At 39.6% G+C, this 72,089-nt stretch overlaps 2 protein-coding genes across 17 annotated transcripts in view; both read right to left on the bottom strand.

Annotated features, from left to right (window-relative positions):
• Positions 1 to 29,708: 29,708 nt before the first annotated feature.
• On the bottom strand, positions 29,709 to 58,720 carry igsf5b (immunoglobulin superfamily, member 5b). 2 transcript variants are annotated; one of them, XM_036150035.1, is made up of 10 exons: positions 58,574 to 58,718; positions 50,749 to 50,844; positions 49,031 to 49,348; positions 43,480 to 43,607; positions 38,797 to 38,959; positions 37,674 to 37,805; positions 34,226 to 34,247; positions 33,515 to 33,603; positions 31,657 to 31,721; positions 29,709 to 30,019 (listed from the first exon to the last, which is right to left on the bottom strand). In XM_036150035.1, the coding sequence occupies exons 2-10, from the start codon at positions 50,804 to 50,806 to the stop codon at positions 29,909 to 29,911; spliced, it is 1,086 nt and encodes a 361-aa protein (XP_036005928.1). In that variant the 5' UTR covers positions 50,807 to 50,844; positions 58,574 to 58,718; the 3' UTR covers positions 29,709 to 29,908. The 2 variants fall into 2 exon arrangements, with proteins under 2 accessions (XP_036005928.1, XP_036005929.1); XM_036150036.1 differs by lacking the exon at positions 31,657 to 31,721 and having other exon boundaries at positions 29,926 to 30,019; positions 58,574 to 58,720.
• Positions 58,721 to 62,224: 3,504 nt separating this feature from the next.
• The window catches only part of sh3bgr (SH3 domain binding glutamate-rich protein), a 16,930-nt gene continuing 7,065 nt past the window's right edge, over positions 62,225 to 72,089 (bottom strand). The window contains exons 5-12 of one of the 15 annotated variants that reach the window (XM_036150211.1): positions 71,833 to 72,003; positions 71,232 to 71,261; positions 70,163 to 70,186; positions 69,772 to 69,798; positions 66,567 to 66,581; positions 66,259 to 66,285; positions 63,758 to 63,816; positions 62,225 to 62,879 (exon numbers count right to left, since the gene is read on the bottom strand). In XM_036150211.1, coding sequence (XP_036006104.1) covers positions 63,796 to 63,816; positions 66,259 to 66,285; positions 66,567 to 66,581; positions 69,772 to 69,798; positions 70,163 to 70,186; positions 71,232 to 71,261; positions 71,833 to 72,003 — 315 coding nt within the window. In that variant the 3' untranslated portion in view covers positions 62,225 to 62,879; positions 63,758 to 63,795. Of the gene's footprint in view, positions 62,880 to 63,757; positions 63,817 to 66,258; positions 66,286 to 66,566; positions 66,582 to 69,771; positions 69,799 to 70,162; positions 70,187 to 71,231; positions 71,262 to 71,511; positions 72,004 to 72,089 lie in introns of those variants that run through there. The other 14 variants (XM_036150203.1, XM_036150205.1, XM_036150204.1 and 11 more) reach the window with 14 other exon arrangements.

Here is a 72,089-nt window from a genome sequence, read left to right as displayed (position 1 = left end):
TGTATATAAAAAGAAGCTTTCAATTAGTATGTACAGCCAGGGGCTGAACACAAATGAAAATCACCCATCTCAGATAACTATTTAGAAAAGAAAAAAACAGCTAGGGGTAGATCAAGACATCTGATTAAGGAAATTAAATGTTGCTGATCCACAGAATGTTCCTAGCAGGGACAAAATAAAGTGCAGGAAAACTTAAAATGGCCAAGCTGTGAAAAACGGTATCTTGAACAGGGTCTACATACATCAACTTTTTCACGATCCTAGAACAAGAAGCAATGGGAGCAAAAATTTGATGCTCAGTCTGGAGGAGAGCTCCAGGAAAAGCTGGGGGGAAAAAAGCTGACTGAGGAAGACTTGTCGCAGCAAGTGGAGATGAGGAATCTAGGAAAAGAAAGATTAAAAGGCAACTCAGGCGGAGATAAGTGGTAAAAATCTGCAGAAAAGTTTAAAATACTCATCTTCAGATATTTAGCCTTCGCTCAAAGCTTTTCACAGGGACAAGAAGAGATGAGAACAAGCTCAAGTGATGCTCCCGCTTGTAGCTTCAACAAGACAAAGAAGCCTTTTTATTGATGTACACTACTGTATAGTTCCTTTGCATAAATCATGCTACTGTGTCAGCATTCAGATGAGATGTTGCATGTAAACACGAACTGTATACCCAGGTTGTCCACAATTGCTGATTTCTGTGCGTAATTACACGTACTTTCGACTATTCAACAAAATAGAAACTGAATTGAGACACGATCCTTTTTTCACAGCTGTGTTGGCAATTTACTCTAATCCTTCGAGCAGATCTACCAGCGACAGCTGCATAATAAAGTTGCACAAAGAAAGCTTTTAAAGCTCAGCCTGATGAAATCTATTGTGTCATCTAAAGCCATTGTCTCTCTTTCCTTCAGTGCTGTTTTATGTCTTCTTTATATATCTTCACCTGCAATACAAAGCTGCTGTCAGACAGCACATTACTGTGGGTTCATGGGATGCTCTGGGTCTGAATTTCCTTGGCAAGATTTCATGAAATCCTAAGGTTTTCAAAAAGCATGCTAAAAAACTGACATTCTTCACACATGTGGTTTCAAGGTAATCTTCTGGGTTTTCTTAACTCTGTGGCGAACAAAAAAAAGGAAAAAATCAATATGGATTTAAAAGAGTTCTCAGAAAAGAGTTTAGTCTAGTAGATTTATTTTCCTAAGGAATATACAGTATGTAACTTAGAAAAAGAACATTACTATTAAGATAAGTAGAGAGATTCAAACAATAAGCCTACTTAACATGCCAAGATTTTAAAATTGTCGGCAGATTTTTCAAAACCTGAGAGATCCCACTCATGAAGATAATAAATCGTAAATTTAACAGGTTTGCGCGTACTGTGTGTGGTGTTGGGTCAAACAATAAGCACAACACAGATCACACGAACAGACTTCACTCAGGAAATCTCACAAAACCTCAGGAGATCAAACGGGAGATCAGAGGAAATAAACATGGCCGGCGAGTATAGGGTAGAGTAGCCAAAGATTGTACTCAAGAATAGCTTTAGCTCAACATATTTTTGCTAAAGTAAAAGTAAAAAGTAGCCAAAAATGAAACTACTCAAGTAAGAATAAAAAAGTATTCCGCAAGAAAGGTACTCAGGTATTGAGTAACAAATCATAACAACTGATTTGACATTTAAATTTATCTAAATTATTACAGACAAAAATATAAACTTATACACAAAATAACATAATCAGAAAATAACAAATCTAGGCAGAAGAAACGCTTCTAGAAATATATTTCTTTCAACATAAAACGTATGAAACCAATTCTTGTATACACAGCATTGCCAATGGTATTTCTTCCCCTGCTTTTCCATGTACGTGAACTCTGTGCAGTAAAGGCAAGTTTCTCTATACCAGACTTTATATGCCTGCAACCATGGACGTGACTAGACCACCTGAATCATTGATCTGCTGATGAGGCCCAATACTCTTGGCAAATAACTGTATGTTAGAACAGTGCAAAGCATTTCCAATGACAGCATCTACTTTGACTCTATGTTCACTTGACCTCCAAACGGCTCAATGAACTCAGCAGACAGAAAATAACATTAAAAAACACAAAGCTTGTGTGCTAACAAGGAATCTCATTTTAACGTAAACTGTGGGTGTCAGGATCCCCCGGGGTGTTTTTAATTATGGTAGCTTCCTGGGGATCCTGCAGCCTGAGTGTGAGCACGGTTGTTTTGTTCACCCTTAGATCCTCATTTTGTCACCTGTTTAGCTTTGTGTTAATATTTATTCTCTATATTATTTCAGTAGTTCTGTTAGTTCTGCTTCTGTTATTTTGTATTGTCCATCCCTAGGTCCTCATATTTGTGTTTTGTTCCCTGTCAGGATTTAGGTTAATTAGTTTGTAATGTATGTTAGATTCGGTTTCTGTTAGTTTGTGTTCTTATTGTTTTAGTAGTTCTGTTCCTCTTCAGCTTTATGTTTGAAACATTCTTGTGATTAGATTCTGCTCCTGTTTTAGTTTAGTTCTGTGGTTAGTATTTTATCTGTTAGATCCGCTCCTTATTAGGTTAGATAAGTTCTCCCCCACATCAGTCCGTTCTCTATTTCCCCCTGTTAGGTTCTGATCATTCCCTGCACCTGCCAGCTCATTATCCTCCCTTCCTTTAGTCTGATTGCATCCCTCAATTCACTTGTGCCTCATTATCCACCTATTGTTTCCCTCTGTCACTTTCCTGTAAGTTCAGCTCACTCTGTCAGATTCATCGTTAGGTTCTCCATTTTCATTTGTGCCATGCCCGTGGTCCCTGCTTCCCTGTCAACCTGTATGCCTAGTCTAACCTGCCTGTAAGTCTCATATTCAGTTATTAAACCTTCTTGTACTGATAATGGGCCTCCCAAGCTTTTGTTTGTGTTCTGGTTCAACCAAAAATTATGACAGTAGGTCTGTCTCTCTGTTGCTTTTTCTTGTTGTTAAAGTTTGTTCTATATTCAATAAAGTTACTCACAATGAGTAGAGTAGCCAGACGTTTTACTCTAATAACAGTAGTGATACTTTATAATAATATTACTCAAGTAAAGTAAAAGAACAGTATGGTAAAGGTATTCCTAAAAGCACATTCTGTTCAAAAAGTTACTCAAGTAAATGTAACTAGTTACTAATCGCCTCTGCCGATGAGGAAGAACAATCATGGAGGTTTGTGGACTAATTCTAACAGAGAAAACATTACAAGAAGAAAAAGGTCTTGGTTAAATGAGTGCAGATAGTGTGAACTGGGGGATACGCTTGCTATATATGATATGGAGGTAAGGTGTGGTTTTTTTTGTTCCTCTGGTTTTCTATCACCTCACTTTCTGATTGGCTACAGGTCACATTGAACAGGCGGTGTGCTTGTTTGTCCTCGGTGAACACCACGCACGCTAGGATATCAGGCCAAGACATGTTGTATATCCCTGATTTGAGGTCCGAGCGGTCCCGGCGTTCTTCCGAGTGGACTAGATCACTCTTAACACACCACACATGACAGGAATATTTCTTAGTGTTATCTTACGAACCATCACGATAATCAGGGCAAAGATCCAGCTAATTATCTTGAAGCGTGAACTCGGTATTAAATGCTGGAGTCAGAGTTTGACTCTGATGATCCCCACACCTTGATAGGCTCTGCAGTAGGTGGTAAAATTTTACATAATGGGGACAAGGACATTATGCTGAAACATGTTCACCACTCAATAAAAGCCACGTTCTGCTTTTGGCAACTCAAATTCCTGCCGAAGAAGACTGAATGCGGAAATTATTAAATTACTGTGCTTCAATACATTATTTCTTTAAGGGTCTACACACTAATGCAAACAGGTTATTGTACCTTCGTTTTTTGAGTGGGGGGTAGGTGGGGCACATCCTCACTCCAATTTGTTTCTTTCTAAGTTAAACTGGGCAGGATACAGAGGATGTAAAGTCTAGACATTATTTATTATGGTTTCTGTTTCTAAGTCAACTAGAAATTTAACAGAGGAGTGGACATTTTCTAAGAGAGCTACTATATGGGTACAAATAGAAAAACTACTTAAAAATAAGAACTTAAAAACTCCAAAGCCAAAACCAAGCAGGTGACATTGACATGTTGATCTGAACCTCACAATGCTGCAGCTGTAAAGCCTGTTGGTCGATCTGCAACAGAGGATGCATACTATTCATTTCATATCTCAGCTTTGCAATCTTAATCAGCTGGAACATTAACAATCTACAAAAAGGTTATGATGGACTATTCACCTGCCACACACCTGTTTAAGGTCTACGGAAATGACAAACCTGACATCCAGGGAGACCCTTCGCCTTCATGTGAGGTCCAGACTCGATTTGTCTTGGTCTCCCTGTGCTGCTGATCAATACCAATTGTATTATAGGTGGAACAGAGCCAGACCCATGTGCACAGTCAGCACCTGCATACAGATGGATGGCTGTGAGGGAATATTGGCCGTGTCGCCGCTTTTTCACATTAGGGAGAGACACGTTAATAGTAAGTGAATCCATCATCAAGCAATCATATCAATGGCAAATTAGAGGTAACTGTATTGTCATTTGATTGCAAAGTCGATTTGAGGTTTGGGGCTTGGAAAAGGCATATTTGAAAAATGATGAAAGTACCGTAAAGGAAGTGGTAGGAAAATATAATGACATTTTGAAAGTCTTATTCCTTAGAAATAGCTTGACGGGAAAGAACAGTCTGGGAAACCTAATGTAATCACAGAAGGACTTTTACGCCACCGCTATTGCATCCTTCAGCATGGAGGAAAATTTAGCCAATCCTCCATCTTTAGGTTATTAGTTAAACCTTTACTGCTCGGATTCTAAGGAGAGACAGCTTTTTTAAAGGCTATATCTATTTCAAGTAGCATATTAAAACGGTTAATATTTTTTGGGTTTGCTGTCCTCAGTTTTAGCTCGTTGATTTTGTTTTTTCTTTGTTGTTGTTGTAACAGAGCCATCAATTTACTGAAATAACAGAGCAAATCGAATTATTAGAAGATCATTTATCTCAGTAATTTGGTTAAAAATCTAAAATTCATCAATCAGATTCATTACATAGATAGGGAGTGATATTTTGAAGCATTTACTTTCTTTCATTTCATACAGTTGTGCACACAATGCCTGGTCTGGGCTCCTTTCACATGAATCACTGCATTAATGTAACGTAGCACAGATCCAACCCACCTGTGAGACTGCTGGGATGTCATCTTAAGCTTGTCTAAATATGTTGCCTTCTCCATCTACCTACATGTTCCTGACAATGTCCCAATTATTCTCAATGCAGTTTAGTTCAGGCGAGTTTGCTGGCCCTTGTTATAGCAGGCAGTTTATTATCTAGTTTGGCAGTGTGAGTAAGTTGTGCAGGAAAATTAAATCATAATTTACATAAAGAGTGTTGGCAGAGAGAAGGCAGCAGTGCTCTAAACTAGTAGACACCTGTGCTAATTTATTTTATTATTTTTTTTACTTTCTAAAAGACAGAAGACCAAAGCCAGCAGATGACATAGCCCCTGAAAATCATCACTGAATTACTTCTAATTTTGTTTCTGGTTTATGGAGTAACGACCAATTTATAGAATAGAGCAAAGAAATAATCAAATCAAGGGGGAAATCAGAGTTTTAACTGAAATATTTCTAAATGTACAAACGTAAGAATATACCTGAAAGCTAAATACAAAGGAATAATCTAATATGGCAAATCCCTAATGGCAAAAATAACAACTGTATATGACAAGATTTTAAGAACCTAAATAAACAAGGGAATGATTAAAACACAAACAGAAAAAAAACACACACCTACAGAACATAACACTGACGCTTGTCTGTGAACCAAATACAGTGAATGACTGGGTGTCGCACCTCAGAGCGTCAGCTGCCGACCCCACCTGTATGAGGTGTTTTATTTAAAAAATAATAATAATAATGATAGGGCTTTATTTTTTTTTACCTGTGTCTGAAGCTGATAACGTGTGTTTTTGTTTTGTTAGATTCTGACTTTCATATGAAATAAAAACAACATTTCTGGTTTTCATTAAGTGTTTTTAAACTGAGTAACAGAAATAAACTTTTTCATGATGTTGTACATTATTGATATGCAGTTTTACAAAAACCCTTCAATGATATTGTTCACCATAAAATTATCTTTACATTGTATGAATTCTGTTGATTCTTTTAAAAAGCAACTAAAGACGCTGCTATTCAAGCAGGCTTTCAATTAGACGTGTAGTCTTTTTATGGTTTTTTTTGTGTGTTTTCCATCTTGTTTTATAATGTTGTTTATATATTGCTTTGTATACTGTCTTTTGTATTTGTATTTTACTGTGAAGCACTTTTAGTTTTGCATCTGAGAAAAGTGCTATATAAATAAATTGTAAATTGATTATTAGTGCTCCTGCTAATAATAATAATGCTAACAATAATTCTGTAAATAATAATTTTTGTCATACAATTAATCCATGGTTAGAGGTGTCCACTGTGCTGTTTCAGTTTCTGCATGCATTGCCCCACCTTTCAGCGATATATTAGTAAAATTAGCATTTTTCTAATGATCACTATTATTATGAATATTATTATTAGTAGTAGTAGTAGCAATATATTCATTAATTCTGTTGAAACAAATCTATTTTCATACTGAATTAAAAATAACTTCTTTTATGTGAGATGTGTTTGACTGGATGCTGAAAAAGGGCGATGCACGCAGAAAGTCAAACATCACAGTGGGCAGTCGTAACCATGGAAAAATTGGATAACAAAAACCCACGGGTCTGACAAGGTCAGCTGAAATCGGACGTGCGGTGAAGTGTCAAGTTTTATTCAGAGGCAAACAAATATTCGCTTTGCCTCCGCATGATTTTGCTGCTTGAGGACACACACACACACACACACACACACACACACACACACACACACACACACACACACACACACACACACACACACACACACACACATACACACAAAAAAAATCAACAACAGAGACACAGCAGGTTTCTCAGACACAGGATGAGCCTCTGCTTTCCAACTCCCCCAAAGAAAGGGTGTTAAATCAAGAGCATGCTCAAAGACGTCTACTCTGAGGGAGGTGTGCAATTATATTGTTTCACATTGTCCTTGGCTCAGCTGGGGGAGAGAAAGGCTGTAGATTATGCCATTAACAAAGTAACAAATTAGCCAGGCTTTTTAGTGAAAGAGAGGAAGATTCAGGCACCTCTGTCGCAGCCATGATGATTCACGGCCTGATTAATACCCAACCAAAGCACTCTGGTTTGCTCAAAAAGTTCCAGGTGACAATAATGGAAACTGATTCTGAAAATGACTCCAAACCTATAAGGGGTGAAAGCACTGAATGTAGCAAAAGGCCTCTTAAACAAGATTGCACAAAAGGCAATCGCAGAGTGTTTAGGGCCATTACCTATAGATGATCAATACCCATTAGCTGGAAAAGCTGTTAATTATTTCTTGTTTGCCCAGCTACATCTGATGAGAGAGGACAAAAGGCAGACAGACACATTCTGCTCATACGTTTGAAACCTAATGTTTTTTATAGTCCTAGCAGTGCGGAACAGTTATTAAACTCATGCATTGGCATTAATTGTGTTGGGGATATAACAATATATCTCCAACCCCACAATATAACCATGCTTCTTATCTTCTTGGGTCTGGGTGTTGATAATTTGCTTCCACTGGGTACTTTTAAAGTTACAGCAAAAGGTTGAAGTCACCTTTAACTCAGGGCCGATGAGAAACATTTTTTTTTCTTTCTTCAACTCACTTCTTGACATTTATCTTTCCATAATAACTTTTCATCCAGTCAGATCGGCTCGCTCTGCAACACTTCTCCTACCTGCACCACCGGCACCATAATCAGCAATGAGTCAGCAGGATAGGGACTCAGCTTAAAGCCATTTCATCTAGATTCAGCTCGTTCAATGCTCCCTTTCGAGATGCAATCTGTATGAAGAAACTGAGAAGATTGCGTTGCCCTGGTTTGTAAAGCGGTGATCTGATGAAACCAGTTTCAGCCGATTCAGATATCTTTGAAGTATAAAAGTTACACTATTCAAAATGTAATTTCTAGCTTTTGATCCATGAACAGACACGTATTGTTTATTTCAGGAGTTAACCCATCAGTACACCATATACTGTATATGAGGCAGTCGTCACTGCATTTGGTTGTACCGGTGCTTTAAAGCAAACACAAAAAGATTACGGAGTTAACCTTTCATGATCTTTGGAATGTTATGTTTGCAATTAGCAAAATTAGCACAATATACTGTAACCAACAGGCTCCGTTTACATTTCACAAAATGCAAACATTTCCTTAAACTCTGAGATTTACTAAAGGGTGTCAACATTTCCATATCCACCATAACAGGTAAAGGTTTGAAGCTTCAAAGGCTAAGACAAAGCAACTTTGTTGCTCTCCGTTCAATTGTTCTGTTACTCTGTAAAATCTCACTCCCCATTTAAAGGCAAGAGGCTGAATGAACACTGGGTGTTATTCCTTAGAAACTGTGCTCCTTTTGAAAAACTTTGTTTTAAATAGTTTTGTTCAACTTTTGTGCCCTCTCTGGTTTAATTTTTAAACACCTCACCAATAATGAAAGCAACTAACATTGAGTCTCCCATCAGTTGTAACTTGCCTGATGAGAATTATTGATAACCCAACCTGTTGGCACTTTGGTGTAGTGCAGTGGTGTCCAGATGGTTTGCTGTGTGGGCCAAAAATTGTCGAGTCTAAAGACAGTAAGTAAGATTCTTTATTAAATAAAAAATTTAAAAAGTGATTTATTGTTTTTTTTTTACCTTAACAATTATTGGCCTAAAAAATATTTTATTGAATGAAAAATTGATTGTCAAAAACAATCCAGTTCCTGATCCTGCACAGAGCTTACATCTGGCCACATCAAAGGCAAAAATTCAAACATAACTTCTCATCAGTGTTTAAAATGTGAAGCTGAGACGCTAATATTACACACTGCTTCTTGTCCTGTATTAAAGTTAAGCAATTCTGGCAGATCATTGGTGGAGAAATGATCAATATACTGTCTATTAAATTAAACAATAATCCTTTATTTTTATTACTAGGAATAACTGACCCAACTATTCCTGATAAATATAAAATGAAGCTTTATAGAGTGTTAACTTTCTGTGCCAGAAAATGTCTCCATTCTATTTCTGTATATGCAGCTAACACTTGCCTGGGAGTCCTGAGTAAGTTTATGTTTATGGGCTGAATATCTGTTTGTCTTGTTTTTGTTGTGTTAGTTTTTCTGTCTATGTAGTCCATTATTGTTGAAAGGTTTAATACAAATATCTAAAAAAAAATAAAAAAACAGATTGGTGAAAATGGATGCATAAATCATTTTAGATCCAAAACATAAACATGTCTAACACTGTTGCGTCCTTTTGACACAGGCCTACAGTGGCTCAATTTTCTGGGGTGATCATTTTCTTTTTGGCCCAGAAGAATTTTTTTAGACTAAACTTTGCACCAAGAATTGGAAATCGAGACCAATTTCTTCTAAAGCGTGGCTGTATTAATCAATGGGAGGGGCACCCAAGTCTGCTCTTGAACAGAGGTTGCTGCATGTCTGTGTTCATATTCAATCCATTAATTATGGCAACTAATGCGGATGCAGAAATCTGGTTAATAAATTATGCATTATTTGTACGGTACCTAACTTTTTTGCATTATTTTAGGATGATTTTATTTGTGTGTTTTATTGCCCTAAAAGATTAGAAAATGTGTCCATCAGCATCAACCGGCTTTACTTGCACACAAGATTTGTGCTGTTCTCGAATGGTGGTCGGGCAAAAATCATTCGAATGGCCCCCGGCTGCACTTTGGACACCCCTGGTATATTGTTTTCAGTAACACCTCCTGGAGGTGTCAATTAACACCTCATTATTCTGAACATTCCCTGAAGTTTAACATGGTTGTTGTGATTATCTCAAATTGAAAAGCATTCTGGCCATTTATATCAACCTGAAATCAACCAACTTTTGACAGCTTCAGTTTTGATACCAAACTCAAAAATAGTGTTCAGTCTTTTCTTAACTCAAGATGATCTTAAAAATGATGTAATGTCCTCCGACTGCTGACCTCACACAAGGCAAGCTTTTGCTTACTCTCTCCTCCATTACATTCTTTAGTCAGGGCTTCCTGTCACCTTCAGGTCCCTTAAAATGCTGCAGCTAGTCTCATTACTGGGATTAACAGGCACAAAAACATTTCCCTGTGCTTGCCATGCTGGCTCTTCATTAGATTCTGTATTGATTTTAAAATCTTACTTCTCACCTTTAAGGCCCTGAATGGCCTTGCACCAAACCTCATCAAAGATTCTCCTTACCATTTAAATGGACATCTATAGACGGTGTTCTGGTATCTGTCTCCTGATCGGGCCTCTCCTATTAGAATCACTATTTAAATGAAATTTACAAGCCTTTAAAAAAAGGTATTGTTAACACTTCTAAAATGTGCTGTTGCTTTGCTGGGTTCAAATCCAGATCCTTTGTCAAACCAAAATTATTCTTCAAAATAAATGACAAGAAAAGTTAATTCAGATCTTGAGACATAATGGGTAAGAAATTGGTGTTTCTAACATAGAAGAAATATGATTTAGGGGCCAGGAGGAGATGTCCGCCTCAACAAAAAAAAAAAAGTGTGAATCCTTCATAGAGGTCTGATTCTAATGTGTCGTTGACAGTATAAAAAGAAAGAAAACTGGCCCTCTCAAAATTAATTTCAGAAATGTATTATTGATTGCAGAAGTGCATTAGGAGTGGATACCACTCTCTAAAAACCGTGGAAATCCATTGTCTGTGCTCCTTGCCTGCAACACACTTTGAAGAGAGTATAGAAACCTTCATTAATATGCAAAGCCTCTTCCAGAGCGCCACTGGATAAATCTGCACTCCTCTATCAAGGTATTCTATATATCTGCCTATATTTAGATCTGAACTTTCTCTATCCTCATGTCAGATGTTTTTTTTTATCCCCACGGCGGAAGATGAAGGATGTTTAACTGGAAGTACAACCGCACACACATAATCTTAAAAGATATATATATGATTAACAACAGGGGCACTAAAGAGGCAACAAGGAGACAACCCTAAAAACAGGATCGGTTTTGTAGATGGAAACCTCAGACATTTTTCCCTCCTAATTTTTTGACTGTTTTTCAGTAGTTTTGCATTTGACTTGGGTCAGTGTCACTACTGTAGCGTGAGGCGATACCTGGACCCTACAGAGGTGGCACAGGCAGTCCAACTCCACCAGGATGGCACATCAATATCTACCATTGCCAGAAGGTTTGCTGTGTCTCATAGCACAGTCTCAGGAGCACAGAGAAGATTCCTGGAGACAGACAGTTACTCTCTGAGAGCTGGACAGGGCCGACGGAGATCCTAAACCCATCAGCAGGACTGGAATCTGCTCCTTTTGTGCAAGGAGCAGCAGGATGACTACTGTCAGAGCCCTGCAAACACGTGTCTCTGACCAAACCATTAGAAACAGACTTCACGAGGGGTGCCTGACGTGCTCTAGTGGGCCCTGGCACATTGGAGCTCGACCGACATTTGCCAGAGAACATGGAAATTGGCAAGTTCCACACCGGCACCATGATCTTTTCACAGTAAGTGTAGGTTCAGTCGGAGCTCATGGGAAAGGCGTGAAAGGATCTGGAGAAGCTGTGGTGAACGTTGTGTTGCCTGCAACGTTTTTCAGCATGATCGGTTTGGTGGTGGGTCAGTGTTGGTCTGGGGAGGCATATCCATGGAGGGAGTCACAGACTTGTTCAACATAAACAGTGGCACTTTGGCTGCTGTTAGATATCGAGATGAAATCCTTAGACACATTGTTAGAACTTCGCTGGCGCAAGGAGTCCTGGGTTCCTCCTTTGCACGATGATTCTCGGCCTAAAGTATCAAAGGTATACAGACAGTTCCAGGAGGATGAAGGAATGTATACCATTGACTGAGCTAAACCCAACAGAACATCTCTGGGACATCATGTTCTGAAGCCACCAGGTTGCACCTCAGACTGTCCAGGAGCTCAATGAGGCTCTGGTCAGGATCAGGGAGATACCCCAGGACACCATCCCTCCTCTCATAAGCAGCATGCCCCAATATTTTCAGACAGGCACGTGGGGGTCATACAAACTGAAGACCATTTTGAGTTGATGCAATGAAATTTCAGCAAATTGGACCAGCCTGACACGTCATTTTTTCACTTTCACTTTCTCATTGACTTGATAAATACATTTTTAAATACATTTTCATCCAAATGTATGGCATCCTTTCATTCCCAACACATTACCCATTACATATCAGTATGGACATCCACAACAATTTTCCCCCACAACTTAGATCCGATGTGTTTTCCACATCCTTTATTTTTTTTTGAGTGATTTATCATGAATATGTAGAGAAGGTATGGTTCCAAAACGTGTTTGCTCCAAAACGGATTCGCATACTTCTCTTGAACTGCTGTGTCATGGGGAAAAGCACACATAGAGATTGCAGCTGGTTCTGTAAGAGGCTTTCACCTCATCGCCAAGTGCTGAACAGCTTAGTGTACTGCAGGATATTATCTAGAGGCACAGCTGCCTTTTCTTGGTGATCTTCTTAAATGTCCTCTTTCTGTAAACCTTTTCCTAAAGTGCCCTAATTTCCACTGTCAAAGTTGACAAAAATTAAACCATTTCCAAACATTGATTCCAGTAAAATGTTTGCCGCGAGCTGCTGTTGAGAATTTAACATGGAAGTCTTTGTAAAAGGACAGATCGTTGAATTTTTCTAATTACATCAGGACATAGTTTTATGTTTTTATATGTTTAAGATTACCCACATAAATACAGTAATAATGGCACTTCGCAGCACAATGTGCCATTATTATTATTTTATAGTGCCATTATAATTTTATACACTTCGCAGCACTGATGCAAAGTGTATAAAATCATGTATAAAATCAAACTTTAATTTGTGCTGTAATCAAAGGACAATTTCAGCTTTTCATTTATGTGGTACTTAGAAGCCTCTTAAGTGGTCAAATAACTGCCTGCATTTACTAGCATGTCATACAGTATGTGCTGTAGCAGAGGCAATTCTCTCCATTAAAGTGAAACACACAAATAAATGGCAGTGCACACCAATGTTAATGCTGTTAATGCAACACCAATGCATTAACAGCATAATGAGCAGCTTTGCAGTAGCTGCCTTTTTTAAAAGTCTAAATGAAAAGTGTTTTGAATTTAGCATCAAATAGCATTAAATTATGGGGTAAGAGAGCTTTCTAAATAGATTTGTACATAAAAGGATAGTTGTGTCCATATCAGTCAGAAGTTGTGCATAACAAACATTTGTAAACTCATAATAATTTAAATCACATTCAAAAGATACAACATACGGTTTAAATAGTTACAACTTCAATAACTAATAAATACAAATTTCAAGTTTAAATTTGTGCTTTACTCTTTATGAACACAAATAGCAGCGGCTGCTTGAGAATACGGATTTTTTCTTTGAGAATACGAATTCACAACAGTGGTCTGACGTCACGGTTTCCAAGGCTGGTTAATGGAGCACAGAGTGCGAAGGTAGGAGCCGCGCATGCGCTCTTCAGACTGACCGTCTCTGAATGCACCGCGGCTGCAGATTCATTCCAGACAGCGCAGAGCTCACAGTGGTAAGTTAAACACTCCCTTTTCTGCTGCTGTTGTTTAAAAGTACGTTTTCAGATCGTTTGAGGCGAGAACATTATACTTTTAAGCTTCCCTACGTGGCCTGTTTACAGAGTTAGTGCATCATTTTAATAAAAAGTCCGACGTTGAGCGTCTGTGCCAACTGGTAGGTTTTTTAAGATTGACAGCCTATTTCCTACTTTTATCTTTAAAAAACAACAACATTGAGGATGGTATTAAACATGTGATCACGTTGAAATTGTGACTATTTATCTGTAAAGAATTAAAATGAAAACATAATTTTTATAACAGTAAAGGGAGTAGGGTTAAGCTACTTTGTTGCACCTACTAACCTTCACAGCATTGTTCATTAAGGAAAAGTTATTTCTGTCTGCCCACCTTTACAATGATTAATCTATAAATTATGTGCAGTTAGTTCAGTTCATTCTTTCAGTGAAATGGTAGAAATACCAGAGAAGGGAAGCCATTTGTTACATTTACTACTATATTAATCTGCATGTTAACCACATATAGTTTTATGGTGTTAAAAGGTGAGAATTGAAAAAACAATTATGGTAACATTTGGCATTTTTTTTATTTACAGTAAGAAACAGAAACAAAAAATGTGAGGATAAACACTTCTGTGCCGATCCTCCAAATATTTTTTAATGAAGGGGACCTGAAACCAGCCTTCAGGCTAAACAGGGCCACCATCATCCTCCTCCTTCAGCTGCTGCCCATCCAGAAGGTCCATGGACGGCCACAGGAGATAGAGGTGCTGGTGACCCTCTGCTGGCTGGTCTGTGGTGCATCCTATAGGGAAACAGCTAAGCAGTAAGACCTCTTACCTTCTTGTCCTTAAATAGAGCCAACAATGACACACAATTGATACATAGATTATATAAATTGGATAGAAGATTAAGACAGATCAGCATATTACCTAAATTACAAGTTAATTTTATATTTGGTACAGGTCAAGTGGAGGCACGCTACAACAGGCACCACGCCAAGGCTGATAAACATCGTTGAGCGCGCCTTTGGTGATCTGAAGACACGGTGGCGTTTCATCTTCTTAAGGGTGCTGGAGGTCTGCCTGACGTTTGCCCCAAAAGTAATCGCCGCCTGCTGCATCCTCCACAATATTTGTATAGAGGCAGGGGACCAGCTAGATGAGGAGGACGAGGAGGTTGACCCAGAGGAGGATGACCATGCTGAAGACAGGAAGCTGCTCCAGCTGGCTGCATGTTTAAGTGAACATGACTACACCTGACCTAATGTAGATCAGTTCTAGTCATGTACACGTGCTGCTTCATTTCCTTTTTTTCACTACCTGGAAAAATACATAAAATAATCAGTAAATTAATTTCCATTCCAACTATTTTTAATTGTATGTTTGTAGGTGTTGTCTAGAATAGAAGTTATTTCATTGTTTTAAACCACGTTAGTAACTGTTAATTTGTTGAATATGTTACACCTTCATTCTGTTCCAAAGTTAAAACATTTGTCTATATAATAAATATCTGTATTTTTTCATATATTGTTACTATTGTTTTCTTTCCCTCTTTCTTCTCTCGATTCTTCGTGTCCTCACTCAGAGGAAACTCACTTAGATAGGAAAAACATTTATAGAATTTATTTATAGATTTATTTATAGATTTTATATTAGGGCTGGACGATATAGAAAAAGCATATTGATAAAAAAATGCATATTGATCGATAGATAATTATCAAAAAGATTTAAAACCTGGCTCTTATAATATTGCTAAATGACTTACTTTTAATATATCACACACAAACACTCAATCCCAATTTAATTCTTATTTAACCAACATTTTTAATTATAACTGATTTTTTTTAAATGAAAAATGACTTAACTTAAGAGACCTGGGTGATGTTATTAAATACTGACAAAGAATAAACTAAAGTGACCAGCGCTGTTAGAGAAAAACTTGCAGCCCGAAACTTTTTTATCGCGGATCATGAGTGGCGAGTAATTGTTTGAAGCCAGGTTTTTCATGTCCATCACTATGAAGCACGTTACTGCATGCATGATGTCCTTACGCCGCCAGGACGCTTTGTCATTTTATCACAAAGAACGGAGCCCAGTAGCTGCTATACCTGCTTTGTTTTGGAAGAACTTCCATAAGATTCCTAAGAAGATGACGCGCAGCAGCGCGGGGCTGACACAGCTCGCGCTGCTGCGGTAGTGAGCGGCTTACGTGATGAAACAAGTTGGTTGCGTTACCAGACTTTGTTTTTACCGGTTCCTTGCAAATTTTACAGTTCACTGTGGTTTATTTCAGTCAGGCTGGCGAACTAGTAAAACCCCGTTTTGGGACAATTTCCTCCGCCGCTCCTTGCTGCGACATATTCACATGCTCTGTGTTGTGGTTTGAGAGGGCGGAGCTTTGTGACAGCGTGCCTGGGTCCGCGATTACGATTGGTCGAGAGGAAGCAGTGACTGCAGCATCGACTAATATAGGCTAAGAGGAAGGAAGGAAAACTGTCTCTATAACCGTCTTTTATCGACACTTTTTTCCCCTTATTGTGCCACACGTCTTTCGACTGATATATATTGTTATTAAATTATGGTCCAGCTCCATTTTATATGCTGCTGTCATTCTTTGGAGACATTTACAATTTATTCCAGCAATTATTGAGTTAATAAAGCAACACGCGTCAGCCTGATAAACACAAAACAAATCAATCACTCTTTTTTTTAAATTACGCACTAACTCTGTAAACAGGCCACGTAGGGAAGCTTAAAAGTATAATGTTCTCGCCTCAAACGATCTGAAAACGTACTTTTGAACAACAGCAGCAGAAAAGGGAGTGTTCAACTTACCACTGTGAGCTCTGCGCTGTCTGGAATGAATCTGCAGCCGCGGTGCATTCAGAGACGGTCAGTCTGAAGAGCGCATGCGCGGCTCCTACCTTCGCACTCTGTGCTCCATTAACCAGCCTTGGAAACCGTGACGTCAGACCACTGTTGTGAATTCGTATTCTCAAAGAAAAAATCCGTATTCTCAAGCAGCCGCTGCTATTTGTGTTCATAAAGAGTAAAGCACAAATTTAAACTTGAAATTTGTATTTATTAGTTATTGAAGTTGTAACTATTTAAACCGTATGTTGTATCTTTTGAATGTGATTTAAATTATTATGAGTTTACAAATGTTTGTTATGCACAACTTCTGACTGATATGGACACAACTATCCTTTTATGTACAAATCTATTTAGAAAGCTCTCTTACCCCATATTAAATACACTTATCCTAATGCACTGGCATAAAAAACACTATGCGTGGGTTAGGGTTAGCTATCTCCAATAGCCTCCAACATCTTGCACTTCTTCAAAAAAGCTGTTGGAAGTTTGTTTGAAAAGATTTCTTTTTAATGGTCCCATGACATCACTGTATAAACCATTTTATGTTGATATTGCTACATATGTAAATTCTCCAAAGACTTTAATAAAAAAGTAACATCATGTTGTTATCTTGTCAGGCCAAATCTCCCTCCTCAGTATGCAGCTCCACTAAGTTGATATCACTCTGATTGGCTACAACCATATTTGGAAAACAGTTCAAATGTGTGTGCCCCCCAACCCCCCCCAATCCCCACTTACCCCCTCCATCCACACCTCGCTGCAACGCAAATCCATTATTATGGCTTTATGGTTGGTTGAAGTGTTTGTGTTGTATTGATACAGCACGGCGGGGGAGTTCACAGAGGCTGCTGATGTAGCTGGAAAACCAGAACCACGCGGTACCGTAGCCAGCTTGAGTTTTTGTTTGCAGAACTCATACTCTGCAAACAAAAATATTACCTTCACTACTGTTAAACTAATGATAAATAAGGAAAATTGAGGAAACTAACACTTGTCGCTAACCAGTGCCTGTCACTCAGTCTGTGTCACACATCTTAAGACAAAAGATACTGCTAAGTCGCTTATAATAAGCAGACATGGCAACACTGCTGGAAGCCCAGAACACAGTGCTGAGGATTTCCCGGAGATCCCTTTTCCCCTCTGTCATCAGACTTTTGAACAAACATGCAGTAAATCATGACTTTTTGGGTTACTCATGGTGGTAACATCAATAATATCAATATTGTTAATGTGCAATATTTTTGAAACGAAAAGCATAAATAGAAATTAGTTTCGTCATTACTGTGTAGAAACATGTTTTTCTATCCATTACACGCTGGTTAAATGTGCCTCGAGGATTGCCATAGGGTAGGCAGTAAGCCGGCTATCACAGGGGCCGTTGTTTTGTACGGAGGTGTTGGGGTGGGGGGGGGGGGGGGGGGATCCCACTGAGCCATGCAGCGACCCAAAAACCCAGCTCTGAGTCCTGTCTCCTTCCACCTCATACGGTACTGGTAACAAACCCAGAAAGCTCAGTTACAATACTAATTAAAGGGTTAGGGTCAGAGAATAGTGTACTGTTTAAAGGAAAAAAAATGTTTTTTTAAAGGTTTATAAAGTAGCTTTTTCATGAAGTGATAACACCTTTAGAATGAAGGTGGGTGTTTGCTGGAAAACAATATTTAACATTTTGTTTATTTTAAAATATAGTGCTGGCCGTCAAATGAAAAAGATTTAAAGGAAATTTGAAGGCAGAAAATAATTTTTTTTCTCCAAAATGAGTTGCACGCCATGCTTGCAAAACCATGTCTCCATTTTCCAGTATGGCTTTGGTTTTAGCTGAAGCCCAGCTCATGACAGAGAGAGACACCCGTGCGTTAACTTATTGCCCCACCTCTCCGTTGTTTAGGTTGTTAAACTGAAGAAATCGGCAATGAATCTCACAGAATGGGCTCTTTATCAAGAAATAGTTGCCAAATAAGTCTTTTTTTTTGGGGGTGTCCATTTTGTAAGAGCTGGATATCATTTATCAGGAGGCCACTGTCAGGGGATGTGGTCTGCAGAAGTGCTGACATGCTAGACAGCCACCCCACTCCCTGCCAGAGTCGTTGCCATTTGAGTAGTGATAGATGGGCACGTAGAGACTCATGAGGGAAAAATGGCCCAAATGTTAGGACAGTCTCAGTGGCCTTGACAATTTTAGTATAAAGACAAGGCCTCAATGACCTTTAGAACTAAAACAGGTTATGTAGGAGAAAAACCCACCAAAAATAAATTTGAATTTTAACCATTTGTAAAGTAAAGTTGGGATTCTGCAACAAGAGTCCCTCTATGATAAAACTGCATTAGTTGAGGCTGGTGGTTTTCAATTCCAGTCCTCGGGGCACTCTGTCCTGCATGTTTCAGATGTTTCCCTGCTTTGGTGATGTAGAGGCCTCTGCAGCCCTCAATGGCTGCTGGGAAAGTAATTAAATCATTTGATTCAGGTGTGCTGGAGCAGAGACACGCCTACAACATGTAGGACAGAATTGAAAACCACCAGTTCAGGGTGGTCAGAGGTCATTTTAAAGGTAGATGTTGAGCAGAAAAAGGCATTAAAATTAAAGTTTAAAACAGTAATGATTTGAATTATCATTTCAAGGATTGTGTGACAATTCTAGGTGCATTTATTGTGATTTGTCCTTGGAATGCATACATACAGAGAGAGAGAGAGAGAGAGAGAGAGAGAGAGACAGACCATAAATTGTCCATCACAACACACGGAAACACGAGACAAACAGCATTTGCAGTCACACTCTTTCTAAAAAGAAAGATGGAATTTCCTTTTGTTGTTACCTTGAAAAAACACATCTTTGTCGAAAAAACGTGATTTGAAATTACGTCGTTACAAATGAAATGACGTCAGAATTTGAACTGTCAAATTTGAACTGATCCTCAAGAAAAAAAACTTTTACAGAAACTATTGGCAAACTCAGCAGCTTGCATTGTCCTCAACTAAAACTGAAAAACAAGAAACTGTTTCACATTGTATTGAAGGGAGTGTTTCTTAAACCCCTAGCCTGTCAGGATCTGGGCGTTGTTTTGGCTGTTTGTTAATTTTGATCAGTTAGTTCACTCCCCTGCCTCAGGTTTTATTTCTGTTTTAGGTTCTGTCTTAGTTTTGGTTTATGTCATAGTTTGGGTTTTGATTTTGTTTATATTATCGGTTCTCTGTATCCAGCCTTTAATCAGTCAACTCAGTTCACCTTCCAGCTATCTGCCAGCTCCCCTTCTCCAGTCACCATCCAATCAGCTTCAGTTTACTTCCAGTCACTTCCCTTCCCCTGATTAGCTCCACCCATTCCGGTAATTTCACTCCATTCGCCTGTTTATTCCCCTACTTATACCTGCCTCTGCCCCCTGCAATCTGCCAGATCAATTCAAGCCTTTTGGTGAGTCTTATCCAGCGGTCTTTTCTGATTGCCTGTTGATGCCGACCTAATTCTGCCTTTTGATTATCTGAGCCTGCCTGATCCCTGTCTGTATTCCTGCCTTTTTTGGACTGCCATTTTGTGTATCCACCCTGGACTGTTATTTGACCACCGAGCCTGCTTATCCATGTCTGACTTATTTTTTTTAGCTTTATTAAAGCCTTTTTATTTGCACTTTTGTGTCTGGCTGAATACTGGGTCCTCAATCTCTCGTTCATGACATAGCCATTATAATCGACAGACCCAGCTATCCAATTTCATTATTCAGTTTGAATAATTTAACCCTGTCTTTCTTTTCCTCTCCCTGATAAACCGTTTTTTAGAAACAAGTTTGTTTTCTGACTCCTGTGTCAGCTAAATCTGTTCATTGCATGCTAATGATGTCAATTCTTCTTCTTCAACATATAAATATGCTGCAGATTTTGGTCATCTACAAAGCTGTAGTTAAAAACTACAGAAGTTTAGGTGAATAGCAACAGTCCAAATGACCCAAAATGTATAGAAAAGGGCACGCGCACATATTTCTGAATGATAAAAGACAAGAATGTCTTCTATGAGACGTAAACCTTTGGCCCTTAAACCTTCTCCATTTAGTAAAACCTTATGTTCTAGATTAGTATCTTCTGTCCCAGTTTTGGGTCCTCCTCTACATTCAGTTTTCACTCCCATTGTTGGTCCACAAGCAAAATTGCTTACTAATCTGCATTTAAGTTCCCTTTACCAACAAGGTCACATTAAGAGATCTTACCTCCAATGCATATAATGGCTATGGGGTAATAATACAGCTAGGCTGAGCAACTTTTGAAGGCTTTTAATTAGAAGCCCTATGCCACGATACGCTTAAAAGCACAGGCTTTTACTAATGACTGTGTGTGTTAAGTTATTTATCACTGGAGTGCTGTACCAATGCTTTCCCCCTGAGAGCAAAATGAAAAACATCTACTGGCTAATTTGTCGTCATGACCAGAACCAAGAGATTCCACTTAATTAAGTCAATCAACACAGCAGCATTTTAAGCCTGCAACACTTTTTGTCTCTCACCGCTGTGCAGGAGTTAATATCTAACTGGCTAAAGAGTGGATTGAATGGCACTTTATTAATCCTCGATGGAAATCATTGTTGTTTTATTCTACCCAGCTCTAAAGATCCTCCAGTCCTTTTGGCAGTAAAATTAAAAAGACGCATATTAAGATTTCTGTGTGAAAAATAATCCGGTTTGGGTCTTTTTGTTATCCCAGCAATAGGTCAAATAGGAACAGATCCCAATCCAAGACCAGGTTGATCCAGCATTCCCCCAAAAAAAGGACAAAAGTGATTTATGTCAAACATTAAGAACAACAAAGAGTCAATTCTTATTTTACTGTATTCTTATTTTTTGTCTGCACCATCAATACCAAGTCAAATTCCTTGTAAGTGCAAACCTACTTGGCGATTAAACTTGATTCTGATTCTGATAGACATCATATAGCTAGACGCTCCATGGACTGGCGTTGCCTAATGGAACTGACGTTTCAGCACGGCCGCCATTTTGGATGGGTCTCTCACGTGCCCCCATTTGTACTGAGGAAGCTGTTTGCCCAACTAAAATAAATTATATCTCCTTGAATTTTTATCTGATTTTCACACAGTTTGGTTTGTTACAAACGGCACAGATATGTTTAGGATACAGGACGCAGTCACACATAAAAACTGTGTTTTAATGTTGAAATATGTTGTTTAAAAACATATTTCATAGATTTATGGTCTTTAACAGACATACATATGGACAGACATGTATGGCACATTATTAAATATGTGAACAAATACATGCTTTCATGTTGAAATACTTTGTTATATGCTCTCAAACAAAGGGACGTGTGGTATTACAAATTAATAAATGTATGAATCAATACATTTTATATTTTAATAAAGAAACAATTTGGACTGGGTTCCAAAAACAGTGTGCTGCATTTGGCATTTTATCTTGGCAAAAGAGCAGGAGACTGTAAACGTGGAAGCTAGTAAGAGAAGCAGACCAGAAATAGAACAATATACAACCTCATATACCATACCTGTGAAAGTAAAATTTCAGTGCAACAACAGACGTTTGAGTAATTGGCGTGTGTGTGTGTGAAAGGCATTGTGTTATTCTGATTAACCACTAGGTGTCAGATGACTTTAAATTTCCTGCTTTTAAATTCTGACAAGACAAAAGTGGAAATCTTTGGACCAGAGTCCTCAAAAATAAACTGTGGGACCAATTCCCGGTTTTGGTCCGTGAGGCAGACACCCCGTCTACTTTTAAGACTAAGCTTAAAACGTTCCTTTTTGACAAAGCTTATAGTTAGAGTGGCTCATGTTAACCTGAGCTATCTCTATAGTTATGCTGCTAAAGGCTTAGGCTGCTGAAGGGTCTACTTTTTCTCACTATGCTGAGTTCTCCTACTGTTCTCCAATTTCCATTGCTTGTTGTTTTTTTTCATCTTTTACCTTTTTGTTCTCTGTAATTTTCATTTCTTCATAGTAAGTACACCTGGTCTGGTGTTGTGTTAGCTGTGACATCATCCAGGGGAGACAGATCATATTACCATATGACAGAAAGGAAACCTGGATCAATGTGTGCTTTTTGTCTCTTTTTTGTGTCTCTGCTCTGTCTTCTCAAACTCCCAGTCGGTCTAGGCAGATGACTGTTCACTCTGAGCCTGGTTATGCTGGAGGGTTTTCTTTTCTATTAAAGGGGAATTTCCTCTCCACTGTCACTTCATGCTTGCTCGATATGAGGGATTTCTGTAAAACCATTAACAATGCAGATGACAGTCCCTGTGGACAGTCATCTGCTGCTGTCAAGACTTGATGCTGTCAAGTCTTGATGCAATCTACTGGGTTTCCTTAGATAGGAAACTTTTTAACAAATCTGTATAATTTGATTGAATTTGACTTTGTAAAGTACCTTGAGATGACATGTATCATGGATTGGCGCTATATAAATAAAATTGAATTGAATTGTTACTTATTGTTCCTTTAAATCTCAGGATAATTTAGAGAGCTCAGATAGAACACATCTGCTCAGCTACAAAGCATCCCAAAATCAAAATTAAAGATTTTTGTCCAGCCATCATTTTTAGACTGGTGCTTATCTCCAGTGGTCAATGGCCGAAAGGCAGATAGAACCAGACTACTCAGCAACCCACCCCAAGACAAAATTGTGAAAGATGACAATGCACTCACACCTGACAGCAATGTGCAGGTACCAAGAGAGATCCCGTGTATGCACAGTTAGAACATATTGCCACTTAAAAAGGTACCAGTTTGGATTCAGGCCCAAGGCACCATTACTAATGGAGCTTACATTGCTACATAATATATACAATATTGCAATTCTATAATGACTTTATTACAATTTCTTTGTTCATAGTGTGAAGGTAGATCATAGCTAACACTAGCTTGAGCTAACTACTTAGCAGATAAAGGACTAATGCTATTTTTGAGGGAACAAAGTGTTATCTAGTGTGAAATTAAGTCATTAATACAATCTGCGACATTGACATTATTATGCAGCATCATTTTACCATCTTTCCATGTCTTATATCAGCCTATGGAAGAGGCAGAATGAAGTCTGATTCAGTTGTATGATTTAAAATGGCAGTTTGTGAAAAATGATGAAGCTGCTTCAAATAATCTTCTGCACCCATCAAACTGATTCACAGCATTTTGGTTAAAAATAATGCCCTGGCAGTTTTTCTGTGCGCTGCAATGAAAAAAAATTGGAAACTATTAAGGAGCTAAATACATTTCTCACATTTGAATAGATCGTTTTCATCAAGTTGTTGGTTTTGCTGCCTGGCAACAACTGAGCCATTGGCAACATACTTTGTTTCAATAGGGAGCCCTGGGTAATATACATGCAAAAATAAAAGTCCCAAAATAACAGAAACAAACTCTCCAGGTAGATAATATTGATTGAAACACGTGGCTTGCAGTTGACAGTATGTGAGATGCAGAGATTCTGTAATGTAAGGATTACAGCTTCAGTTCACTGTAAAAACTGCAGTCCATACTGATCACTTATTTTATTTTCTCTTCCTCTGTCTCCACTCTTTACATGATGCACTATTTACATGAATTTTCCACTGTACATTTTTGAAAAAGGAACATTGAGTGTTTAATTCAGTATTTAATTTAGGTAACGGGTTTTGGTCTGCAGTAGATAAATAAGCCTTAAAAAATGTATCTGTATTCATCTGAATATCTATAGAGCTACAAAACATGCGTATGGCTTACTTAGAAAACAGACTTTTCTCATCTGTTCACTGATTGCACCGTATCCCTGTTATGAACATCGGCATAATGTGCCAGTAGGACTATTCGTGTGTATGAGTATTCACGGTTAAAAATAGCCCTCACCAAAAGTACTCCCTGCCATTCTTAGTGTCGCTTTGTACATGACTAAGAGGAGGAAAGACTTCACGTTCCCAGCCTTGTTCTTTAAAACAGTGAGACAGATTCCTGTGAGCGTGCAGCTTTAACGTGCTCCGCTCTCCCAGCAGCACTTCAGCGCTCGGATTGCTAATGGACCCTGGCGAACAAGAAGTGGAAAGAAGAGTATAACAAGCCACTGGAGGCATCATACTGCCCTCCAGAGAGCCATTAGGCAAAGTTTCCACTTGTTTTATTCATATGGCAAAACAGCAGTTGCAGTGCCTTCTTGCTAATTACATACAGATCACTGTAAAGGTAACTGAGGAGATGCACCCTAGCAGAAGACTATCCCCTCCTCGTCCCCGATGATTTTGTTCTGCTGTGTAATATCCTGTGACGCGTGTGAGGAGGAAGTAGATATCTGTTTAACCGTCAGGCTGTCCCCACATGCAAAAGTTAGCATGCTGTTGTAGGAGTGAGGTTGCTGGAGAAACACTGGACTGGAGACTGAGGATGTGCTGAACATCAATAATACCAAGCAAGAAGAAGGAGATCAGCTTTTACCAGACAAGAAGATGGCTGCGGTTATGATTGCTGAAAAAAGATGACCTTATAAGATTGTCAGTGCTGAAAAGATGGTGTACTCCACTAGCCGGGATTACTTAATGAGCCTTTAAGTTACATAAGTACACTTTGTGGGGTGTAATTGACACCAGTGGAGTGCCCCAAGTAAGCCCCGTGAAAAGATAAGGTCAAGCCGGAAACCATAACAGTTAAAAGCGGGTCATGTGATACGCAATGTCATTTAACCATTGTCAGTGTCATGCACGCTAAAGGAAAGTTCATTTATTTAAAAGCTTGTTGCCTCAGTGCCAGGCATTTGGTGCGAGGAAACAGACGATGAAAGCATGGCTGGCGACAAACACTTTCTTCAAGTTCACTGGCAAGATGTGATTTCCAAACTAGGGATCTGTGTCAGCCATCTGGTGATGAAGCAGAGCAGGAAACTATGTCAGCATGCTACATTCAATAATGCAGGCATGCATGCTGTCACTACAACACTATCAATTAAAGAGGAGATTTTCCCAAACTGAACCCTTTGCGTATCTAAGTCTTGATCTGTGGATACTATGACCGCTACTTCTTTAGGTACGCCTGTTCATTTGGCTGTCAACATAATCGTGAATCCAGATTTAGCCATTATTATTATTATTATCATTATTATTATTATTATTATACATTAAATTTGTAATGCACTTTATACTTATGTAAGTCCCAAAGTGCTACATGATAAAACAGGTAAGTGCTAAAAATAAAAACAGTTGGAGAGCATGAAAATAACATATAATAATAAAATAAAGAAAAACAACAAGGAAAAGGAGCAAGCATTCAATCAAAATTGGTGGTGTTGATGACAATTTCCAGAAATTCAAACTGAGCATCACATCAAAGAAGAAAGGGGATTTAAGTGTCTCTAAATGTGACATGGTTGTTGGTGAATGGCTGATCTGACTATTTCTAAAGTTACTGATCAGGGTATGGACCGGGTTTGCCCAGGTTAGGGCAGTGCTTGGCTCTCAGCAGTCTGCTCTCCTCCACCCTGGTGAAGGGGATCATCTGCTGGTTAAGGGGGCTGGTCGCCCCTCTGGAGCATCTGTACCTAGAACTGGGAGGATATAGGGTGTGTGTGGGGAGTACAAGTGTGTGTACATTGTCCATTCTAGTGTGCGAGCATTAGGGTGGGAACGTGTGATTGTGACTGGGTGCCTCTGTGCTTGTTTCTCTGTCAGGTTGCTGACACCCTGGGTGCTTGGGTGTGTGCTGGCTCACCGCAGTCGGCTGCTTGGCAGGGCCTGGATCCCCTGGCTCTTTCGGGGCTCTGCCGGGGGGTGGTGGGCCCTTGGGTCTCCGGTCTCTAGGCCAATTGTTGGATCTGCTCTGGCATAGCTGGCTGTCAGCAGAGCTTGCAGGCTTGTCGCTGCAGCCCCCAGGAGCTTCTGTACTGTGGCTGCTGGAAGGGTTTCCTGGGGCTCTTCTCTGGGATGGGGGAGGCAGCTATCCCTGTGTTGGCCCTTCTTGGGCTCCTGTGCTCTGGGGGCCCTTTTGGATGTCTGGAGTTCTGGTGTCCCCGGTGTGTACCTTGTATTTTTCAGCGATGTTAGCATATCTGTTGACTGTTTGTACCTGTGATACTTTTTCTGTTTGTTTTGTTGTTCTTTCTATCTGTTTTTGCAGGTGTAGAAGCAGACTCCGAGAATGCTGTCTTGTATTCTCTTTTCCCTCTGCTCTATTTTTGTCATCTTCTCTCCTGTTTTGACTCACCTTTCTCCCTTTCCTTTTTTTTTTTTTTTTTTTTGCTTTTTTTGCTTTCTGTTTTTGTGTCCATTGAATTTGAAATGATCCCTGTACAATGTCCAATAAAGTTTTTTTGCATACAAATCAAGCAGAACACTATAGCGGAAGCAGTAAAGCTCCACTTGTAATTGTAAATCTTTTTAGGCTCTCTTTGGCACTAAGAAAACAATTCTGAGTGCCACACTGCCAGACAGGATACCTTGAACAAAAAAAAAAAAGAAATGAAAATAATGACAAATAAATAAAATAGCTGATCTACAGATTTTACAGAGAATGGTCTGAAAAAAAACATTTGGTTGCATGGACACAATTGTCTTCTTTGTGTCAGACATAAGAGAGGAAAGGGCAACCAAGACTGCTATGGCAGAGAGGAGACCATAGCTCAAATAAGTACTCGTCACAACCAAGAACTGTGGAACACCTTCTGTGAATGTACAACAGCTCAAACCTGGAAGCCAAATGGCTGCCAAAGCCCAAGACCACGCTAAATGCCACTTCTGTCTGTTATAAACACCAAAAATTAACAATAACAGCTTTTGGAATCATCTTCTGATGGCTAATTCACACAAAATGATCCACTATTTCTGAAAGCGGAATCATCATCATTTTTATTGGACACTCATCATCATTTTTCATACACTCATCATCATCATTGGACACTCATCATCATTTTTCATTTTTCATCATTTTTCATATAGACACTCAGCTGTTACCAGCTGAGTGTCTATATGAAGTGGCCAATATGTGTACATTAAAGTAGGCGCAGGTTTATTCCAAGGGTCAGGTCTTTCAGATCACTAACTTTACCTTTTAGAGCTAGCTTGTCAGAGGCTAGAGCATGCTTCCTTGATAAAGCGCCTCTCATCTTCTGCAACCAGTTCAGGCTAAACATTGGTCATACTCTGACCTATCAAGTTTTATTGCTAGTTAGCCAAGGGAAGCTCTGAATTCAGCCATCATGACCAGCAAGACAATAGACCCCTTGCATCTGACGTCACAGTCACGTGATCGGGGGTGCGCGCCTCCATCTTGGTGGGCACGCTAGCCTGACAGCCCGTCTACTACATGACAAAACGGGTGATTTAGAGCGTACTTTTAGTTAGTTTATTTTACGACTTGTTTTGCTCCCGGTTGCACACAGAGGCATTCCAAATCGTTGGATGTACGTTTCTGTCGTTTACCGAAGGAGAAAGGACGAAGAAAGAAATGGATATTTTCAATGAAAAGAGCGCAGGCAGACACTCCCAATGGACTGGGGGGGAGGGGGGGGGGCATCATACTACGAGAGAATTTGCAGTCTACACTTCATCTCCGGTAAATACAACTTAATTCTGCTCTATTCATTGTTCTACTTAAATAGCGGCGGAGGGGAGGTAGCTATCGCTACACGGCCCGGAGAAGCCGCTGTTGCTGCTGTAGCCGCCGCCGCTGTCTGTACACGGGCCGCTTCTCCGGCCCGTGTAGCGCCGCTGTCTGCTGCTTCAGACAGCGGCGGCTACGGCGGCTGCTATAGCGATCGCTACACGGGCCGGAGAAGCCGCTGTTGCTGCTGTAGCGATCGCTACACGGGCCGGAGAAGCCGCTGCTGTATGAAGCAGCAGACAACAGCGGCTTCTCCGGCCCGTGTAGCGATCGCTACACGGGCCGGAGAAGCCGCTGCTGTATGAAGCAGCAGACAACAGCGGCTTCTCCGGCCCGTGTAGCGTTCGCTACACGGGCCGGAGAAGCCGCTGTTGCTGCACCCGCTTCCTGCTGCTCCAGACAGCGGCGGCTCTCCGGCCCGTGTAACGATCGCTACAGCAGCAACAGCGGCTTCTCCGGCCCATTTAACGATCGCTACACGGGCCGGAGAGCCGCCGCTGTCTGGAGCAGCACCCGCTTCCTGCTGCTTCAGACAGTGGCGGCTCTCCGGCCAGTGTAACGATCGCCACCTCCCCTCCGCCCGTTCACGGGCGCTAGTACTTCTGTGTTTACGCTGCAATGTCGCCGACCCATTTCAACAAGACAAAAACACCTAAATAATGCATAGTGAGTGATGTTTTTTTAACCTACCGGGCGGGTCTTCCTCTCTGCTTTGTGCTGTTGCACAAACATGTCTGAACATCCATCCATCCATTTTCTGACCTGCTTAATCCCTCATGGCGTCGCGGGCGTTTGCAGGAGCCTTTTTCCTGATATAAAATAATTGCAGCCGTCCAGTGGTTTCAGGGGCTTTCGTGCTCTCTTGTCCATACTGGCCTGCGTGTTTATAAAGCAGCTGTGTCGCGGTACGAAACCATTGGCCAGCATTTCACAGACTCGCTCCGTCCCTTCAGGCTTTTGCTGTGTGGATCTGGCAATCTGATACCATCAACCATCAACTTACTCTTAAAACAATCTTGTGATACGTTATCTAAAGAAGAAAAATACCTGGAGAACTCGTCATTTCGTCAAATGGCGTGCCAACCAATATGGCCGCCACGCAAGGGGTTCTGGGTAACGGAGTCACGTGGTTGCAAGGGGTCTATTATAGTGCCAGATACTCTGTAGTGTCCAGTGGATTCATATACACCAACATCTTCCACGTTGTCTCTATTAAGGATTGCAAATGTTTTATCAAGCACCACACACAAAGATAAATCTGGGATTACCACTTTAGCCTTTGCTGCTGACATTAATAATCAACGGATAACTGGGTTGAAGAAGATGAAGCACTCTTGGAACTAGGCATGCAAAAAACTGTTTTGAAGGATGGGTGTAGCTTTAAAAAAGGGAACAGAAGTGATCAGTTGCAGCCATTAAATGCTTTCTTTCTTGCCTTTTTAAGTCTCATCCGAATCAGTTTAGCACGTAAATATCTTCGCTTATCAGTATATAAATGCCAATCCTTTTTATATAAGCTCAACACATGACATGAGGTATTGAAGTTCTCAGACATTCTGCAGGACTTTCAAATATTTATTTTCCTTTAGAGCAACTTCTATGAAAACATCTCTGCTAAGTCAACACTGACATGAACATACGCTTATTTATTAAAATAAGCAGACAATATCAGGGCAAGCAAAAATAATTATTTACCGAAGAACATCAAAGTACAAAAATATAAAACATTGCCAGTAAATAATACAAAATAAAAGTATTTAAACTGTGGTAATTCTTCTGGTAGTACTATACATGTCGTCTTCTTGAAACTCGGTGGTTTGGTCGTCAGTTTGCAAAGAGAGGCTGCTGGAGTGTACAACATCAGGAACCTGCAGAAGAGCATCAGGTTTTGAGTTATATAAACCAAACACAGGTCTTTTGAGTCGATATATAACCAAAAAGCAAATAAAAACTGGGATTCGAGATCTGGAAGTTTTTCTTCTTAACAAACTGGATTCAACATTGATACACAAGAGAAAGTGCAGGTCTGTTGGTTTGGGTTTGTGAATCCAAACCGAGTTTCAAACGTCAAGCCAGAGCTGCTCCATGTCAGAGGTAATTGGGAGAAGAAGCTTCATTTCACACCTACAGTTTTCACACAGTTTCACTTTCGCCACATTCCTGTGAAAAGTGTTGTGCACAAACATGTTCAAACGAAAGCTCCACACATGAAAACATGACGCAGTTCAACTGCATTTTAACCCCTTTAACCTTCACTATGCCGCCTTCAACCTTGCTTTACAAATAATGACATTAATTGAAGATTAAAACTCCAAGATTTAAACCTTTTAAGTTGCATTTTTTTTTTTTTTGTCTAACTTTGGTTGTTGTTTTTAGGGCGTGTCATGGAGCATAGCAGACAAGCTGCAGCTTTGAACTATTCTTCCTGACCATCCTGCAGGTAACTATCTGAAAGGAAGAGATGTTTAATTTACACGACTGAAGATTTTGTCAGCTAACGTGGGTAAACAGGGTAATCAGGATTTCATAAAGAGGAACATCGTGAAGCATTGACTACCGTGGGCAAAATTATACATAGACGAATCGAATTTAAAAAACAAGTGCAAGCTTCCAATTTATGGCCAATTTTTCGGTGGGGTTTCGGCCCACAGTAAGTGAATTCAGTGAATGACGTCATTTTTCAAACTTTTTGTTTGGACGATTATGGTTGATGACTGAAAACTAGCTCAAGTCGAAACTGTGAATTTAGTTCAAAATGTTGAGGTGAACATGAATCAGCTCCTTTTAACCTGACTGAACTAAATCTAGAACTAGTTCCTGTTAGTGATGAACTAGTGCAACATGGTCTGTGAAAAAGCCCAAATTTAAATGATACTTCGCCATGTTAGTCACAAAGACAACAGCAAAAAAAAAAAACAAAAAAAAAACAGATCAAGTAGAAATTATAAATTTACTGAAAGTGTAACGAGAAGAAAAAAAAAACGAGCAGCCTATCTAAAAAGCTACACTGCAGGGCCTAAAGTATTGAGATGCTTATAAACTTTAATAACATACCATATTGAGTTGGCCCAGTCTTTGCAGCCATAGCAGCTTAAATCATTTTCAGATTCTGTGTAACAGGATATCCCATTGGACCTGTTTCTCATGCAAATTGCCTCCAGAGTACATTTACCTTCACAATGTAAACTGGTGCAATATAAATAAACTGAACTCAATTAATTCCACAGTTTTTGTTAACTTGAAATTAAAATTTACAATCAGTCGACTCAATGAAATCTAGTGTGAGGCTGTGTGATGACAGAACATCTGCGGATCAATGTAGTTTCAACATGTCTCCACAGGCTGTTGCACGTCCAGAATAGTTGACTAACTTCATTTTTCAGCTTCAGTTGGTCTCTCTCTCTCTCTCTCTCTCTCTCTCTCTCTCTCTCTCTCTCTCTCTCTCTCTCTCTCTCTCTCTCTCTCTCTCTCTCTCTCTCTCTCTCTCTTTCTCTCACCCACCCACCTTGTAGAAGGTGTTAAAGCTCGTCTGATTACGGGTCCCAGTGATAAACTCACTGCTGTCCACATCTGTAGATTGAAAAATAGTTTATTTTTCCAATAAAGTGTACCAAGTAAAATAAGTGTGTTTATTTTGTACACTTTATGGGGGAATTAGCTGCACAAGCAAAGCAGCATTATTATAGTAGTAGTATAGAAGAATGCAGTCCCAAAAGATCAAATGAGAAAAATAAGTTTTTATAAGGTTAAAGTACTGGAGTGTCATTAAAAAAGTTTACTCATTTCTATAATTGATTTCAAAAACTGAAACACAGCTATTCAACATGTTTAAAACAGATTTTTAATAACTATATATTATACATAATAAAAGTTCAGAAAATTGGAATATCAAAAGTAACCAATAAATATTAATTTTAATACAGCAGTATTATGTGATGGCCTAAACCAGCGTTTTTTAGTCCTGGTCCTCGAGGCACGCTGGCCCACATGTTTTAGGTGTTTCTCAGCTTTAACTCACCTGATTCAGATGATAGCAGTTCAGCAAAAGCAGGTTTACTAGCCAGCTGTTGAAAGCAGGTGTGATAAAGAAAAAATGTGCCATTGTGCAATCCACACTGCATTTTTGAGGGTCTACTCTAAGAATGCTCATTCTTTGTTTTTCCATGGATGTCTCTGATTTGTCTCTGTCTGTTAAATGTGAAATATAAGCCGTTGTCTCACCAAAATGTCATTATGGTTACAGAATGACAATAAAGACTCTTATTTCTTGGATGAGTGTCCATCCATTCCCTTATATTCTGAAATGTTGCAGATCCACTTCCCTCTTCCTGTCTGACTCATCTGGTTCTTAGAAACCTGTGGCTTTTGCTCCGTCATGGGATGAGAATAGACTTGATTTATTTATGACAGTGTATGACAGTCGACATAGGAGGAGGGCATGCGGCAGCGCCACCGGCGGAGGAGAGTTATACTCTGATGCAGGTTTCATTTTCCAGCAGGACTTACCGCTTGTCTCTTTAAATCTAAAGGAGGCACCTCACACCCCACCCCTCTGTTGGTCGCAGAGCGTTCCACTCCACCCCATTCGGCCATTTTTATAGTATGCTGGGAGACTGTGTAATCGATTGTGTGGGTTAATACACCCAACAACCCAACAATAAAAAGTAAAAATAGCAGATTTCTGAAATAGGTTAGCCAGATGTCCACATCCTTGTTTAGTAGCACTGCAGCAAATACTGTGACGCAATCGTTCATAAACGTAACAGAGAATGGAGACAACTAAACGGATTAAAAAAATATGAAGATATCTGTAAAGCACCCAGAGAGACTACAATCAACTTTTTACACTCCTAAAGACTCAAAGTACCAAAATATATTTAATTGGTAAAAAACGTGGATTTTGCATCGTATGTCCGTTATGATGAAATCAATGGAATTTGCAATGATTTATTGAGATGGACTCAAACTGTTTTTATACTGATTATTACTATCCAAATTGACAGCTCATGTTACATTCTGTTTGCAACTTGTGTTTTATCTGTGCTACAAATAGACACCAACATTTTTGTTTACAACATAGCGCATAACCTGCACTCAAATGATCCAGACTGGAAAGTACTGGTACCTTAATAGGCCTTCACTTATGGTACAGAACAGATGAGCAGGTAATATGCACAAAAAGGACAGAGAGGAAAGATGTTCTGGAAGTGATCAATAAATGTACTTATGATGATGCTCTGTTTAGCTTGACATGTTTAAAATGCAAGTGAAATTGATGCTTCATCAGGTAATTGTCGTAGACAAATTCCAAAACGAATCATTTATGTACCAGTATTTTCAATGTGTGCTTGTCACCCTCTCACCTGTTGCGTCCTCACTGGAAAACCCCTGGTTGACGTTACCGCCTGTCACCTCAGCAACCGAGCTTTCCCCAAACACCGATTGGTCGGACCTGCGACAGCCCATGAAGGACGGTCCAATGAAAGAGATAACCTTTAGCTGAGAACCAGCCGAGTCGCATTGTCAGAGGCAGTGTTGCTGCGAACAGACAATTTCTACTCCCACAGAGCAGCAGTATATCAGAGGGCCCCTGTATTCTTCTCCGCATAAAGTGCACTGACAGATAAAAATTGAGCATCATCAATTTTTTTTTAACTCTTTATTAGAGCCTGCCAAGATTCCTGAACTGTGGCTCTGGGTTTCATCTGAGTGAAAAATGCTGACAAACAAAATGCTTAGTGCATTAGCGTGGACAATATAAGTCCTAATGAAGTTGTTATAAGTGATGAAGACTATTTAAAGAATGTCATTTCTAATTCATGCCTTTAATTTTCTTTCGTAACGAGGATCAATGAGGGCCTATTCATTCTCAAACATTGGTTTAGCTTATCAACAAAGACTCGTGCTGAGTCTTCAAAATAGCTTCAATTATATGAACAGCACAGCAGGAGAAGGGGCTTTATGTATATGATTTATGAAAGCTCAACACCTTGGTAGGAAAGTCATTTTCTTCAAATCGTTGTTGAAAATTCGCTACATAAAGAAATGCAAAAGAAACAGCTTTTAAATCTTACCTTATTACCTCCTGTGTTTTTCCTGAAAAGTGAAAAAAAAAAAAAAAAAAGTTTGATCAAGTTTAGTACTCTGAGTTACCAGGTGCTAACTTTGTAATTATGACAGCGCTGTGCACAGAACGCCTCAGCTTGCTCACTCCAGCTACAGTACGGCAATAAGCCGGCTCTAAATGTCCTGCTGTTTATTCGCTTCCAGCCCTGCGCTGATATCCGCTCGCTTTGTAACCCAGCAGTAAAAGCTGCAGCTGAGCGTTTATGCGTTTTTGTAACATGGCTTTACGGGCTGAATTTGCCAAAGGTGTCCGTGGTCTTGGGAAAAAAAAAGGCTGCAATAATACGAAGCTGCAGATGCATCTCGCCTCAGGAGAGATCTAAACTCTTCCTTTCACAGAAGAAGAGGCCCACCTATTATTGCTGGTTTAATTCCATGCTGTCCTTAGCTAAATTCTTGTTTTAGATCCATTCTCCTGTCTCGGTAATTTGAAAGCAGGCGCTAGGCCTCAGCGAGAGGGATTACAGAGGTAGGTGTTTTGTGTTTCTGGAAGCATGCCGCATTCTCCGACATGTGAAGCATCCAATTAATGTGATTTAAATCAATAAGGGATATATATTCCTTCAACGTTTCAAGACTGGAGCGAGGGCAGCCGTAATGGAGGCCTGAAATGTTTTAGGTTCTCAAAGGTCACACCTGCTTTAGGCTAATCCCTTAAATCCAAACCAGAGCCACGTTTAGCAGTGGTCCAGAATTTGTGCAGCAGATTACTATGACTTAAAATGTTCTAGTCTTATTGTTATCTCACAGAAACAGGCATCTTTCCCCCATTTCAGAACAAGAATAACTGAATTCGTCGCCTCTAAGTCTTATTTATGCTCACTGGTATTATTCCTAATGATACAAGGTTAAGTCTTTTGGTTGCGCTATGAGAGCGTAGGAGGTATTATCATTCATGTGAAAACAAAACGGGGCCACAACACTGCCCTTGAGTCACGAGGGGGTAATGAAGACCTTATCAAATACTTTTTCTATTCAAGAATTGCTGTGAACTTTAGACAGTGCTGCCCTTGCTGCAAGAGGAGACGTTTTATTTTAGTCCGAATATGTAACTATGCAGTTTTCTGTGGTTTTCACTTATGATAAAGAGAAATGGCCTGTTTTGGAGGAGAAGTCACGTGTGTTAATGTGGAGAAAGCAACCAGCTGTCTAGGCAGCCAACGGCACGGATTGTGGTGTGTTTAGAAATGCGGGCTGTGGACGTACATCCACGAATTAAAGATGTGTGTTTTTGTTTTTAACTGGCTCCACAGCAATGTTTCTGAATCCAGCTGGACAAACTAGCTCCCAATCCGGACAAATCATTGGGTCTCCCTGTGAAATCTATATTATGATGATGGAGTAACTATCTAATTTATAACCTGATGAAAGTAATGGACACCACCGCACATCAGCCAGTATAACGTTTGATTGCCATGGAGACTGAACACACACTGAAGGATAGACATTGCTGGACAAAAAGTCACGTTAGCTGGTTAGGCCAGTCTCCCCAGTGATAGTTTTTGCACGAATGGTGCCCCGGGCAAGCCCTTCAGCACACTGGATAGCTGCGAGTACAGCAATCTTTTTTTCTTTTTTTTTACAACGGGCACAACACGGTGTGATCCCTACTACACTATTCACTGCTCATGCAAATTAGCAAAAGAAAACGTGTTTGGCAACTGACAAATTATTTCTTACAAGCCCGTGGTGCCAGCTAGTCCATACTGCCCTGGACAGTGAGCAATATCCCCGCTATCTACAGTTACCACTTGTCCCCCCAAAGGTTTTAGCGTCACGACACAAGACACATGCAGCTCTTCCTCAAGTGTTGTTTGATCTGCTGCATTTAAAGGAAGACTCGTCTTCATCAATATCCACTGAACAAGGAGAATGCTGTTTTGTTTCTTTAGATATTTTTAAGAAAACAAATGATAATTTTAACAGAAATGAAGTTACTTGCTGATTGGTAAATAAATCTCACCTAATTCAGGTTTACATGAATGGTAAATAAATCTCACCTAATTCAGGTTTACATGAACTAGATAGTGGTGAGGGTAAAAAGACCATGGTCTTTTTAAACAGGTAAAGATTAATTGTGTTAAATTGAAGCGAGGAAGGAACAAATTAATTATATAGTAAATCATCAAATTGTAAATTGATGATTTACTATATAAATATATATATATATATATATATATATATATATATATATATATATATATATATATATATATATATATATATATATATATATATACTGTATCTATGTATCTATGTATATACTGTATCTATGTATCTATGTATAGTATATACTGTATCTATGTATCTATGTATATACTGTATCTATGTATCTATGTATAGTACATACTGTATCTATGTACAGTATATATATATATATATATATATATATATATATATATATATATATATATATATATATATATATATGTGTGTGTGCACAAAGACCTTGCAAGTCATGGCAACAGAAGCCATTGACTAATCATAGTAATTCTACTTAAGTGATGCTGCTGGATGTTTTTTTAGCTCTTGATGAAGGAGTTGGTTCCTACCTTCATCATCATTATCAGCAACAGTAACAAAGCTACATAGGATGCTACCTTCAATACCTGACAGCTGTGTGCTTTCTGAGCAGCCGTGTATTGCAGTTGATCGTGTCCATTCAAACATACTGACTCATCCGGCAGAAACCAAGCATGAGTTCCCAAAGGCACAGTACGCTTTCCCCGGCTTGTCAACAGCGGTGATCCTGTTTGCAGGCAGACTGATAAGCTGTCCAAGGTCATTACCTTCCCACACAGACCAAAATCAGGACAATGCTTCTTTGTTTTACCGAAACTGCAACATGCAAAAGTTTGAGAGCTTCCTGAATCCTGGAACAGGTTTTACCGAGGCTGCGAAATGCTTTCTTTATTATTTGCTTTTTTTCTTTTTGCTGTTGTTGTTCAGTTTGTTGTTTATATATATTATTCAGAAGCTCGAGTTACCATTAGCATATTAAATTTAACAAAATAGATATCACACAAGAAAATAAACGTTAAAAGTTCTAAAACTCACTGTATCGCCATAAAAGTTATACATAAATCCTTCCAACAGATGATACTGTCGCAAAAAATCACAAATTCTGTTCTTTCTTTCGCCCTGGTTGATACCAGACCTCTACAAACCCCTCTAACCTTTAAGCTGTTCTTTTCTTGTAGGTACAACTAATCTTCTGCTTTTGTCTGAAAGGATACAGCGTGTCCTGGATGAAGGCTGCCACAGGGCTGCCCCAGTATGCAGTCAGCCACCTCCGTGTTTCATTATACTTTAATCACAGTTTCTGAGCTGGAAAACTGTGAGCCGAGCTGGCATTTGTTCACTTAGAGCAATTAGAGGAAGTAGAAAAGTGCCTACTTGCTTTTCTCCTCCGTCTGTAGCAGAGGACAGTGCTGATTGAGAGCAGCACAAGCAGCAGAAGAGCGCCTAGAGAAGCGCTTACTGCCACCAGGACTGTGCAGTCGTCCTCTTCCTCCAACACCTCTGCGACTGAAGAGAGAAGGTCACATCGTTGTTTTATTACAGAGCGTTGCAGCAACGGGAATCCTCTGAAATTCAGTTACAGACGAGCAGACAAGGAGTGGCCGGATCAGAGGAAGATTTGTGTTTCAGCTAGGAGGACGTTCACTGAGTAAAAAGATGGAAATAGATTTTTCAAAAAAGATAAGATTTAAAAAAAAAAAAAGAGTTTTTAAATCTGTGGTCCCTTTGGCTGTTTTCAAACCTGTACACTGCTATGATTCAAACTCATGCTGTTTTGGTTTCATAACCCTTTTCCTTCTCTCCTCTTTTATAGCAGCTGCACTCTGGGATGATTCACAACGCTTCCCAAAACAGAAAGGGAAGAAAAAAAAAATGCAACGGTTTGAAACGAAAACAAACAAGGACAGAAAATCTGTCAAAACAACAGAGCAGTCCCTTACATATGTTGTATGAAATATAATGACTTTGACGATGCACAGCTACAACAGCTGATTAGCACAGCAGAAGGCAAAATGGGGTTAGCCATGAAGTAGGTAGCTGAACGACAGTTCAACGACTTTAACAATCATCCTTGAAAAGGTTATATTGTTTATTTATTGAGTGATTATATCTTTCTGTGTATATTTAAGGGGTTGTGTTGAGAATCTTGAGTAGTTAGTGTCCTACCTAAAGCGATGATCATAGTTCACAGAAATGAAACTAAAACGTCAAATTTAAAACTTTTATTGTAGCTTGAGTGAATGTCATGTAAGATATTTTAAAACCATACCAGGCTTTTTTACTCTTTTCCTTCTTTCTAAGAAATGTCTGTGTATGCATATATTTCTACTTATCTGGTTTGACTCATGGCTCCTCAAATCTGATCCCCAAATGCTGCTACGATTGATCGTATTTTAGCATAAAATAAAAAAACATTCTGATCTAAACTTTTGCAATAGGGACAAAATAAACCTCTGAAGGAGCAGAGAATGATATAAAAAAGATAAGGCGTTCTCACCCACGGTTAGTCTGACGCTGCTCTTCAGAGGTGCTTTGAGGGCAGACACTGAGACCAGGCAGCCCACCGCTGAGCTCCTCTCTGCCGGGACGCTGAGGTTGCTGGAGACCGTGAAGAGGTTTTCCTTCTCCTCCGCGCTGATGTTGTAATCCTCCGGGCTCACCTCATCCCCGCCAAGCAGAGACAAAACTGTTATTTATCAAACAGACTGTGACTCAAAGCAAAGCTTTTCCAATGTCTAAAGGAATTTGTCTGCAAGCGGCCCGGACAGATCTGTGTTGCTTTTGAATGTAGAGTTCACAGAGGCTGACAGTCGACATGCAGCCGACAAGATCTTTGATGGCAAAGGGACGGAAAGGGATGCATTGTTTCCTAAATAAATAAATAAAACCTATGTTAAAAGTGTGGCTTCCCTACCACTTTTGCAGATAGAAGATTTTTCCATGCTTCTGGGCTAAATAGACCAGTCGATTTGGAGACTCTGTAAATATTAATTTTCAACTATAGATTCTCAGTTAGCTTTTGGTCTAGACTTGGACTCGGTCGTTCTAATGTATGAATGAGTTATTTCCATCTTTCAACACAGAGGTGTCCAAACTTTTTCTCCCATGGGCCAAAATTGCCCCAAGTATTTTAGGCCCAAAGGTAAAATAATTGAGAAAAATAAAATGTCTAGAAAAATAATATTGTGAATTCTTTTTCAGCGCACGTCCACATATAAAATATGACAAAGCAAGCCTGCTCTGTTTAGAGTTGGCTTTATTCTAGTATTGCAACACATCTGCCTTAGCACTGAAATAAATCATATAGGAGAGGATGTTTATACTCGGAAACATATCTTTGGGACATTTTAATCTTTACGGCGTAAAAACAAAGCAATTAGATAATAGACAATGATCTTCTGCTATGTGATTTGTCCCATCAATTAAGTAGATTACGGTGAAATATGAAGGATTATATGCTCATGACTTTTATTACAGCTTATCCCAGGGAGATGAGGTCTGCACGCAATTATCCAATGAAATTAATTAATTTAAGATTATATTTGCCAAAACATATACTAAAAAAAGTTCTTTGTTGTTAATACGTTTACCAGAAAGCTCCAGTGGTAAAGTAACAGCAGGTTGTGGTCATTTTCACCTTGCCATGAAAATGCTAGCCTCCATTTTAATAATCAGTTCGCTGCATAATTTAGGAAAACGGCTCGAGTAGGAAAAGTTGATCATTAACCGTAAATAATGGCAGAGGGAAAGATGCTCAATCAAATCAGCTTTTTAATCCCCTAAAAGCATTTTACTGACACACTTTTTCCTAAAACATTCCCAAGCTCCCACTAAACAATTACAACGTCTTGTAAAAGTATTCAAAGTCTGTGAACTTTTCACATCTGCTATTTTACAAATATATATTTAAAATAATGTTTTCGTGTGGGACCAACATGAAGTACCACCTCGCTGTATAGTGGATGTGAAGGAATATGTGGTTTTCAAACGTTTCTGACAAATAAAAATCTAAAAGAAGCGTTGCATATGTTTGTATTCAACACCTTTAATTTTGATACACATGAATTAAACCCATTGTAATCAATTCTTTACTTACTGATAGTTAGAAAAACTATATAAAGGTTTTCCTAAATGCACATAATCTTAAGAATGATACTGAAGAAGTCAATATTTTTGTGTAAATAACCTTTGGGGGATCTGTTTCTTGGTTTTCAACCGCTTAATGCAAACTGGGATTTCTTTGGTTAATAACTGTCAAGAAATTGGCAGTAATGTTGACTGTAGTCCATTTTTACTTTGACTTAAAATTATCGTTATGAAGTTGCTCCACGAGTCCTTCCAAAGAGTAAAATACCAAAATAGCAGAAATAAAATGTAACCTATAGATATAAGCTTTCAATTAGTTTAATACATGTCATTGATAACTTCACTCTTCAGTAATAGATAATGGTAAGTATTATTTATTTTTGTGACTTATTAGCCTCTTAAATGCCACTGCTTGAGGTTTGTGTCTATTAAAAAAAAGCACCTTTTAAATGGGAGACAACAGTACAAAAACTACCAAATGGGCCTGGGTTACTCTTCAGTTTAAAATCTATTTGAAAGGCTTGAGGAAAACAAAAGGTAAGTAATTAAAGTTCACCCCAAAACACACAATTTGGCTAAATGTTATGACATTTGCATGAACCAAGTAAAAGTAAGTTAGAAATAACATTTAAATGCAAAAAATGTCAAGGGATACCGGAGGACCTGACAGGGAGCTCTGAGGATTACCAAATCTCGACATCTCTTAAATCTCAAGATTAACTAATATAATGCATTTCCACTTCTAAGAAAATTATTCTAGAGAGTGGAGAAAAGAAAACAATGGTGAACACTGCAGTACTTTAGTTATTGGACATGCCCAAAGGCCAACACAGGTAGTATGCTGGCATTTTTGAGGATTTATTTCCTGCTAATGGTAGCAATGGGGGGGGGGGGGGGGGGTGTCCAGAGCATTATCTTCCTTCAGGTTCAGACCCATAAATCAAGACTCATCTCATTCAGGCCACGCTCCAGTTCACTTACTGAAAACTTAATGCAGTGATTTATATATTAAAGCAAAGGGAAGTCTACATCCCACACATTTTTCTTCTTTAGCTGGGATTTAGCAAGTTTTGAGTACATTTAAGGGACAGATTGGGACTTTTTTTAAGTGAGCTTATGTAAAAAGGCTATAAGCATTTAAGATCTTAACGGCCATAGATAACTCTCTATGTGTCTTCGTTTAATGTGAGTCCAGATTAGTTGGTGCAGAGACTAACAGCTTGTCCGACAAAGCCAAGACTAAAGCAGATTTCTTGCATCCTGAAACATCTCCAGTCTCAAAAACATCCCAGCAGTTTATGCTGAAGATATTTCTTTAATCTTTAAGCCGTAGTCGCCTTTGCATTCGGCAGTTATTCACACAGAAGTCAATAATTATTTACATGGAAAGCTAAGCTAGGGGGCGTTGCACCATCGACGATCTTACTGTGTGAAACATGTACTGAGAACAAAACAGGTGAAGAATTTCTGCTCAGAGTAACCAAAGGTCAAAACCATCTGGTGAAAGCTAGATCCCTTCCTTAATATAATGGGGCAATAGGGCTGCAATTGCTAGTTTGTGACCTTAAGCAGGTCTAAATTTAAGACAAAATTTAATGGGCAATTATAACTTAATTTTGATTAAGTTAATTACTTTAATAAATAAAGTGCCTTTCTTTACACACACACACACACATCCTTGTTTCAAATACTTACTGAGGCCCGTGGATTGACTTCATTTTCAACCCTTTCTTAACCCTAGACCTAACTTTACGAGTACATACCTAACATAAACCTAAACCTAAACCTAACAGAAACCTATGCCCTAAACCTAAACCCTGTCCCAAAAAACGTGAGGATCAAGAAGAAAGGTCCTCACTTTATATCACAGTCCCCAGTTTGGTGGTAAAATACAAAAAATTATGTTCTCACTCAGCTGCAAGTGAGAACACACACACACACACACACACAAAGCAAATACAAAAACTGAGGTAAAACTTACAGACACCCAGAAACAGCTATAGTCATGGAAGCCTAACGTCTTAATTATCTGCATAAACCTACATCCCTTTCAAATTTGTTTTGTCTTTGTCCATACTCTATTTTATTATCTATATAACGTTCTATGGATGCAAGTTTCACATTTCCACATATTACAAAGTAAACACATTACTGGACGTGAAAAAGTATCTAATCATGTAGTAAAAGAGCTGAAATTATTTTAATGGTCTTGTAAAGCTCTTGAAAATCTACCTGTTCGTTATCTCCTTGCATTTTTGTATTAAAAAAGGAAAAATGAAATATTCTAAAATAAAAAAGTTGAGATATTCACTTAAAATGTATTTCCTTCTTTTCCAAACTGATCAATGTTTTTCCCCCCTGAAACTTTTGGACTGAGAAACTTTCTGACTCCATAAAGTCACCTCCAGATGCACATCTCATATCTTTAATAAGGTGCTAGGCTTAGGTTAGTAAGTGTCCTCTCTTTTTTTAATGGGACTCCTTAATGATTGAGTTCATAATGTGTTTATTTATGGTTCCAGTGAACCAACTATGGCTCAACTCATACATAAATAGTTGTTATCCTGCTTCAAAACCTAAGCACATTGCTTTGAATCGTGAACTTATGAATGAGTAGAGTTTCAGTGGTGTGCTGCATTCAGGTCCACACAGCTGTCTGTTGAACTTCTGGTAAAAATGCCCTAAAGGTCCAAATCTGAACTTTGAGAAGCATTGGTTTAAAGGCTCGTTAAAACAGTGTGCACATAAAACACGAAAACATTTTTGAGGATTGAGTTGTTTTAAAAGAGCAGCGGTCTGCTTTGGTCTTGGCCCTTGTTGGACAAACAGCTTCAGCCTCAATTTAGACCAAATATAGACAGAAGAGTAATCTAAGGTATTTTTACAAAGTTAAAACATTATTTTACCTTTAACTAAGATATTAAATTCTTATAACCATTTAGCAAACCATCACTCAAGAATCCTAACTAATTTTAAAAGCAGGAAACAATTTGCTCGATACGAACCTAAATGCAGTCAGGACATTTTTATAATGAGTGAAAGTCTTATACGCAGACAGAAAACTAAGAAAAGCAGAAATCTGTTAGCCATTTACCTTTTTGTCATGCACCTGCCACTGCAGGGTGGGTTCAGGGTACCATCCGGCTGCTTGACACTCAAACAGGACCGACTCCCCTTTAAACGCCAACCGGTTCTCTCCGAAAACCCTCACGTTGCCCTTTTCTGCAGTAAAGAAATAAGTGTGCTCACACGGTTGAATAAAGTACATTTCTTTTGGGTGGACTTTGTATTTACTTGGATATTCCATCTGTTTAGTTTAAACTTTCTTGAGTTAAAGCTGGGGGTCACAGCCTTGCTTGGCCTGATCCCTTTCAAAAGATGGACTTCACTCATTGTGAGTGATTGCTCCGGTCTCTGAGTCTCAGTCTATCCCGCTTCCTCTCCCTGCCTGCCAGCCAGATCAGCCGCTTAGCTCCCTGAGAGGAACGGTATCTCTGTGAAGCGTGATGTCTAGTAAAACGGAGGGATAAGGATGCAGCAGATAATTCCTATAGACAGATAGATAATTGGAGGAGCTTTGGTAGTTTGTCCGTGCAAAATGACATGTCTGTATTGATTAAGTTTGAATCCTCAGACGTCTTTTATGAATCATGGGCTGTTCTTTTATACCATGCGCTTTCATCTGATGGGTTGATTTCTTGTCAGAGATGTTATATGAAGCCATGTGTGGAGCAACTGGTTCACATTTTGCAACTTTAGCTGCTCTGACAGAGACTTGGCACCTGTAGGTAATGGTGGGCATGGAACCAGCAGTATAATTGGCACCCTATGAAGAACGGATCTGGGGGATTTCTGACTATTTATGTGCCTAAACAGAAAATAAAGTGGTGTGGTAATCAGATCTACTTCGAGTGTGTTTCTGCATAAATCCTCTGGGATTGTATTTCAAAATGTGTAGATCTACAATGCCTGGTAAAGGTATCGATACTCCTTGATAGTTCTTACTTTTGGAAATGTATGAAAGACCAACACAAAATAAGTACAACTGTGAAGTGGAAGATTAATGATTTTAAAAATAATTTTTAAAATACTGTACATTCAGATTATTTCTCTACCAGCTTTGCAAATTGTTTCAAACTTAAAGACAAGTTTTGCCACAGATTCTCTATAGGAGCTATACCTGATTCTGTGCAAATTTGCACCATGAGTGAGGAGAATGCTTTAGTTTGAACTCTAAGCCCCGCCCCTAACAGTTTTTGTGTTTTTTTATGAAAAACCCTCAACATGCACCACACTAAACATGCACCTTAAGGTGGTGCACAATCCTCCGGAGAAAACGAGGCTTCATCGAGAGACTTTTCTTCGTTTTCTTTGACATAAATGGCTGACGTCTCGGGTAAATGATATTTTCCTTTGTGAATGGTTAACACATACACGCCCGCCATGCTTTTCTGTTTACATACCCTGTGGTGCACGGCGCAATCAGTTAGTCAATTGTTGTTATCTAATCACGTCTATTAACTCATAATACATTGAGTAAAAAGCATTTTTCTAAGCCAAACAAAACCAAATTCAGTTATAGTTCCTTTAAAGTCTTTTGCAGCCTCTAACAAGTTTTCCTCCAGTATAAGCTTAGCTCCATCTAGCTCATCAATCCTGAACATCTTCCCTGTCCCTTTTGGACACGAAGAATCCCTGCAGCATGTGCTACCACCACCATGGTGTATTCAGGGTGATATAGCATAACATTATGTTTTGCATGTAGGTATGGCTCATCGGACAAGAGCACCTCCTTTCACTTGTTTGCGGTTTCCCCCTCATGGCTGGGAGCAAGGTGAAAATTGATAATTGAGCTTTCTTTCTGTTTTTCTTTGCCACTTCTTTGAAACCCAGATTTGTGGAGCGCACAACTGGCACCTGTCCTGCTTAATGGATTCTACCACCTGAGCAGCTTGTCTCTGCAGCCCCTCCAGAGTTACCATGTGATTTTGGCTGCTTCTCTAATTGATATTCTCATTGGCAGGCCTGCACTTTCAGTGGATCACCGTGTCTCTGTATGCTTGTAATTTTGGTTATGTTAAAAGCTTAAGAGTTTGCTTGTTGAAAGTGACAAATATCAAGTGGTTTTAAACATTTTGCAAGACAGTGTAAATGTGGAGTAACTTTGTATATTTTGTCAAATTCCCTGTGTGGGTCAGAGCCTTTTCCAGCTTGCGTATCCTCCCCACCTCTACAAGCCACATTGCCTCAGGGAGAATCTATCCCCTCTGATTTATGTCAGAAATCTCCTGCTAGTCGTCAGCGGCATACGCCGTCGTATTGATCTGCTCAAGTGGGGACTCTGTGTCGATGTGTTGCATATGTGACTGAGTGAGCGTCCAGACACAGAGCAGCCAGAGTACTCTCCCGTTTACCATCACCTTCGAATGGAACAATTAAAGCAGAGAGGTTTGGGGGAGATTGCGCGGAGTCAATGGGGCTCGCTGTAAATTTGTGGCTCAACTTGCTCTGTCTATTTGAGTCCGCAGTAAACAAATCATGGGCAGAGTTGCTGACTGTTAAGTTGGCGTGCCAGCGCGCAGGATTAATTCAAAGGCGATGTCAAGCCATAGCGATCTTCAGCATCCAGGCTGCAGGAGGAGGGAGGGGGCTGATTCACCATACACTACTGTTAATGGCTGCATGTGTCAGTGGGGATTTGTGGCACTGGCAGCAGCGGGGGTGCTCTTCATAATATATTGGAAGCACTAGGGCAGTGAGTTTTTTTCTTGACTAGGTGCAGGGGATGATCCCATGCTTTTAATTTCTGTTCCTGAGCACTCATTTCAAATGCAGTTACTGTAAATGCAAATATACGGGATGATAAAAAGATAACTGACCCAAACAAACGCTGCAGACTCATGTATCGAGGCCTCTTTTAATCTGAGGCGGTTCCTGTGAGTCCCCCCCCCCCAATCAGCCCCATTCAAAGAAGTTGTAACCAACGTATGATAAATTTTTCCAGAACTGACCCATCTAGATATTAAAGTTTCACGCTTCTCCTAATCCAAAGCCTGAATCTCTTTTCGTAAGATATCCAGACACCTCTTCCTCTCCCTTAGCACTTGATTCAGGTGGTAGGAAAATATCCCACTGAAGAGATGGGGCCCCCCTATGAGTGGCATATCACCAGTTTCACTGATTCCTATTATGTAAACATAAGGAGCTTAATATACCTCTTTACGTCATATAAACCATTCAATAACTGTTTATATTAGATTGCTATAGAGGTTAGTGTTTGCTGATTTTTGATTGTTTGTTTTTGTGACAATATATTTAAATGATTACTAAACTTTTGGATTTTTTGTGAAGAATTAGAAATGTACTACACACTGTACTTTTTTCCAGTGCAAAACGTTTTACAATTTTCGTTGTTATTAATGCTTATTACTGAGGATTTAAAAAATTTTTATTTATTTACTTTTTGTGCGTGTGTGGTGGGGGGGGTGTACTGTGTACATTTAGCAGGCACGAGCAGTTTTTTTTAAATAGCTATTATTGCGCTACGCTATAACCAGAAAAAGGATTGTAAAGAATGTAAGGTTCCTGAATCGGTTCCCAAATGAAAATAGTTTAATCTCTTTGATTAAAAAAACTGAAAAAAATCATGTTCTCAGCTCCTCTCCATCCAGGATCATTTTACCCGGTCCATTTCTTTGTGTACATGAAGTATTTGCAATACGTAGGAGCATGATACACAAGAGATTCTCACACAAGTCACACAACACACTGCAGCACTCTCCTGCTTCTGAATGCTGGAGAACTAGCAGTCCTCATCAACTCCTGAATCTTAAATTATCTCACAACCTCCGGCTCAACGTTTGTGTAAGATCTGCTAAATGAAGAAGAGAGAAGAGGAGATTGGCTGCAGGTGCCGGCTGTAAATCTCCCTCTGCTGCCTCATCCGACTGGCATCGAGTCTATCCATTTCCAACTTGTATTTATAACGGCGGTCCAATCAATTCCCCGCCCCCACCCACACTGCCATCAAGCCGTTGTCACAGAAACCATCAAACATGTCGGGCCAACTTCACTCCACCACACAGGCCCTAATAACCCCCCCCCCCATCTTCCCCCACCCTCGGTGATTGATCCTTTGCATGCTTGTTCAGCTGCCTTATCAGAAAGCTAAAAGCTTCAAAGCTCCAAACTGAGTTCAAAGAAAGGGACTTAAGAAGTGCAAGTGGAACGCCGTACCGCTTCTTTTGTCTTTTAGCAAAGCAGGGAGGGCGTGGGCGGGCTAAATTAGAGCTGTTGCAGAACTTCTGCTCTGTCCCTTCTTTTACCTCCGTTTTTTTTTTTTTTACCCATGCTGCTTTCTGCTTCACCGAGGTTATATTCAATGTGTTTCTGTACTCTCTCACATGAAGCCTTGGTTGTTGTTTTTTTTAGAGGAAACTTGCCATCTGCTTGTTTTCTTTGTTTTCTTTGGCTGGATAGTATGTGTGTGTGTGTGTGTGTGTGTGTGTGTGTGTGTGTGTGTGTGCACAGAATATCCTTTAGAGAAGCACCAAAAAAGCGCATACATTTTCTGCAGTACAAAAATGGTGATGCCATGAATTAATGCAATGCATGCAGGAATACAATGCCTGTAAAAGTGTTCATACCCCTGGAAGTGGTTCACGTGTTATAATGTTACAGCCACACACCTCAGTGGGTTTTTGATGGGATGTTCTGCGATCAACCAATATAAGAGTATAAATGCAGATGTAGATCTTCCTATTTGCCGTTTTCGGCTTTCTGCTTTCATGTTGTTGACGCCAAATTCTGACCCTACCATCCTAATGTCGCAGCAGAAACTGATACTCATCAGACCAGGCAACATTTCTCTAATCTTCTATTGTTCAATTTTGGTGAGCCTGTGTGAATTGTAGCCTCAGTTTCCTGTTCTTAGCTGACAAGAGTGGCACCCGGTGAGGTCTTCTGCTGCTGTAGTCCATCCGTTCAGAGCTGCTCTTCTAACTAGTGATTATTTGAGTTACTGTTGCCTTTCTATCAGCTCAAACCAGTCTGGCCATTCTCCTCTGACCTCTGGCATCAACAAGGCATTTGCGTCCACAGAACTGCTGCTCACTGGATATTCTCTCTTTTTCTGACCATTCACTGTAAACCCTAGAGATGGTTGTGCGTGAAAATCCCAGAAGGTCAGCAGTTTCTGAAATAGTCAGACCAGCCCGTCTGGCACCAACAACCATGCCATTTAAAGTCACTTAAATCACCTTTCTTCCCCGTTCTGATGCTCGGTTTGAACCATGTCTACATGCCTAAATGCATTGAGTTGCTGCCATGTGATTGGCTGATTGGAAATTTGCGTTAACGAGCAGTTGGACAGGTGTACCTGATAAAGTGGCCGGTGAGTGTAGTTTAATGGCAATGTAAAAAAATATATAGATTTCTAATTAACATTTCTGTGCTTCTTTGTGTTGGTCTCAAATGTAAAAAAAAGTTTCAAGAAGCATGAAAACTTTTGCTGTTGTCACAGAAGACGGCAAATTAAATTAAATTTTGATGCCAAATCTTATTCTGGGAGGTAAGCACAAGCAGGAGTGGGACCGTTTCATCGCATCAACCTTGACACAAACATGCACACAGCTGAGAAGGCCCACCTTGAACAAATAGCTCTGCCGTCCTTTTGTCAATGAGCTGCAGATCACAAACAACTTGTCCTTGGATGCTCCTCTCTGTGTTTCTCAGGACAAACTCCCAGCAGTCTGTCTTCGAGTTGGAGCATTTCACGGCTGTCACGTTTGGGTTGACAGAAGGCAGGACACCATTCTGCTTGGAGATACTTAGTACTGCTCGGTTCCCCAGTAGCCAGGTCATAACAGTCCAAGGAGTGTTGGACGTGCTGCACATGAATCTGGCCTCATCTCCTCGGACAATGGTCAGGCTTGCAGGAGTCAGCTTCATCTGCGATCTGACGGCTAAAGACAGGGCAACACAGTTCATTAACATGCACTATGTGTTTGAAATGGACAAAAATATTAAAAGGATCTACTATTTCAAGAAATATTATGACCCAATGTCATGCTTAGTATTAAATGGAAATGATTTTTTTTTTTTATCCATAAACATCTCATAGGTCTTACACTCCAAAGCGTACTAGCTGCTATATGTTTGCGTCTGTGAAATCTTTGTTGCATTTTATTTCACCTGACGGACACAGACCTTGATGATCACTCATTAAACAGCAGATTGTGCGTGCAGACCTAAGGGTACTGCTTCCTACAGCCTACTTGCAGAGTTGCAAATGGTCCGTTTGAGAAATTAGATGTTGGAAATGTTTAGTTCAGCAAAAATAGCACCTTCTTCTGCTGCAATCACAACCAAACACTCTAATGAGCCTAACCTTTTGGTTCACAAGTAGGGTCCATGGACTGATGACTGAAGCCTGAGGATTACTGAAGCATTAGACCATGATCTATCTTGCCACGTGTGCAGACAAGTTAAACTGGTAGCTAAACGGGTGTTAAGGTATTGAAATTAAGTGTATTTGGTCCACCGTCAAGCCGTCTCATATCTTAAAAGGGATAGTGTGTAACTAATTTGGCTGTTAACTGGCAAACATCAAGAATTGCTTTTATAAATACATATTCTGGCAAAGTCGAATAACTTTACATCAAAAATGAAAGAATTAGTAGTTTGTGAATACACAGGTGTCGGCGCACCCACTGGGAGGCGCCAAACTGCGTCGCCATCTCTGATATCAGAAGCCCAAAGATTCACAGATTCTGGAGTGTGGAATTCACAGTTTTCTGCTCCGTCAATAAAATGCGTGTTACTTTTGCTATTGACTCAGTCTCTTTTTGAATATTAAGGATCATCTGGCCATTTGTCATTACCCACCCCCCATGCAGAAGGGTGCGAGGTGAATGGAACAGCACAGCACAGTATGAGGGTCAGTAGGGTTATCATTAGGTCAATCCTTCAATATTTGAGTCACAGTTGTGTCGATTCGGTAGAAATGAAGCACATGTGTGAGCTACACAGCATGTGAGAGCCAGCACTGAATTATTGGTGGTGGTGGGGGGGGGGGGGTCACTGATAGCCTGGCTTAGCCGGTGATCAAATTATGGATGCCACAGTCTTACACTGTGTTTCCCTATGCCACTGAGGCAAAAGGCAAATATGTAATAGAGAAACTGGGTTGTAAAAAGAAATTATTAATAAAGTGCAAATAGGTGATAAAACCATACATAAACTCTGTAAGGTCATACAAAGAGGAATATCACATCTTTGACATTTGTAAATGGGAGTGTGTGACTGACTTCTGTGGAAGACCTCTAATTAAACAAGAAGTGTTTGTCTCAACCTGAACTCTCACCTTCAGCCTGCCATGAAAAACAAAGCACTAACAGAGGCAGAACGTCCATGTTTAACATGTCAGTGCAGCCAGTCGATTGTTCAATGGCAGCGTGGCCTAAGGAAAGAAAAAGAAGTTACTATTTCATATACATCATATAGATACTGTTTCTCACCTGCTCTAGACTCATTTGTTTGGTTTTTTATCTTTTGGCCTACTTCATGTTGTTAAATAGCTTCTATTTAACTTATTACTTGATTCTGAAGGTCTAGCTGTGATTAGGCCTGGATATGGCTTATAAAATTGACATGAATTATTGTTTATCTTGCGACTTAACAAGTGGGGTAATTATATTTTCCTATAGGAGCAGGTTGGTTTGGACGGCTTTGTTCAAAATCTGGATGACTTTAAATTTTCTACTTTTAAATTCTGACAAGACAGAATATGCGATCCGTGGACCAGAGTTGTTAAAAATAAACTTCTTAATCAATCAGTTAATCTGGATGCCATTAACTTGGCCTCTGGTAATAAAGTAAAAAATCTTGGTGTTATTTTTGACCAAGACATATCATTTAAATCCCATATTAAACAGGTTTCCAGAGTTTACTTTTTGCACCTCAGGAATATCGGCAAAATTAGAAACATTCTGTCCAGGGGTGATGCTGAAAAACTAGTCCATGCATTTGTTACTTCAAGGCTGGACTATTGTAATTCTTTACTATCAGGAAGTCCACAAAATGCAGCTCAATGTCTTCATCTGGTTCAACATGCTGCAGCAAGAGTTCTGATGAAAATCAACAAGATCAACTGTTAAATCAAGAATAGATTTAAAAAAATTTCTTCTCATGTATAAAGCCCTTAATAATGAAGCTCCATCATATATCATATCCTGTTAGGAACATATCCTGTATATTCCTAACAGAGCACTTCGCTCTCAGACTGCAGGTCTGCTGGTGGTTCCTAGAGTCTCTAAAAGTAGAATGGGAGGCAGATCCTTTAGCTATCAGGCTCCTCTCCTGTGGAACCAACTCCCAGTTTTGGTCTGTGAGGCAGACACCCTGTCTACTTTTAAGACTAATGTTAAAACTTTCCTTTTTGACAAAGCTTATAGTTAGAGTGGCTCATGTTACTCTGAGCTACCTCTATAGTTATGCTGCTATAGGGTTAGGCTGCTGGAGGACATCAGGGCCTATTTTTCTCACTCTGCTGAGTTCTCCTACTGTTCTCCAGTTTGCATTGCTTGTCGTCATTTCATCTTTTAACTTTCTGTTCGCTCTCTTTTTTCTTCATAGTAGGTACACCTGGTCTGGTGTTCTGTTCGCCGTGACGTCATTCAAAGGAGACAGATCATCCACTATTATCATATAACATTGAAAGGATTCCAGGATCAATGTGTGCTTCTGTGCTTGTTTGTCTCTCTTGTTGTGTCTCTGCTCTGTCTTCTGTAACCCCAGTCGGTCGAGGCAGATGACCGTTCATACTGAGCCCGGTTCTGCTGGAGGTTTTCCTTCCTGTTAAAGATGAGTTTTCCTCCTACGCTCTTTCATGAGGACTGAATGCCGAAAACTTTTTGACCAAGGTGTATGATTTGATTGAATTTGACTTTGTAAGGTGCCTTGAGGTGACATGTGTTGTGAATTAGCGCTATTTAAATTAAATTGAATTCAATGTAATTTAATTAATAAACAAAGTCAAAATTTGACAACTGCTTTTTGTATTTACTCATTTGTTTTTAAATGGGATACTTTTCAAGTGTGACATAAAACTGTAGAGAGCAGGGGGGGAACAAAAACAACATTCAACTAAAATAAACAAAGCACAATCACAGTTCATAAAGCTGTAAAAAGGGAACCTAGCTGTCAGCCTGGGGATAAGATTAGCCTCCTCTGGGGCTTCGTAAAAGTATATATATACTTTTTTACAGCTAGATAGTAGGAGGTCAGTCTCATAGGTTGTAGCTATAAAGCTCAAGTGGGGTGAACTCTGTTGCCAAACATTTGAAGGCATAGGTTTATTTCATAATATTTAGTTTAGTTGGTAATTTTTCTGGAGTGGGAAGTATGTTAGTAATATTAAATAGAGAAGTTACCGTCACAAAACATCTGGCAGATCATGTCACTGAACGTTCCACCGTTGATGATCAGATAAAATGTTAGTAAAGTTTTCACATTTTATCCTTTACAATGAGGAAAATAAAAACGTCAAGGGCTTTCTTTGTTTTTAGCTTCTTTGCTTTGCCCCAGTGTCTTGGAGTCTTAAGAGCATTGAAAAAACATCACCAACAGAGGTTTGCACAGTAGAGGCTGGTCTCAAAATGACTGAATGCTTGCTTGACAGTCCAGACATTTCCTTTCTCACTTGTTTACATCTGCATGAACCATATTTGCATAATGCCTCTACAGTAGCTGGGCTTGGCACTGTCGCAAGCAAACAATGAGCAGCTGCTTCACACTCCACCGTCTTTAACTAATCTGTGCCAGCAGAGCTTTTCGTGAAAGACTCTCAGGGCTCTTATACACAAAAGCAGCATCAGGGACTAGCAGCAATATTACTGCCCGTTAAAATGTCTACTCGTTTCATCAGCATCTGCAAAAAAATAAATTGTACTTGACACACAAGATCCAGCTGTAATCTTTAAGCTGCACCTGTCCAAAGTGACTAAATGTAGCAGAGAAGAATGGATTTAAACATCAATAAGATTTCTACCATAGATATATTATCTAATTTTCAATAAATTAGAATGTGCATTTCTAAGAGGCTTGTCTGTCAGATTAAAAGTACCTTTTGAAAAAACAGCAACTTTGAAGCCTGTATTAAATAGACTTTTCATTTAGCCCCTATTTCTGCATGTCGCTTTTTTATTGGTCTGAATTAATATTCTGATCTTAAATGGTGTGTTTTATTAGCTGGAAGTGAAAAAAATCATAATTAACAGTAATAAAGGCCTTAAAATATTGTCTGCCTGTGTTAATCTGTGTTTGCCTTAGTGAATTGAGTTACTGAAATAAATTAGCTTTTGAATAATATTCTAATTTCCTGAATGAGACTGTAGTATTGCAATGTCTTTAGATTCACTTCTAACTGAAACTATTCCCATTTTTTTTATTTTTTATTTTTTTTGCAAGGATGCATCCTTTTTAAAAACATCTAATTTTCATGGGTCAAAAAAGACTGACAGTTATGGCTTTGGCAGGGAAAATATATCTTGTTTTGTGATTTCAAAATCCGTCCATACATCTATCTGTCCGTCTCCCTGGCAACAGCTATGGCCCATTTAGAAGACTCTGAAATGAAGCATTGTACAGAATCAGCATTATTAAGAGTTGTTAATGATATCTTGTAGACATGTGATTCTGGTACCTATACGGTCTTGGTTCTGCTTGACCTAACTGCTGCCTCTGACGCTGTTGACCACAATATTTTAATATCACATCTAAATCATTTAGTAGGCATCCAGCACAAAGCTCTGGACTGGTTTAGATCCTACCTGGCTGATGGATCTTTCTGTATCAGCATTTCAAACGCTGAATCTTGTGCTCCTTTATCGTGTGGGGTCCCACAGGGCTCAATTTTAGAACCTCTACTCTTTTCATTACACTCCATCCTCAGGACACATGGAATTTCTTTTCATTTATATGCTAATGCTGATGCTGATGATTGTCAGCTCTATATGCCCCTGGAGCAGGGTGACGGCTTCTCGGTGAAGGCCCTGCTGTACTGTCTGGAAGACATCAAAGCTTAGCTAGCCCGGAACTTTTTAATTTTAACAAAAAGAAAACTGAGGTAATACTGTTTGGACCAAGTCGCTCCTGTGACCCTAATACTGTTGCTTTGTGAGCCGTGACAGCATATTGATTTGGGTTTTAAGTTAAACAGTGATTTTAAATTAGATGGTTCAAAACGCTGCTGCAGGTATTCCAAAAACAGAGCATGTTACCCCTATTCTGGCCTCGTTCCATTGGCTCCCAGTACATTTTAGAGTTCATTTTGAAATTCTTATTTTCGTTTTTAAGTGTTTCAATGACCTTGCCCCGCCGTGCCTGTCTGAGCTTCTTCATCCCTACTCGCCCTCTCGGCCCCTCGGGTCAGCTGTACTGCATCTCCTAGAGGTACAAAGAGGAAGCTCAGAGGCAGCAGGGCCTTTTCTATTGTAGGTCCTCAATTATAGAATAACCTGCCCCTGCACATAAAAGAGGCTCCTTCACTGCCCACTTTTAAAATTCACCATAAAATCCACTATTATTCTTTGTTTTTTTACCATTAACGAGACTTAGTTTTCATTTTAAATTGGTTTTATTGTTTCTTTTAAGTGTGTTATGCATTATCATTTTATCTTCATAAAAGATCTTTTTAACGGATGCGTTTTAGCTTGTAGTCATGTACAGCACTTTGTTTCAGCTGCTGGCTGTGTTTAAGCACTTTATAAACAAAGATGGTATGGTATGGTATGGTATGGTATGGTATGGTATGGTATGGTATGGTATGGTATGGTATGGTATGTTGTGTGGTGTGGTATGGTATGGTATGGTATTGTATGGTATTATGTATGGTATGGTATGTTATGGTATGGTATGGTATAGAATGGTGTGGTATGGATGGTATGTATGGTAGTATGGTATGGTATGGTATGTTATGGAATGGTATGGTATGGATGGGTATGGTATGGTATGGGTAAATGGTATGTATGGTACGGTATGGTATGGAGTGGTGTGGTGTGGTGTGGTATGGTATGGTATGGTATGGTATGGTATGGTATGGTATGGTATGGTATGGTATGGTATGGAAAGCCTAAAACCACCTCAACCGGCTTCTGTAGATGGGAAGGAACAGCGGTGCTACTCCATCTTCTCCCAGATGTCTGGGTTCTTACTTTATCTCTGATCCTTAGCCCACTGACCTTAAAGAGGAAGCTGAGTTCAGGCGCTTGTTCCTGGGATCTTATTCATTTGGTTAGAATCCATAACTCATGGTCAAAGATGAGGGTCAGAATTCAAATAAACCAACAAATCAAAGCTCCATATTGAGTTCTATTTAGGTATTTATAATACACATTTTAGCTATGCATTTGGCACGTGTTTAATCAGTAAAAGTGATCCAGTCTTACTAATCTTTTTCTAATTAGCATCAAAGTCTGCTGCTGTTTCACTGTCTCTGTTTCCCGACAGGGACGTCTTTAGGGATGTTGCTTAAGCTCTTTGAAATTGAACCTGTCGGCAGTCACATTCCTTATGACCAATTTTTAAGATGATCCCTTTCAGCAGGGATTTCCTGCGTCAGGCTTATAACTGCATTATTAAGAGATCTTTTTTTGTTGCACACACTGCTCGAGCTTAAAGTTTCTTCAACGCTTTGTTGAAGATTTCTTTTCAGATTGTATCCAAAGAATACTGGTCATATGACTGCAGCACTGTGGCAATGAAAGTTTTAGGGAGTAATGTCCAGAATAATCTCAATCATCTCTATTTTTACTCTGAATGGTTGGTTCTTATTTGAATAAAAATGGAGCCGATGGTGAGTTCAACAATTCTAACACCTTTCTCATCTGTGCCTTCCAGGCTCTGGAAAATTTTTTATTTCACTGTAAATGTGAGATAAAGATACCTTCTGAGGCGAATATGATTTAAACACAGATTATTAATAAGGGGGAGTTCTGCAGATAGCATCCATTTGATCTAAGGCAAATCTGATGATGCACAGGTATCACAAAATGTATAAACCTGCCCATTTGGTAAGAGTAAGAGAATCTGTAGACATATTTCTTGTTGACACCAAACCCTGATAAAACATGTTGAATTGGCTAAAAACAAAACAAATTTTAAATTACAGCCACAGTGAACACATTATGTAGCTTGGTAAATAATAGCCAGTCAGGGAAGAACAGTTCAAATCTTTAATTCCACACTGTAACTTGCCTCATTGTTAACATTATGCACTATTCCAGTTCACAAACAAGTAAAACTTTTTGAAATAAGTGGAAACAGCAACCCCCACACTTTTTGCACCCTAGTAAAGATGAACAAAAAACTCCAAAAGAAATTCATCTACTGTTAGGCAATAACAATTTACTGTCTGTTTTTTCTGCAAAACCCCTGGCCTCACAGTTGTTGGAACATCAATAAATGTGAGAATTATAATTTGTATAATAATAATAATAATAATAATAATAATAATAATAATAATAATAATAATAATAATAATAATAATAATAATTAGTGTATAGGAGCTTCTAACTGATTGATTTTCTTAGCTACTCTTCAAAAGGGGAAAGACAAGAGAACAAGTCATTTAATTGAGGTAGATGTGTGTGGATTTCCACAAGTCAGGAATTGGGTAAAATAGCTTTTTTACTAGAATTTGTATGGGCAAGTTCTAATGAACAACTCAAAATAAGTCACATCAGTGAGTCAACAACAATGAGAGCGAAGATCAGAAAGTGTAAAGCTACTGGAACTGTGACAACCAAGATTAAAAAAGGTGTGGTATAATACACTGAGGAGGATGGTATGGGAGGGAAAAAGGAGACCCTACGTTGCTTGTTATGGTCAACAGTCTCCTTGACAACAATTAGATGTTCCCTACATGCCAGCAAGTTGTTTAGGAAGCATGCCAAAGAAAAGTCTTTCTGTCACTGCTGGCTTCAGCAGGGCTGTTTTCTTAGAAAGCACCAATATATACTTACAAATACATGCAGAAACTACTGATTTTAAACATGTTTTTTATTTAGCTAACAACAGTCATAGCCCTAAACATCTATTGTCAATTTTTTTGCATAGATGTTGAAGTTAAAAACAATGATTTGTACAGTGGCCTGGTGGTTTTTGCCATTTAATTGTTTTTTTTTATTAATTGTTGTTTTGTTGTTGTTTTTTTTGCAGCTTATGTTGATGAAGAAATGTTTCATAGAGTGAATGTGAATATATCTCATCCATTTCAGATCCACGTTGATGCAACACAACACGGCCGCAGCAGATAAATATCAGCCAGTGACAGTGGCTGACCTATCTGCTGATAGGCTGTTGTAAACTGAAACAAGCTGACCGTTGGTCTGATTTGATTTTTGCTGGACAAAAGGAGTGCATCACTACATTACTTATATATTCTAACTGGATTATGTATAGACTGACAGGGAAATATCAGGATTATATTACAGGACTGTATTACGACTGAATTATGACTACATTGTGAGTACATACCCTTTACTGTGATCAGGCTCTATAAGAAATTAACTGAACTGCTTTTTATGTCAAATAAAAAAGCAATATCTACCATTTCATTTCATACAAGAGTTACTTTATATAAGATTTTATATTTACTTTACATATTGTAAACTTGCACTTTAGCAAATTTATATTGCTACGTCATAAAATAAGTAATAGAAAACTATCTTGTTTCCTAACAGAATGCACTGCTGAAAGTGCTGCTGAAAAATATGACTACAACTTGCATTAGTCTGAAAATATTCGACCCAGGGTGCAGATGTTATGTGAAACCTGAGGACCAGCTTTTCTGCACTTGCTGCTGCATTTTTCTCTCCTCTGTTCCTGCTGATAAGCAGTCCATGCCAACAATCTTTCCCCGTCAAATTACTTCAGCGGTGGTATTTGTAACATCGCTAAAGGAAACTGCATCGGTTGGACCTACTTTAAAATACAACTCTCAGGATCAACACAGAAAAATGCAGCGATTAACCGAAACAAACACATCAAGGTCTACAATGATCTTATCTATGCACTGCATCTGTGTTTTCTGTTATTTCCCACTGAGCGAAAAAGCTTCATTCCCACATTAAATTTTGATTTTAGATATAATAAACAGCCGCGAATGTTGCTTCTTTCCTTTAGCTTACCTCAGCCTGGGGTTCCTGATACAAGATACAAAGTGGAAGCATTTCAACCATGCTACGTCTTCCTCATACCATGTGTACTGTTCTGTGATGTCACCCAGAACTGTTCTGTTAAACATTACCGAGCTCTGGGGACTTTATCCTCTGATGCAAACACACACACACACACACACACACACACACACACACACACACACACACAGATAGACTGTAAGCAACATCCACTGATATAAGTTAGTTAGTTCATCTAGACGTTTGTGTAGTGTCTACAACCAGGGGGGGATTTTGTAAACTGGCAAAGGGGAGCAATTTCCTGGGCCCCAGAAATATCTGTGCTCCCATTCAGTAGCTAATAAAATGAAAATTGTATATCTTATTTTTTTATTATTTGTTCAGTTAAGTATTATGTTAATAGAGGAACTGTGTGGTTGTTGTCTTTACATGTTTTAATCAAAAATAGCTTAAGAAGCCGTAACAGATAAATGTCAAAAATCTAAACATTAGAAACAGGAAGGCTTTTTCAGATGTCAGAGACTAGGCAAAGCAATAAGAACATAGCTGGATATGTGAAATACTTATTTGGAATTGTAAGAATGTCATTATTACACATTAAAGTGGCCAGTTTACATTATATTTTTCTGTCAAATTTGTCATTTATCCAAACACAATCTTAACTGTGTTGATATTTAAGTAAATATTCAGAATTATTGATGAGCAAAAAAATGTTAGGGCACAGTCGGATTGCATTTAGTGTGTTTGTCAACATCAGTTTTAGAGTTTTTAACAAAGCATCATATTTAGGTCTGAACCAGCTCTTTGTAGCTCTGACTGGATGTTTAGGGCCGTCGTCCTGCTGGAAAGTGAACTTTGGTCCCATTGTCAAGTCTTCAGTCTCTGATAGGTTTTGTAACCCTGTTAGCTCCATCTGTCTTTCCATCAACTCTGACCAGCTTCCCTGCTCTGGTGAAAAAAAGCATAATTCTGTCATCAACAAGTTGCACGATGTGGACAGGGACGGTGTGCTCAGGAGGATCTTCAGATTTATTTTCCTGTCACACATAGCATTCCCTTTAGGCCAAAAACTTTAATTTTGCTCTCATCTGACCAGAGTCTGGCATGCTACAGCTAGCTTTTTCTTTTAACAGCGCCTTTCCTCTTACTAGTCTTCCACGAGGTCAGGTCTGTTGGCTAAGGGTGGTTCTCTCAGAAGATTCTCCCACTTGAGCTGTGGATCTCTCCAGCTCCTCCAGAGTTGCTTCGCTGATCAATTCTCCCCTTGTCCTGCCTGTCAGTTTAGGTGGACGGGTGTCCCTCAGTACTATTGCTATTAGCAACGGTGGAGTGGTGGCCAAGCGGTTGGAGCAGAACGATTTTGAAGGCTGCAAGTTTGAATCACAGTGACTGCCACTCTGGGTCCTTGAGCAAGGCCCTTAGCTCCAGAATGCTTTCCAGGTGTCACACAGTGGCAGCCCACTGTTCTCTAATGGACGGATTAAGGAAGACAAAATTAATTGGAATGTATGTTGCAATGACAAATAAAGAAGATTATTATTATTATTGTTATTGTTATTATTAGAAACATATTAACTGAACAATGCATTGTGAGATGTTGCTTGGGAAATTAAACTTCTTCACAACTTTCTCCCTGTCAGGTTGACCTACCTGGAAAGTCAACTCCTGAAGCCACTGGTTGAACATAATTTTATTTAGAGGTAAAAAGGGTGAATCCAAGTTAACACACTTTTCATATTTTATTGGTAAAAGAAAGAAAACCATTTATCATCTTTCCCTCATTTCACAGCTATCCACTAATGTCACATCATTTGTGACTGTAATATATAAAACTGTGTGAGGTCGAAAGGGAAGAAATACTTTTTCAAGACACTATATCACTATAATAGTTTTCATTAGATGGAATCATTTTTTGAAATAACCTAATTTAATCAGTAATATTATTTATCATCAGGTCATTGGTGCCCTTACAGATTGACTCTGTTTTTACTTTTTTTTGTCACACTTATATTATGTTTTTAATGCTTTTGCTCAAAACAGATCTCACCAATGCTGCTGTTGTTCTTCTGCCTGTTTTTGTATGTCTTGATTTAATTACAGGTAATATTTTGTATTCATTCACTTATCTTCCATACTCCCTTAATCCTGTGCATGGTCACAGCAGGGGGGGCTTTTGCAAATCTCCAGTGATCAACCTTTTACAACACAGACAGTAACCACACCGTCACACCTCGGGTCATTTTAAAATTTCCAATCAACCGGAGTACCCAGAACCGAGGCATGGATGGGGCGAACCTTCAGACTAAACACAACAGGGCTAAGGCACAGTGTTAAGCACTGTCTGGTTTATGGTTCTTAGGCTATCACTATGGATTTAATTTTTAGATTTATTTTTTAGTTTTCATATAACCCATTTTCATTTTCTTTTTCCAATACTGACAACCATCAGTAGACGCACTTCCTGTAAAGCTTTTCTCAGATTCTGCAGTCACAGTATTTGCCTCAACAACACCTTGCGTTCCATTTAACACTGCAGCGTACCCAATTTGATCGCCACACCAACCCACCTGACACACGAGTGAAACATTCTGCCACACACGCAGCACCGTCCTCACACGCCATGCATGCCGGACATATGCAACCTGCCAGCATCGCATTAGGCTAATGATCATCTGAACACTTGGTGGCACTTGTAGATGACTGAAATTTCATTTTCCGATGGTTAGTTGAACCTTTAACTGGAAAAGAAACAAAAATGTGGCTGTGACGTGAGGGAAAACTGATGCACCTAGTTGTGAAGCTGCAGAACGCTGTGACCTCCCAGCATAGACAACATTTTCACATCAGGAGCGCACAAAAAGTGAGGCACATACTGCAAACACATGACTATGTGACTGGAGGTTCCTTAAGACTTCCCTAATTTCCTTATGCTAAGACCAACATAACAGCTGCTTTTTATAACACCAGCATGCATTGGGGTTGTAGTATGCTGGGTGCTAAAGATGTTATGTGAAAAAAAAAAGCAAAAACATACTAAAATTCAACTTCGGAGTAAAATTGGAACATTACCAAAAATGGTGTCTTTCAATCAGTCATGCAGATTCACTTTATTTCTTTATTTTTTTCATCTTTATGACATAAAGCAACAAATAAAGACAACCTAAGTCTTGTAGAACGACAAAAACTGTCTGTCACTACGGTGGTAGTCAGAAAACAGAGGCTGCATCTGAAAAGGTCTGATTATATTATAGCTCCTTTCATGAGGTCAACAGTAAGAACTCTATCATGGGGAGGAAAGGAGCTTCTGACTGCAGTGCTGATTTCGGGCAGCGTTTAATTACGTAACAACGTTATGTGACAGTAACGCACATGGATGATTCGAGTCAAATCCGGGCTGACAGCCTTGTGAGCTCCCTATACTAAAGGAACTATGGTAGGAAGCATACAGGCTCCTTTTCCTACCTCCTTCCTCCTGACTGCACTATCCGGACAGCACTTGTCATTGGCTAAAGAGCCCTTACCCAAAATACTTTTTCCAATGCAGCTATAGTATTTAGCATGGTGGTGAAAAAAAGGTTGAAAACCACTGAATTAGTCTATTGTTCTGTACACCTTTAAAATAACTCACATTGAAGCAACATGAAGCTTTTATCAATCTAAAATAGTTTATTTTTTCCGTTGTATCCACAAAACATGGTTACATGTTTCCCTCTTTGTTCAACAAAGTGCATTGATTAGTCAGCAGTAAGGGGAGGGGTACTTGTAAAAATTGGTAGATAATTTGAATCTTGCAGTATCTGTGTTTATCTTTTCGGGGGCATCAAAATTTTCTTAAAAGATTCAGCTAATAAAAGGAGTAAGTAAGGCACAATACAGGAAAAAAAATGAGCAGAACATTTACAAGAGAGTGAATTATGAAAGTCAGGAAGTCACACTAAGGTACACCATTTTTTGTGAAAAGGTCACTTCCTCCTAAGGTTAGAGAACTAGAGCTAGAAAGTAAAACATGGGAAATGTGGTTAGGCTGAAGAAACCTGCGTGTTGCAATCACTGCTAATTACAAACGCCATCCTGCTCCTCTGCACAATTTCATTACTTTATGTGTTAACATACAAAACATAAAAAGGAAGTCAAAACCGCGGTCGTAAAGACAGTGGGTCAAGCACATGACCGGCGGTTTGCAGAAAAAGTCCGGCGCAGCATCGGTAGGTGGGGTTGCTGCCTGACGGGTTTGATGAAGGGAGGGTGGGTCAAGCGTCAGGCGTTGGGCAGAGATGGACCAGGGGGCTCCTTCAGGCTGCTCAACAAAACAAACAGACAACAGGGAAAAAAAAAAAAAAGGAGGTCACACATTTTCTAGTGGTCTGACTCCGCCGCCACCTCTGGGCCTGTGCCACCCTTCACGCACGCTTCTCCGGGGGCCACATCTGAAAGCTCACTTAGCAGCTTCTTCTAACAAGGCATGACAGGAGGCGCGCAGGGGTGGGGAGAAAGCTAAGGGAGGAGAGACCGGAGACCCGCCGCCTGCTCCTTGGCTTTTATTGCAGCCCAAACATGCAGAGCGGAAGCAGAAGACATGGCTTTAAAGATGCGGATGATTATCACCGCAACCATACTGATCACCGTCAGCGTCCCTAATACTCTTTACCACAGCCTCGGAAAATAAAAAGGAGAAGTGGGAGATGCTTTTGTTGTGGCTCTCCCTGATCCCCAGGCACAGTATGCTCACTGAAGCTGATTAGAGATGGAGCCTGTTGTCACAGGCCCTTCTTAATCGGCTGCTGCATTGTTTTGGATACAGTCTATAAACTGCTGTAAGTACTGAGGCGATTTAAATCAAAGCATTAACTGCGCTGAGACCCTCAGGTAAATGTAATTATCTTCTGAGTTTTAATATAAAGTCAAGAAACATTTTAATAGTAAAACGTGCCACTGCACTGCAGGGACCTCATGTGCTGCTGCAACTGCGTCCGCTTGATTTATAGGCGCAATTTTATTCTGGAGCGAGGTCAAAAACCGGGAAAACAAGCGTCTAAATAAAGGTTTGTGGCTTTAATTAATGTGGTTAAAATACATGCCAAACCATGAAGCGAAATCAAGCGCTACAATGTTGTACTGCCCTCCAGTGGCGGAAGACAGCCTCCAAACTCAGTAAATGATGGTGAAGGGCTTTACCAGGACAGTAGATGGTCTTCATCTGGATGTCCCTGTAATTACTCAGCCTCCTCTTCAGCCTGGGGAAGACAAACAAGAAATAGGGTCATGGTATGCAACACAAACACATATCAGTGAAAGATGGCAGGCGGGTGTGTAATAAAATGCAACCTGGCAAGAATAGGCAGGTATAGGCATTGAATGGATGGATGGATATATTTTAATTTTTTAAATGGGAAATAGTGTCCTGGAGACACAGAGTCTGTTAGTTTTATAGCCTCTAACCCAGCAGCCAGAGTTAACCTATGGTAAGGAGATACAGTGCCTTGCAAAGGGAAATAAGACCTAAACTTTCTCACATTTTGTCACATAACAACCACACACCTCACTTTGTGTGATAGCAGTGAGGGGAAAAGTATTTGTGGTATTTAAGAATATTCACAAATAAAAAGCTATGAAGTATGGGACACACGTGGGTTAGCCTTTTTTAAGGTGATACAGTCCCAGCTGCAAGTCTCTTGGGGACTGTTCCTATCAGCTTTACACATTTAGAGCCCAATCTCAGGCAGAATGGATGGTAAGCATCTGTAAACGGCAAACCCTACGCTTTGCTGAAAATTCGCAGTAGCATTTGGGTCTAACGTTTGGTCTAAATCAACACATAAACATGCTCTGACATAAACCACTCCATTGTAGCTTTGGCTGTATGTATATAATCTGGGTTGTGCACCATAGAGTTTTTTTAGATGAAGAAGAAAAAGTAACAATGGTCCTCTCTGACCAGAGCACCTTCTTCCACGTGTTTCCTGTGTCCTCTTTACGGTTTTCGTCAAACCTTGTTATGGCTTCCTACCAACAGTGGCTATATTCCTGCCAATCTTTCACTAGGGTCATATTTGTGGAGTGCATAACTTATAGATGTTCTGTCAACAGCTTTTCTAACCCGAGCTGTGGATCTCTGCAGCTCCTCTGGAGTTATCATGAGCATCTAAGCACTTCTCCAGAAGTTACCTCCTTTCCAAGCTTATGTGGATGGCCAAAAAAATCAATAATTCTCCTACTTGAGCACTGGCATGTTGCAGCTCCTCCAAAGTTACCATGTTTCTCTTTATTGCTTTTCAAATAGGGCTCAAATAGTGCCAGGCATATCAATTTAGGTGGACAATGTCTTAGTAGGTTTGGTCAGCTCCTGCCTTCATCTCTGGTTCAAGTCTGTCACTGCCTGCTACACCTGTTTAAGTCCAGTTCTGCCAGTCAACCCACCTGTATCCTCTGGTCTCCTTCCCATTACTGTCTGCCTGCCTCTTCATCCACTATTCATCATTGCAATAAACCTTTTAGAAGGAAACTCTGTGTCTGGCTGATATCTGGTTCTCCAGTTCTATTCATAACAGGCTTCCAGCTGTAAAGTCTGTGAAAGTTCAAGAAGTATGAATGTTTTTCGCCCGCCGCTGTAAGGCTCAAAGAGGAAACATTATAGTTCATGATTTTATTTTAGCTTTTAAAAAGCAGGAATGGCTCAACTTGACAAAAAAAATTGGGCGCAATTATGTCTTTTTCGGGCTCTCCACCCACATTCACAGTTTCAACATAACTGGAGAAGGTCTTTCACAATAACATACTTTCCTCTTAACAAAAACAAGACCTTTTTTGGGGGACACGTCAAACACAGGCACGTTGCCAGACGTGGAAATGTGCAACAATGCCACCCGTGTTTCTTCCAACATCCCTCCTTTTGACACAAAAGAAGGATGGGGTCACCTGTTAGTGGCTGCAGAATCAGAGGGCTGCAAATGGAGAAGACGTAACCCGATGCACATGCGGTGTTTAGCAGTGATGGCAGGACGGAGAGAATAACTACTCCTGCATGTACTCGACCATAAAAATATTTCTAATAGAACAGGAAAGTATGCTAGGCAGCAGCTGGCTTCCAGTGGATTATCCAGCAGAAAATCTTTTCCTCTTAGTGGTCCTCCAAACTCTGCGCAGTGACACTATGTCCTGAATCCCCTGTGAAACTTGTCACATCCACTTCATATTCATTTTGTTTGGAGCGCTCTTAGCAAAGATAATAGGTCATGACTTCTTCTAAAACAAAAATCATATAAATTCGGTGCATCCAACCAAAAACAAACATATATGAGTTTTTTTTTTTTTCTCTTTTTCATTCAGGCAGACGCAAAGTACAAACAAAAGTGTCCGACTTGTTCATAAAAACAAGAGGGTAAAACATCCCGGCGTTGCAGCCTGGAAGAAAGTGCCTCTGTGGATATTTTTACAGGTCTCTACATCACTGAACAAATATTGCGTTGCGTCAACCCTGAAGCATTGCTCATAAACAAGGACCTGCTGCAACACTCCACGTTTGTGCTTTGTGTATCGAACTGAGTGACATATACAGCTGACTGGGGAAGAAACAACAGTTTTAGCTTTAGGTTGTGATCCGATCATGCAGAAAACTCCCAATCTCCACAATGATTCACACCGTGCCAAGCAGGGACAGAAATAATCCAAGCATATACCTCTTGGGACTCTCCCTCTTCTTCTTCCTACAGAAGATGAAATCGGGTAGAATTAAGCTTAGAAATATCAATAAGCGGGGAAATATCGATCTATATATCATCGCCGTTCCCGTCACTGCACTAATTCTACCTTAAGACTTAATGGCAAATACATGCGTCATGCTGAAGACCATTAGACACCTCCATGGAAAACTGTGATAAAAGTAGCATGCAGCACAGTAAGAGATAAAGACAAAGGGAGAAGTACTAAGGTCTCCTGAGTCTAAAAGGTGTGACGCCACAAACCACAACAAGACTACATCGCTTACTTGTTCGTCTTGGTCCTGCAGGGAAGGTGGGACAAAGACAGAGATAGAAAGGAGGGAGCAGAGGATGCAAAGCGATGAAGGAATGGAAGCTCAAGCTGGAATGTTGAAGAAAAAAGCATTTTCCACCCAGCATTTTAAATAGCGAGGCCTTTAATGTCATGAACTGCTGTCCAGCAGTAAAAACCAAACGGTGATTGATTCTACAATTATGTAAAATATACTTTACTGTCTGTCTGAAACTCAATTCTCTAGAAGACTTAAGAAATGTGGTGAGAAATAACAGTGGACTGACTTACAGCGCTTTGCATAAGTATTCACCCACTTGTTTTTTTTCTACCTATTTTGTTAGATTCCGATCTGTAATTCAAATGGTTTTTTTTAATCTTACTTTATGTGATTGATCTGCACATAGGCATCAACCTTTGTGAACGGAAATTAGAAAACATATGCATAAAAAGGAAATTTAAAAAATGAAAATTTAGATATGACACATTTCAACCCCCTTTGCTAACAAAGCCCCTCAAAGGTTCTGGTATAACAATTACCTTCAAAAGTCACATAATCAGTCAAATGAAGTCTACTTGTGTGCAATCTAAGTGTCACATGATCTGTCAGTATAAAGAAAGGCCTCAGAGGCGGAAGCACCACTTAGCAAGAGGCATCACACCATGAAGACCAAGGAGCACTCCAAACAAGTCAGGGACAAAGTTGTTGAGAAGTACAAGTCAGGGTGGGATTATAAAGAAATACGGATATTTCAATTTTGAATGCAGCATTAAACATTTGTGTAGCCTGAAAGACAAAACCGTAGGTAAAAAGAGGCCTGTAACACATTCTGCTGCTTCTCAAACTTCAATGCTCTGGACCCACCATAAAATCTCCAGACAACCCAACTATCTAAGGACTATTCTCTAAAAACTATTGTATTAAAAGGTGATGAAAGCCTACCTCCTCTGGAACCTACAGCTCCTTGCAAAAGTATTTGTTCCCCTTGAAGGTTATGTCACTTTACAGCCATAAACATTTACGTCATAGACCGACACAAAGTCACAGTAAATGTCAGATAAAGGGCAAAAATAGATCAATGGGGTCGCTTCAGAAGGTAATTGGTTGCACTGTATTTTATTAGGATTATTAGTGAAGTATTACAAATTTTATAGCTTTTTTTTTTTGGTTAAAACAAAAAGTTAAAAATCATGCCTCCTTTTCCTTCTTTTCCAAAGACATTGAAGTCTGTGTTGGAAATGTGAAAAGCAGACCAAATAGCAGGCTCTGCAGGAACAATTGCTGCACTTTTGTCACAAAAGTGTGACTAAAGATGTGATGCACTATTAAGCGTCATTCATTATCACGTAATAATTCAGAGGCCTTTATTAGCAGTGTATAGGAATTACCAAAGATGACTATTTAACCATTTCTATTCATTTACATCAGCAGAATGTGAACACGGGTGACTAAAGGAATCTATTTGGTGTGGCTTTAAGCTGCTTAACAAGGTTTATAATGGGCCACGTTTGGCCTGTAGACTAAGCACTTATATTGAACTTTATGGGATGTTTATGATAAGGTAACAGAAAGAAAGGCATCAGAAACTGCATCCTACACATTTATTGGTGACCCCGGTAAAGATGAATAAAAAGCCCTGATATAATTGTGTGTTTTACTGCAGTAGCAAAATGTTAAACTTTTTTTTTTTTAAATCTGGCATTTAATTTGAGAACATTTATTCAGCGAGGGAAAAAAAATTCAACATTAAGAAATATATATATATATATATATATATATATATATATATATATATATACATATATATATATATATATATATATATATATATATATATATATATATATATTTAAATCTCCAGTACTGGGAACCCCCCACCAATTAATTTCTATAAAATAAATGCAAATAAAACCTTTTATTTATTCATACTTTATTCATCCTAATCGTTTTCACAGTCTAGAAACTTCTTTGTAATCTATACCTTTAGTTTACCTGAAGTATAATTATTATAATTATGACATGACAAAGAGGCCCATTTTTTTAGCCACTGATCACCAGGGCAGACAAGGACCTATATCTATCTTGCCACTATGCACAGTGGGGTGAGATGACGAGAGAATAATCTCCTGTAGCAAACAGTGCTATCCTGGGGTCACAGAGAATGCATAAAAACATTAAATCCTTACTGCACACCACACAGGTTGTTGGAAAGGTCCTACCATCACAAACGTAACCATCTGAGGTTTGGAGGAAATTCTACAGTACGGTAATTGTGTGCATTGGCCAAGTGAAACTAAGACTGAGCGTTTCCGTCACAAACGCTCCAGGTGGCATAAAACAAAGAACGGTTCATAAAAGCACCTTAGGCCCACTGTTAAACAAGGTGGAGGATCTCTGACGCCGCAGGGAATCTTGTTGGAGTGGCATCATGAACTTTTTTTGAAAAAGCGTATTTTAAATAGAAATCAGATGGACTATAACCTGGCATGCCAGATTGGTGATCTCTAGCACTCTACGTTCTGCACATTATCAATCTGGGACTGCTATCATCAAATCCGTTTGGGGAAAGGAGGGACATTCAGCAGAACATTCCGAGCTGGTCAGGCGAACCGACCCCTAATGCCATTCTCAAATCAAAATGTAAGCAGCAGGCGCCATGAGAAGCCACAACAAGTTATGCTGGACAAGGCGCTTCTTGCTGTTCTTCTTTCAGAGAAGTTATCGTGGATTCTGACCTAACAGATGTGATGGAAGCGGCTACGCGTCCGTCCTCCTGCGCTGCCATATTTATGTTGCTTCGGCTGTGACTATGATGACGTTGAGAGACTGCGCAAAGAGGAATGATCGAGGTTCCCTCTGGCTGTGTGCGCCAACCTTGCTAAATGCTACAGAAGGGAAACTGTTTTGCTTTGAGCAAAAGAGAAGTGTGCAATTGCCAGCAAGGGTGCTAATAAGTGTAACACTGTTCATTTTGTTAAAAACAGTCTCTTAAATGTGTGAGATTTTGCTACCGTTATAAAAGATACATTTATTGTAAGGCCTTATACACATCTTTACCAGGGGTGCCGATAAATGTGCCGGCTGCTGTAGCAGGAGGTGTCAGGGGATGCAATAAAACGACAACAAGGAAGATACGAAAAAAGAACATGGAGAGACTCAGGTTGGCTGGGGAAAGGTAAAAAAAAACATATAAATCTACCTCAAGCTCTTGTAGCTCTTCTTCTTCCTAAAAGAAATAACATACAGCAGTTCAGCAAGCTGCGTGGGGAGCAAAAGAGCAGCTCATGCATGCACAAGAGGGTCGTCCGTGGAGAGGGAAACTAAACGGGACGTCTGAGGGTATCAGGATGCAGCTACAGCTAGGAGGAAATGAAGATGTTAGCTGAATGGGAACTCAGAGATGGAGGGAAAGTTGATGTGTTGGAGCGAGGAAATGAAAGGGTTTAACCATGAGTAGAAGGAACAAACTAGGGTCCCGAAATGACGTAGAACCTCTCATCTGAACCCCATCAAACACACAACACTGATGGCGACACGGCAGAACCGTGGATGATCTACGGAACCGCAGAAGAACACTGAAGTACAGTTACCTCTGAGTGCAAATCCTCTTCCTCCTGGAGGGAGCAAACCAACAGATGGATAATAAAGCAAAGAAGCAGCCTTACGGCGTTTATGTGCACGAGTGACAAAATGGTAGGAGCAGGGGGGAAGATAATGCATCAAATGTGGGATCCCAGGCAGGTGACGGGGGGGACTGCAACGTTAGTGAGTCAACTAATGCACACAAAACATCTGTTTCAACAGGCTGGAATAACAATTTGAGCTTGATAAAAAAAAATTTAAAAATCTTGCGTTTATGCAGTCTGAATATGCGACCATGTTTCTCAGATAAATAAATAAAGAACTGTTCCTCCACTGAGCCCACCTTCATCTAGTCCACTTCAGTCAGTTTAATCATGTAGCACCAAGCATCATTTCAAGACACTTTACAGGCTAAACAGGTCCAGTTTATGTCAAATTATGTTCAGTCTAGTTCAGTCCATTTAACCAAGGCAATTTAATCCCATTCAGTCAACCCAGATCACAGCCCTTCCAGTTATAAGACATTATGGGCAGATTTAGGTGATTATAAGATGATAATTAATGAAAAGTCTTGCTTATAAGGAAGAAAATCTGACTAATATGGATGGTTAATATGGACCAAAATCTCTGGAGGAGGTTTCCCGCAGCTTGTTGAATCTGTGCCACAAAGAATTACGAAAGGTTCTGAAGGCAAAGGTTGTCCCGAGCCCAATGTTACCAAAACATTGGCTGACAGAACACCAACGCTGCTCTGACAAAGCTTGCAAATCACAGATAAGATATTGCATGTATGTGTTTGCATTTGAGAATTACCAGGAAACCGAAGGCTGGTGTTAGTAACCCAACATTTTAGGTACCGATTTCACAGTGACGCACAGTGGTAGGTAAATGATAAGTACAAGGTGGAGAGGGGATAACAGGTATGAACACGGGTTCAGAACCAGCTAACACCGGCTAAGAATGAAAACTCTTAACGATGCATCAACTTAATGCTTGTTAGGAGTAAGGGGCCGAGAAAGTCTGACACTCTTCAAGGGTAAACTGTACTTTCCTGTAAAGGATTAAAAAAAAACTTACATGCTCTTCATCCTCTTCTTCCTGTGCCTCCTAAAACAAGAGACAGGAGGATTTCTGTGAGTTTTCTCACAGCGTACACATCGTGCATCAGTTTGTAGAGACATCAACATCCACAAATAAACTAGGAAACAAATTATGAAATGCAGCGGGCGGGGGGGGGGGGGTTTGGGTTTTTCCCGACACACCTTAACCAGAACAGTTAGTGGTCAATTATTATTGCAGATTATTATGAACTAAAAGGTCAGGCTAAGTGGTTACATGACATTAAGATGAAATAAAATTAAAAAAACTGCAAAAGTGAAAGAGGGAAAAGCAGTATTACAGGGATTAAGGATCCATTGATGCTGCCGAGAGATGTAAGTCCACGCTTTGCTCGTTAGTGGAGGGAGACACCAAAGGATGAGGTGATGTAAAGTGGGAGGACGATGGTAGGTAAATGAGAAGTAGAAGAAGAAGTTAAAGTCGGGCATTCTCTGAATGACAAGAAGGCGCAGGAGAGAGTGAGATTCAAACGCTCCAGGGTTATGGAGGTGGAACACTGATGAGGGGGCGGGACTTGAGTTATGTGGCAATTACTGTAACACTGTAATTCTTCTGTGACCTCGTCTGTTTCTTCCTCTGCCTCCTTCTCCTCCTCCTCCTCCTCTGCCAGGTGCTCTCCCCGTGATGTTTCTACTTCGGCGGCTTCATCGTCTGCTTCTCCACCCTCTCCTTCCTCCTCGTCCCCTGCCTGCCCCTCCTCCTCCTCTCCTTGCGCATCCCCATTATGCTTCTGAGAGGTGAAATAGGTAATCAAGGAAAACAAGACATGGAATCCAGAATAAATCGATTAAAACAGGCAGGCGGGAGGCGGGAAAA

The sequence above is a fragment of the Fundulus heteroclitus genome, chromosome 18, assembly GCF_011125445.2.
Source record: "Fundulus heteroclitus isolate FHET01 chromosome 18, MU-UCD_Fhet_4.1, whole genome shotgun sequence".
Lineage (NCBI taxonomy): Eukaryota > Metazoa > Chordata > Actinopteri > Cyprinodontiformes > Fundulidae > Fundulus > Fundulus heteroclitus.
Note: the sequence above shows the minus strand (reverse complement) of the source record. Positions and strands in the feature narration are given on the sequence as shown.

Coding starts and splice junctions, on each gene's coding strand:
- igsf5b (XM_036150035.1), bottom strand. CDS start 50,806: ATGTTAAACATGGACGTTCTGCCTCTGTTAGTGCTTTGTTTTTCATGG. Junction 38,960..43,479: donor GGCAGGTGCATGACAAAAAG/GTAAATGGCTAA, acceptor GGCGGGGATGAG/GTGAGCCCGGAGGATTACAA. Junction 33,604..34,225: donor AAAACACAGGAGGTAATAAG/GTAAGATTTAAA, acceptor GGGCTGTCGCAG/GTCCGACCAATCGGTGTTTG.